The sequence below is a fragment of the Vicugna pacos genome, chromosome 11, assembly GCF_048564905.1.
Source record: "Vicugna pacos chromosome 11, VicPac4, whole genome shotgun sequence".
Lineage (NCBI taxonomy): Eukaryota > Metazoa > Chordata > Mammalia > Artiodactyla > Camelidae > Vicugna > Vicugna pacos.
In genome coordinates, this window is record NC_132997.1 from 26973713 (window position 1) to 27044446 (window position 70734).

At 50.0% G+C, this 70734-nt stretch overlaps 1 protein-coding gene and 1 long non-coding RNA gene across 2 annotated transcripts; one reads left to right on the plus strand and one right to left on the minus strand.

Moving 5' to 3' along the window:
* Positions 1-346: 346 nt before the first annotated feature.
* Positions 347-45991, minus strand: CAPN9 (calpain 9). Its single transcript, XM_006212366.3, has 20 exons — positions 45779-45991; positions 38620-38689; positions 35690-35808; positions 34488-34621; positions 30381-30549; positions 29337-29420; positions 27390-27475; positions 25398-25475; positions 21340-21500; positions 19575-19732; positions 19196-19404; positions 15707-15743; positions 14628-14708; positions 12843-12900; positions 10776-10840; positions 10102-10170; positions 9689-9767; positions 7810-7926; positions 4827-4885; positions 347-1269 (listed from the first exon to the last, which is right to left on the minus strand). The coding sequence occupies exons 1-20, from the start codon at positions 45989-45991 to the stop codon at positions 1243-1245; spliced, it is 2073 nt and encodes a 690-aa protein (XP_006212428.2). The 3' UTR covers positions 347-1242.
* A 17947-nt stretch (positions 45992-63938) lies between these two features.
* LOC140699231 (uncharacterized) lies at positions 63939-67452 on the plus strand. The gene is made up of 4 exons (XR_012077251.1): positions 63939-64263; positions 64733-64811; positions 66139-66302; positions 66765-67452. It is a non-coding gene; the product is annotated as an uncharacterized lncRNA (long non-coding RNA).
* Positions 67453-70734: the final 3282 nt, after the last annotated feature.

Here is a 70734-nt window from a genome sequence, read left to right on the forward strand (position 1 = left end):
TGAGAACCCAATAAAAGAGGTAGTTGGGATGTAGGCTCCGGATTGGTGAGTTTGCAAGTGAAAGGCACACTCTCAGGTGAACTGTTTACTGTCCCGGAATCTGAGTAGCTCAGGGAGGGTTAGTCCCTCTGGGCTCAGAAGGCCTCAAGATGTCAAATGTCAAGGACAGAAACATGGTCATCATACAACACTCCCATCCTGCATCTGTTGCTGGGTGACTTGGGGAAGGGCAGTGAGGGAGGAGACCACGTTGCCCTGGCCTCTTTACCCAGGGGTAGGTAGGTAAGCTTCATTCTAACTTGATTTCATCCCAGCCACCTCTCCCTCCATTTCGCCTCATCTGCCACAAGTGTATTAATGAGAACCTGAGACCTAGCACTTACTGAGTCCAGATCTTATCATGGTTTTTCCATTATTCCAATTTGGTGGGATGTTCCTGTTCATTGTTAGAGGAGCTAGAGCAAGGCTTCATTCTCTTCTCCCCCACCATGGGGGAGATGAATGAGATCAAGTCTGACCTGAATCTGGACTCCCTGAGATAAAACAACATTGTATCTGGCTTTTCTGACCCAAAAGCTTTGGACACAAAGAATGTCTGGACTGGACGGAGGCTGTGGTGGTTACCAGCTCTTGGAGGAGGCAGAGACCTCCATGTTATTCCATTCTTATCACTAAGCATCCAGGATTCCCTGAGGTTTGCCCTAATGAGGAATCACGCCCAGGATGCAGAAAATACTTATGCAGTCAAATGCTCTACCACTGAGCTATACCCCCTCTAGAAAATACTTACTTATGACCTCACACCTTTCCCTTCTCATCTCAGGCCACAGACACATTTATAAAAGCATTGTTCCGTGGAGGATGTTTGAGTACAATGATTGAAGCTATGTGGAAACCAGGGTTCTGTGCACCAAGTTGCACTTTGAAGAGTTAGTAATGGGAGGAGGTGGGGGAAGTGTGGGGGAGGCATTGCTGGCAATGCCTTAACCTGGATGGAAGGCACAGGTGCTGGCAACAGCCACCTCGGGCCAGTGGCTTTCCAAAGAAGGAGCATCAAATCAGAGACCACAGCTGAGTCCACCTCATTTTACCAAGATCAGGAGGAGGGGCGGGCCACAATAGGGTGGGACAGTGGAAGCGGAGAGATGCTTGTGCCTGAAGGCTGTACACCAGCAGACGTTCTGAAGTTCATGGTCCAAACCAAGACTCAGCCAGACAGACTGCATCCCCGCCAGAGAAGCCTCAAATGTTCATTGTCAAGATGATGAACTGGGAATAAAAGGAGAGCGAGAATGGTTATCCCTCCGCTTCCTACCAGCCTGTTTGTTGACGTAGCAGGAGTCCCACCAGCTGATTATTTTGCCTGCAAATGTGGACTTCTGCCTCAACATGAGACATTACAAAAACTAGTTAATTCTCAGCACTTGAAGTTTTCCAGAGGTCCTGAGCCCTTCCCAAGCGAGCTCAGGTCAAGGGCAGATGGGGAGAAAGAGAGAGAAATGTACTTCCTCCCTGTTAAACAGACAGCCTCCCTGAGGCACCTGCAGCAGAGCAATATAAAATCAGCATTTTTTCCTCTCGGACAAGAACGTTTTGAGGTTGGAGGTGATCCTTGGTCATGGAGGGTCTGCAGGAAAGGGAAGCAGGCTGGGCGTCTGGGCTCTTTACAAGTGAGCTGGTGAAGAAGCGGATGGACTTCCTGCCTCCTCCTTCCCACCAGATTTTTTCTTTTTCTCTTTTTCATCTTTATTTTCTTGGAATGTATTTGGTCTTTTATGGTAGACTTCCATAACCACAACTGGATCTTGAATTTATCAAAAGCCCTTTCTATGTCTACTAAAATTACCATATTTTTCTCTTTTAAATTATTAATACAACACGTTACGTTGGTTGGTTTTTGCAATGCTAAATCCAGCCTTGCATTTGGGGAATAAATCTCACTTGGCCATAACGTATTATCTTTCATTCCTGATTATTGCTGAATTTGATTTTGTAGAGAATTATTTTTTGTTTCATTTCTTAATCAATTCTTAATCTGGTTCTGGCTTTGCTAACTCAGATTATACATACATACATACATACTATATATATATAGTATCTTCTCTTCCTTTATTTTCTGAAGGAGTTTGTAAGTTTTATAGTGTTTCTTCCTTCAGTGTTTCTTAGAACTCATCAGTAGAGCTATTTGGTCTCAAATTTTGTTTGCAGTGAGGTTTTAGATACCAAATCAATTTCAGAGCTGTTCTGATTTTGTTTCTCTTGTGTGTCTCTTCTGGTAAATTAATGTCAATTTTCCCTAAGTGCTCAAGTTTACTGCCCTGGATTTTCCCACAGCACCGCCTTAATGTCACGTAGTAAGTGTGGCGATGTCCCTTATTTCCTTAATACTGGCGATCACGCCCTCTGTCCTCCAACTCTCCCTCCTTCTCGCCCTCCTTCCCCTCCCCCTGCCCTCCCCCCAAGCCTTGCCCCATATTGAATCAGGTCTATGCATTTTATTGATCGTTTTCAATGGGCCAAATTTTGGTTTTGTTGACATTTGCTATTATTTCTTCTGTGTCCTTAATGATTTGGGGGGGGGTCTACTTTTGCTAACAATTTCTGAGAGAAGAGTTTTGACAGTCATATGCCTCCCACCAGCTTTTTTATCGTGACAGTGACTCGGGGGAACATGATTACGTGGGATGGTTTTCTCTCCTCTCTGTCCTCCTTCCCGGGCACTGCATGTGCCAAGGCCAGGGTTCTGGAAGGCGGCTGGCTGGAGGAAGACACACAGGCTCTGGCAGCAGAGTAGCTGCAGCTGAGGCCGGCCCGGCCAGAGGAAGGCTTGGAGGGGAGGGGGCGTTTAAAACAGTGGCTGTCAGTTTGGCCCCACACTGGGCACACCAGGGGAATCTTTAAAACATCAATGCTTGGGCCCCCCCTCCCTCAGAGATTTGGATTTAATTGATCGGGGGCATGACCAGACCTTTGAGGTTTTAAAATCTCCCCTAGACGATTCTAACTTGCAGCTAGAGTTAGGGCGGCAGGTTCAAAGGGAGACAGAGAGGGTTTTTCCTGCTGTTTTGGAGAGTGGTAAGTATGAGGGGAGGACATTTGCTTACAACAAATGGCTCGGTCTGAGGAGGAGGAAATGGGGACACAGAACTCACTCCAGCCCTCACATCTGTGGACACTTGGGTTGGGGGCACCTTGAACCTGAAACAATGGAATGCTGGCTCCATGCGTCTGGTACTTTGCGGTCTTTGGCTAAGAGCCATCGAATGCCAGCCAAGCCTGCCCACTCTCCCCTGCCCTGTGCACACGTGGCAACGGCCACCCTTTCTTCATGCTTACTGGCAGCAAAACTTTGCAGTAAGTGAGAAGTAAAGGTGGGCCAGAGGCCCGTCTCGTTTCCATAAGGGATAGCTTGAGTGCGTGCCTCTCTCAATGGCGTCCTGGGGTGTTTTGTACATTGCCAGTTAGAGGAGCTACATAGACTGAATGCACTGTGCCAGCTACAGGTGAGAGAGAATACCAGAAAGGAGAAAGGTCCAGTTTCTGTTCTCAGTGAAACTGTAATACATCCAGGGGTCTGAGCCACCCATGAGACAATCGGTCAGCACGACAGACTGCTAAGTTACATGATGTCATAAACCAGACTTCCGAGTTCAGAGTAAGGCCCAGCTCTCTGCAAATGGTGAGACGGACACACTGGGCGGGCTGACTGACAGTTCCACGCCCTGTCTAATACACGCCGCCATCAACCCCCTCTTCTGGGAATAGACAGTGAAACGGTACCCAGATCCAGAGTTACTGATGAATTTGGCAATGCGTGCAGTGAGAGCACAGACGTGGGAGGGGAGAAGAGAAGGCTCAGAGATGGGGAAGGGGACACAGGCTGCCTGGCTTTACCGCCCTTCGGTCCTAGGAAAAGCAAAGCTGGACAGAAAGCACAGGGAGAGAAAGAAAAAAAAAAGACATAAAAATTACAGGACCGTTGTGGGGAGGGTATAGCTCAAGTGGCAGAGCGCATGCTTAGCATACACACGGTCCTGGGTTCAAACCCTGGCACCTCCTCTAAAAATAAATAAATAACTAAACCTAATTACGCTCCCCCCCCAAAAATGATTAAAGGAAAGTGTCCTGTAGTACCCCCCCACCTTTGGGCAGAAGAATGTCTAACCAGTGTTCTCACATGTTAGTGGGTTTAGGAATTCCTGCAGGTCCTGCTAAAATGAGATCCATCCAGTGGGTCTGGGATGGGGCCTGGCACTCTGCATTTCTTCTTTTGTTTTTATGTTGTTGATTTGTTTTACTGAGATAAAATTAACACAAGACATGGCATCAGTATCAGGTGTAAATGTGTGGATTTGAGACGTTGATACAGTGTAATATGGTTACCACGTGGTGTCAGCTAGCACCTGTCACGTGACATCCTCATTTCTTTTTTGCAGTGAGGACAGTTAAGATCTAGTCTCTGAGCAGTTTTGAAGTTCATAACATGGGACTGGAAGGGGGCTGAGGAGCTGACGTGGCAGGAGGAGGGGAAGGACAAGCGGGCAGGGCTGGCTCGCTCACTCTTTCCAGAGATGGACCTCTCTGTGCCTCAGTTACCACCTCTGCAAAATGGGGATACTGTTAGTCCTTAGCTCGAAGGGCTGTTGTGGTCATATTGAGTGCTAAATGAATAGCACCTCAAAAAATGAGCAATGTTATTATTATAACTACCCCGAGGAGAGGTGTTAATCCCCACGTGGGATCATGTATTCGGCAAGCGTTTTTGGAGTGTGGCTTCTGCCCAGCCCTGGCCGGATCCCTGAGCGGAAGTTCTGGATCGGTCATACCTCGTTTATGTTGAGATGAATGAACTCCTTGTTCTTCGTCCTGAGAGCCTGGAACACCCCTGATGGGAGAGACACAAGAAAGGCATCATTGTGAAGTGCCCTCAACGGGACTCGTTATTTGCCGGCCACCGAGGGGCCTGTGAGGCGCTGCCCCATCTGCTGGCAGGGACGAGCATCCTCTAGGGCGGCCAGACTCGGGCCCAGGGAAGAGACTTCTCTCAACTGGGGGAAGCGTCTGGAATTCCTGGGATGGCAGAAGCCGGTGGCCTTAGCATCGCAGGTCTGCCGACTACCGGGCACCGCTCAGCCGGCCAGCTCCTGGACCCGAAACACCTCCCTGATCTGCACTGCCATCCGTGGACCTTCTCCCCAGAAAAAAAGCAGATGGAGAGAGTTTTGCATGAGTCTTGAAAGCTGGTCAGTCTCTATGAGCCCCTGTTGAGAAGGTGAGCCCTGGATGGACCCCCACGTGGGTGGAACGTGGGTTGGAGAGGGAGTCCGTCTGAGCTGGACGCCCTGCGTGCCGCACTGAATAACCTAACACAGTTACCTTCCTCTCCTGGCTTCAGCCTCCACATCTCAGTTGAAATGTGGAGCCAGCCAACCCCAGCGTCACCTGTGAGTCACCCTGGGAGCTTTAAAATACAACACGAAGAGGGAGGGGGCTGCCACAGAACAAAGGGCACAGAGCCCAGCAGCCCGGCCACCTGGTAAGTCTCTTCATGGACCAGATCTTAGTGGATGCCGAGGACTTCCTGAGAATTTTGTGAGGGGTGCAGGTGGCAGGACGACATATGCTAAAGACAAGTCTATCTGATAGGGATGTTCACAGGTGAAAGGACCAAGTTTCTGGAATCTGTTATTAAATCATTCAGGGGAAGAAAATGTACGCATTAGGGGAACATAGGAAAAAGGCTAGCAAGATGATAATTGCTGAGGCTGGGCTGGTTAGAAAGTGCTGGAACCACTGGGTTTAGGAAAAAGATGCTGCGTGCCACCCCTTCGATTTTAATTTAATTGGTCTGTGCATCCTGGTCATCACATTTTTTGGAAGCTCTCCCAGGGACTGTCGTGTGTGGCAGGATTTGAGAAGTAGGGGTGGGGGTGGGGCTCAAGGAGACTGATACTATTCTTTATACTTAAGTATAAAGCAAAATATGAGCAAAAATTTCTAGGAAAAAAGGTTAAAATCAGCCTGGAGTAAAGCCTTAGCTTTAGTGCATTTAAAGTTCTCCCAATGGTGAAGCTAACGTGAGGGTCCCGGAGAGGGTGATGTTTTAAGTCTTAAGTGTCTTGTCCCTGATATTCCTCGGTTATAAGAACAAGCTGAGAATTCCCTAGAGGAAAGGACTGAGGCTGCGCAGATTCAGAAAGGAAAAGGGAAGTTGCAAGAAGACAAGTCATCACATCTCATTACAGGTTGACCACCCTGTAAGTCTAATTAAAGTGACCGCCTTTCCCACGGAACCAAGAGCACAGACCCCACCTTGGTTTAGCCAGTGCCTGGAAGTCACCCAGCAAACGGACTTCAGACGGTGCCAAGCAGGACTGGCTCCAAAATTTGTGGGGCCCAGGGCAAAACGGAAATTTGGAACCCCTAGTTAAAAAATTATTAAGGTTCAAGATGGCATTTAACCAAGCGAGGGCATCCCGGGGTCACCCCGGCAGGTGGTCCCCCAGGGTAGCTGCCCTGGCGCTGAGTTACAGGCCCCCATGTGCTTGGTTCAGCTTCAGCTGTGTGACCCCGCCCTCCCTGGGAGGGGTGGTGGACATAGGCCGCCAAGGCTAAGGACCACCCATGCGTGGTCTCTCTCTCCCTGGGGTGACAAATCTTGTGTCAGGTAACTGGGTCGGGGCCTAGGGCTTACAAAGCCCAGAAAGGGGATGGGGGGAGGGACGGGGACCGAGGGAGGGGGGCTCCTGATCCTGTGTGCAGTGGTGGGATATGACCTCTCAGACCTGAGGCAGGAACCCCACCCCTACTCGGTCACCTTCCCACAAAGACACTGTGAGTGGATGGCGAAGGACTGTCACAAACCCACTGCAGGGACGATGCATACATCCCAAACCCTCGTGAACCACACGTGTCACCTAGATCCCTATGCTTGGCCTGTCTGTGCTGTAATTTTCAGCAAGTTTTTTTTTGTGCTCCTGGAAGGCTGAGACAGGACAGAAGGGGGCGGGGCATAACCATGAAAAGAATGACACAGCAATTAACACCAAGATGGCGAAGATTCAACTCCCAGCAGACCCTGCGCTTCAATATCTGCTCATTGTAACACATTAGCTGTTAGATGTCACCCCCACAGGTGCCAGGACAGTTTCAAGGCTGCCCGTAAAAGGCCAAAACGTGGGTGATGGCCAATTCCTGGGACCAGCCGACCCCGCGCTCTGAGGCCGAGCGTGTTACCAACAGCGAAGATGAAGGAAGTTTTATACATGCATTTCTTTCAGAGAATGGAACATTTTCCTAAGATTTGGAGTGGCTAGTCGAATGCTGAGGAGTCCTGCGAACACCACTGTAGCATTTCTTAGTACATGTCCTAGAGAAACTTACGAGTTAATCCAAGCTTTGTGTTCTAAAGGCGAGTGAGAGAGAAGGCTGTTCACAAAGCAGAGATGGGCTTGTTTTATCAACACAAAATGTACGTGTTACCCACTCTCCCTTCTGAGTAAGGTGGTCCCATTCTGCCTATGGAATGCGTATCTCCCAGGCCTTTCTCTTGCCTTTTGAGACAGCCTGCACTCTGCTATGGAGGGTATATCTCTCTGAATAAACCTTCTTTTACTTAATTATGGCTCGCTCTTGAATTCTTTAACATGCGAAGCCAAGGCCCCTTACTTGGTGAGGTGCATCCAGGGACTTGACTGCTACCTGGGACACAGCCATCCTCGTGCATCCCATTTTTTCCTGTAACAAGGTGATCAGATGGGATGGGGTCTCCCTGGGGCCCCAGGACACACAGCCCCGCTGGACACTTACGACTTGCGTTCTCCAGCCGGACCAGGCAGTTCAGGAAGTCGTCGAAGCCCAGGTGGAGCTCCTGGTCCGCACACCTGAGGACGATCTGCTGCAGGAGGGGACTGCTGAGCTGGAAGCCTGTCGGGACAAGGGAGGGGGCACGGTCACCCCCGCTGAGCCCCACAGGACGCAACTTTGGGAGAACTGAGTTGGCTGCAAGAGGGATGGGGTAAGGGGTGATGGCCCCGGTGGGGCGCTGCCCTCGTGCAGTGTGCCAGTGTGTCTCTGCCTTTTGAGTTCACCGAGTTCGGGGTCGTGGCTTTGACCTCACATCACCCACGGGGTCCTGCTGACATTTCAGGAAGCCTCACTCAGGGGAACTTGATGCCAGACAGCATCCAAGCCCCATGCCTGTTCCCACAGCAGCCTCCTCTGGTTCTAGGGCTGTACTTCCCGCCCCCGCTGGCCCTAGGAGGGGGGATTCCTGCCAGGATGCCCCCAGTAAGTGGGGGTTTCTCACGGGCACTTTAGCCCAGAGGTGTGGGGCTCTGTAGACAGCGTTTCTCCAAGGGGATGCTGCCGCCCACAGTGAAACACACGCCTGAGGGAGGGAGAACCAGGCACGGACGCTTTGCTTCCCTCCTCTGGGTCTGGGCATGCTTTTTGGTCGAGTGAGGGGTTTAGACGAAGTAATGCTCCTTCTAGATTCGACGTTTAAGGCTTTGAGTTCAAACCAGTGCTCCCCACTTCCAATCCATTCCCCCTGCCTGCTTACTTTCCAGGAAATGTTCAAAGGATTGCTCAGAAGTCTGCCTGGGGTCTTCCCGCCTCTTCACACCCCGGTCAGAGCGAGGAGGCCAATCGGAGGCGGTTCCTGGGGTCCGCACGGTGGTGCCGGCTGCCCGAACCCTGGAGTGTGTGCCCCCTGGGGCTGGAGGAGGGGCGGGTGGGGGCTGGCCCCCTCGCCTCCCCAAGCCAGGAAAAGAAAGATGGCCACACCCCGTCTCTGAAGGGCTCCCTTTGCCCCTGCTCTGTCCTCCTGCTCTAGGAACCAGGACCCCAGCCCCTGAGGAGCCAGGCCCTTCTCCTCTGTGGCTCTCTCCACATTTATAACCGATTTTGTCCTCTTTGCCCTCACAAGCTGGGCCTGGTTTTGCACATAATGTCCTTTATCAGACCACGAGGCTGACAGTGTTTCCCCATGTTTGTTTTACCTGGGAGGGAGCCGGGTCTCAGGCTCTGGCCGGTCCCCGGGGCGTGTCTGTGAAGCGTGCTTTGTGAGGGGCGCCTTGCGGCTGGGCGGGGGCTGTGGGCTGTGGTCTCCGTCACATGCAAAGGACAGCTGAACCCCAGAGACACAGGCTTCCCCGGCAGTGACTGCCACAGGGCTAGGAGTGCCATCTGGAGCCCACCCTTCTTGCAGCGAATGGGTAAAAACTACCATGGAAGCTTCCGTTTGGATTTGGTCTGCCAGTGACGAAGCAAGGGGCCAGGGCCACAGGGGCAGAGGGATACAGAGCTCTGTGCACCCCAAACCCGACGCCAAACCTGATGCCCAACCACAGGGGCGGCATGGCGTGATAATCGTCATCTGAAGGCAGAAATGAGAAGTTTGGGAACAGAGAGCTTGCCACCAAAGTCACGTAGGACCTGGCCAGAAAACTTGGCCGGAGGCTGAGGCCTGCAGGGGTCAGGCTAGGCTCGTGCCCAGTGGACACACTTTAAAGACCCCTGCCCATGTCGCACGGTGGTTTAAAACGTGCGCCCTGACGAGAGGGAGCGAGTCCTGAGTCTGAGGCCGGCTCTGCCCTGAAGAAGCAGCAGTTCTGCTCAAAGACCGGCCCCTCCTCGGGCCGTGAGAGGCGCACGGCCTCCGCAGACGGCCCAGGCCCTCCTTTACCTGCGGCTTTCAGGGCGGTCCGCAGCTCATAGGAGGACATGGTGCCGGATTCGTCAGCATCGAACTGCAGGAAAAGGTTCTGTGGGGAGAGAGACGCTGAGGCCCCGAGCATCTGAAGGCCCCGCCGAGGCCCCTTCGGTGGCCCGCACAGGACCAGGACTCCTCACCAGCTGGAAGGGGCAGTGGTTGCGTTAGGGCCTCCAAGAAAGGGGTCCCTTGGTTTTCCTTTCAGTTGGGGTGGAAGCACTGCGGTCCTTCCCTCGGTATTGGAAGTAAGTACTGGCGTTCCACCATGACTTCCTCCCTTCCGCCCTTTCTGGACACATATCCACTGGCCAGCAGCACCTGGGTCTTTAAAACCCCCTTCTGCTCCAGGCCTGTCCGGTCCCCCATGCACTGGCCGAGTTACGTACTGTCCACATCTTCAGCTTCTCCCAGAATGCTTTGAATTCCCTGAACTCTAACTTCCCATTACCGCTGGTCTGTGCGGAGTGCATTAAGGAAGAGAAGATTCGAGAATCATTTCACCCCAAGCCTCCTGGGGCTGCAGAGGGGGAGAGGGAGGGGGAGGGCTGGCGTGGGTGCTATTCAGGCTGTGAGGGAAGTGGTTTAACTATTAAGCCATGAATCCCATGAATGAAGGGTGAGGTGGGGATGGCAATAGAAAGGTTGAAAACACACACACGGCAGAGAGGGTGCGGCTCAGTGATAGAGTGCGTGCTTAGCATGCGTGAAGTCCTGAGTTCAGTCCCCAGTCCCTCCATTAAGAAATAAATAAACCTAATTACCTCCCTCCCACCCTCCAAAAAATAAAAAAATAAACAACAAACAAACAAAAACCACACACACAAAAATACTTCATTCGCTTGGACAGGACTCCAACGTGGCCCCAAGATCCCCAAGTCCCTTCAAAGACATTCCCCCCACTGGACAATCTGCGCCTCTTGATTCTGTCCCAGTTCAGGCACCACGGTCTCCCAGGCTTTGGCTATTCTATGCGAAGAGGACTATTCTACTACTTGAGGATGCCACGTTCCAGGAGAGTCTGCCTCAACATCTATTTCTGCCCGCATATTTGGAAGGATACATCCATTAGAGAAATGATGTTTTTACAGGAAATTAGGCTGAGCTTCTTGAATTTGATGTTCTTTTCTGAAATCACACAAGAAAGCAGAATTCAGTTGACCCCTGAAAAGATCAACCTACTCCCTACCTGCAGTGTGGTTAGACCCGGGCTGGTGAGGGTGGTGACGGGGTCACCCTGAAGACACTAGGGACAGTAGAACACGGCCTTTGGGGAGGAAAAATATTTTTAAAAGCCTTAAAAATGGAAATATCCTTCCTTCCATTTATCCTAGTTTTAAGAATCCCAAGCAAAGAATTCTAAATTAAGATTTTTATCATCAGGTTATTTATACTGGTGAAAATTTAGAAATGATAGAAATGACCAATGGTAGGGTATGGACAATCAGGTTATGTTCACGTGATAAATTATTACCCAATCCTTAAGAATCATATTTTTGAAGCACATTTACTGATCTGGGAAAACGCTCTTAAAATTGAGTTTAAAAGGGAAGATTTAAAATGACTGGAGAAACATGAACACTCATACAGTGCTAGTGGAGAGGTTAAAAAGCCACTTTGGAAAACAATCAGGCAGCTTCTTAAAACATTAACTATAGAGGTACCACGTACCTCAGCAATTGTCTTAACTACACACCCCAGAGAAATGAAAACACATGTTCACACAAAAACCGTGTACACAACTGTTCATAGCAGCATTATTCATAACAGCCAACAAGTGGCAACACCCCAAATGTCCATCAATGGATAACGGATCAACCAAACCTGGTGTATTCACACAACGGAATCTTATCCAGCCATAAAAGCGAGTGAAGATGTCCTGACACACATTACAACACGGATGTACCTGAAGGACGTCATGCTAAGTGAAAGAAGCCAGCTCAATAGACCCACATTTTATATGATTCCTTTCATATGCGAACAGGCAAATCAACAGAGGCAGGAAGCAGATGAGTGGTTGCCAAGGACGAGGGGAAGGGGAGTGACTCTGTTGCTACATGGTTTCTTTTTGGAGTGATGGAAAAATGTTCTGAATCAAATGAAAAGTGATTGTGGTGACGGTTGCACAGTCTATGGACATGCTAAAATCCACTGAGTTGTATACATTTTAGAAAGTTTTTAACTTTTATACAATTTTTAAAGGTACACTCCATTTACAGTTATTACAAAACACTGGCTGTATTCTCAGTGTTGTGCAGTAATACATCCTTGCACATAGCCTGTCTTACACCCAATTCTTTGCACCCCCCACTCCCCTCCCCTTCCTTGGCCCACCCTCCCTCCCCACTGGTAGCCACTGGTTGATTCTCTGTATTCTGTGAGTCGGCTTCTTTCTCATTATATTCACCAGTTTGGTCTAGTTTTTAGATTCCACGTGTAAGTAATATCATACAGTGTTTGTCTTTCTCTGACTTATTTCACTTCGCAGAGTTGTGTACTTTCAATGGGTGAACTGCGGAGTATGTGAATTACATCTCACAGCTGTTGTATTAAAAAATAAAATTGTGGTACAGCTCAGTGGTAGAGCACGTGCTCAGCACGCGCAAGGTCCAGTACCTCCTCTAAAAATAAACAAAACTAATTATCTCCACCCAAAAATAAATTAATTAAATAACACGATAATAAATAAAATTAAAAAAAATAAAATTGTACCTTTGATTTTATATGAATTATGTGTGTGCATGTAGATACAGAGAGACACATGCAGACTGCACTGATGATACACAGACACACACACGCATGTCTGGTAAAGTCCTTACTTACAGGTGGTGAGATATTGGTGGTTTTTGTCCTCGTCATGAGGCTTTTCTACCTTTTTTTTTAGAATTTTTTACCATAAACTTGCATCATTTTTGTAATCAGGAAATAAGCAAGGAAAGCAATTTTTAAAGTCTGTCTAAAGTCAGCCCCGGAAGGCAGGTCTGCGGCTCTGAGGAGCTGGGTACCCGGGGAGGGGGCAGGTCTGGAGGAGCCCAGGCAGAAAGCCAACTGTCCCACAGCCCACGGTCCTTCCAGTGGAGCTCTGGGGTCCCCCGGGGTGGGGGTGGGGGCTGGGGGTGGGAGCACTTACTTTTTTGCAGCACAGCATTTAAAATATATTGGAGTTCCTCTGCTGTCACCTCCATGTCCTGTTGAAGTGGAGACAGTTGCTTTTTATGACCTTTAGTGCCTTGTCGGGGACCTGCGGGCCCAACCCAGAAGGATGGGGAAACGGGGCCAGGCAAGGCTTCCCCATCTCTGAGCTGAAGCTCCCCAGATGATTCTTACGTTGGAGGAAGTTTGGGTCAGAGTCTCCCAGCCTCTGCACAGCAGAAGCACCGGAGAGCCTTAAAAAAATTGCCCACACTGGGGACTCAGCCCAAGGCCCGTTTCAATCAGAACACTTTGGAGTATGACTCACTGGTTATTTTCAAAACCTCCAGGGGTGAACTTCAGAGCCACTGATCTGAGGCAGAGCACGAGGAGCCACAGCTCTGAGAAGCTTGCTGGAAACGCAGCGTCTCGGGCCCCACCCAGCCCTCCGGACCAGGAGAGCTACATTTCCAGGATGCTTAGGGGATTTTTATGTCCAGGGCAGTTCGAGGAACACTGACAGGAGGGCTCCTTTGGCCCAGGGTTTTGAACCAGCAGTGGGAAATGCAATCCCCTGGGGGTTTACTTTCACAGGCCCCTGCCCAGGCTCCACCTCCCAGCATCTGAGGCTCAGGGAATGGCGGTTGGGGTGTTCAGCCCTAGTGAGAATTCAGCGATGTGGTCCCAGCCCTGTCGGAACAGAGGAGGCAAGAGAGATGGAGCCCTGAGCCCAGTCATCAGCTTGTCTGAAGACAAGCAGGGTCAGGACCGAGCAACTGAGCTCAAGAGGCGCCTTTTGGTTGTTGCTAAAGGTTGAGTTAAGCTAGAACATTCCCCTCCTCCCTTCCAAACCCGGGTCTCCTTTATTGGCAACTTCTGTGGCTCGCCCACATGCCTCCTCCCTCTGGGGCTCCCCCGAGGCCAGCCCTGCAGAGAGCACCCCAGCTGGGAGCTCAGCTCTCTCTCCCACACCTACTCTGCCCAGCGCGGGGCTCTCGTCCAGCCCTGGTCCCCAGGTCTGCCTGACCTGCCTGTTCATTCCAGTGCCTGAAACCCCACTGTGAGGGATTCATCCCCAGGGGTAGGCGTCAGCCCCCTTCCACAATTAGGGTTCTGGTCTGGGGAAGGAAGCTCACACAGGCGTGAGCACCTTGCCCTGAACTGGTTTCCCAGGCTTATTTTACTAATGGTTACCAACTGAGAGGCTTCCAGGGAACACAGATGGAGCGGTTTCCAGGAGGACGGGGGCAGGGAAAACCCAGGTCCTTCAGGAGCAGTCAAGGCCCCCAACAAGAAAGCAGGGCAGCTGAAGCAGGAATGGGGGTGCAAAGGGCTGGGAGTGGGGCACAGACAGTCTCTCCTTCTGCAGATGCACCCGGCCCACAGCTGCTGCGTGTTTACAAGCTAATGATGGCCCCCCAGAACACCACCACCTCCGGCCAGAGCAGGGAGAGCCATCCAGAGACTGATCTAGGGGCAGAGTTCAAAGGAGCCACCTCTTCAAGGCTTCTGTTATTGGTCGGAGCTCTTTGCGGTACCTCTGTCCCACTGACAGCACAGACGGGTGGGAGGTGGCGTGGAGGAGACAGTCTAGGGCCTCTCGAATGACCAGGGATGCTCTCATCTTCTGACTAGCTCTGCCAAGCCTCAGGGGGCCAAGGCTCGGGACCCAGGCTTCAGGCATCAGGCATCATGCCTCTGGGAAGTGTTGCAGACAGAAAAAACCTTCCTACCTCCCCAAGCCCAGGCCCCTCGGCTCTGCAGAGGATCCAAGGAGGCCTACCTCACCAGCGATGTTTTTAAACAGGGCCCGGAACTGTTGTTCCTCCTCCGTCTCCTGGCTGGGTGGACTCGGCTTCGGAGGCTGAAAATTAACCAGAGGAACTTGCATGGAGCCCCAAGAAAAGACACCTGACATGTGCTTCCCCAACGAAACAGCAGGAGAGGAGACCCAGGCTGGCGGTGGGAGAAGCCAGTACCTCCCAGCCACGCAGGATCGCGCCCTCTTTAGTGGGGCTCAGAGCTGGCTGCTGCCCGTGGCATCACGAGCGTGGTCCTCACTCCTCGTGAAGCCGTTTTGGGAGACTCTGGAAGGACTTTATTAGTGGGGCTCTTAAGCCTCCTTCCCTAAAAAAAGCCTGGCTCCTGGCTGAGTTAGGGTCCCTGCACCTCCTCTATCTTATCATCCACTTGACTAATTACTTGCTTAATTAGCTGTCTTGACAGGTGGTAAAATCTTTGAGGGCAGGAATCGGTTTCTCGCATGAAGCACAGGAACCGGTGCGCGGAGAGCTCGGTAAGCATCCTGGTGCTTTGTCTTCTTCTGATTTTGGCCCCACAGGAGCACGTGGCAAGGTCGGGAGCGCCAGACGGCTCCCGCTGCACCTCCTAGAGGTCTCACAGCCCTCGGTCAAGTGAAAAGCCCGCACCCCCGCCCCCGACACACAACCCGGGGAAGACACAATGTGTTCCACTGAGGATCTAAAAAAGAAATCTTTTAGAAAAGAATCTTCCTGCCTCTCTTGTTTTCTTCCTATCCTTTGTTTTTCTTAAATTGGATACATTTTAAAGACACTCCCTTCCCTCCAGGAGCAGCAGCTGGGAACAGAGCGAGTCGGTAGCACAGAGAAACATCACTCCAAATAGAGCTTCCTAGCCAGCACCGCCTTCCTTCCTGTGCAGGGTCCTGTTGGGCTGAAGGAGTTTGGAAGTTTACTCTCCAGGAAGTTAGAATCAAGGTGCTTACCTGATCGCAGATAACCATCCCCTGAACTTCACAGTTTTAAATGATGCTCTGGTTAGAGGGACAGGTTGGAGGGTGTCACTGAGTCCCACCCTCCAAGGTAACGCGAGAAGGCTCACCTCAGGAAGGTGGATGTCTACCCTGCCATCCATATCCCTGTGAGGGCAGAAAGCACCTGGGTCAAGGTGAGTTAACTTCCTCCTGAGGATCTGCAGCGCTGAAGGGCCCCGGGCTCTGGGGAGGTTCTGTCCCATTGGAGCCCTCCTTGCTCAGAGCCGCGCGTGGGTCTCCCCCACCCTCATCCCCCAGATCCTGCCCGGCCTGAAAATGAGGGGGAGGTGGTTTAGCCACCACCCAAGGAGAACTTGCAAAGCCTGGACTTCCAGAAGTGACAGAAGCTGGACCAGCAGTCATCCCCTATTTCCTGGATGTGCTTTAACCAGAGGTGTTGCTGAAGTGGGATGTTTATGAAGCATCCTGTCAGCCAAGTGGTTTCATGACACCCTCCCCCAGAACTGTGCATCGTGGGAGACAGTCCGCCCAAGGAGGGTTGCCCAGTCGTGGCGGTTTTAAAGGAGTCTAGATCAAGTTGTGTTGAACCAAAAAGACCAGCCCTGGAGCTGCATCCTTTGACCCTGCCCCTCCCTGCGGAAGTAAACCCCCACGCCCGCTGCGGGTGGGGCAGGCTGGGGGTTGTGCGCTTACGTTTGGGAGAAAATAGGAAAAATACTGGAAAGATGTTTACATCGCTGTTCATATCTTTAGGGGAAGCTGTAGTGTTTGCAAAGCAGTAATGTTGGAGCAGCCTTCCGCTTCTGTTGATGCTGAAGGCATGAGGAAGATGAAAGATGAAAACCTGAGGCAGTTCCAAATAAAAACTGCTGGATGCTCGAAGGGAAGAGAAACAGGCAGACACTGGGAGGGCACGGGCATCTCCCTCTCCTCCCCACCCCTGGACGCACACCACAGGGCCTGCACGGCTTCCTTCCTTCCTCCCTCCCTCTCTCTTGTTTTCTTTTCTTTCTTTTCTTTTCTCTTCTCTTCTCTTCTCTTCTCTTTTTTCTTTTCTTTTCTTTTCTTTTTTCTCTTTTCTTTCTTTCTTTCTTTCTTTCTTTCTTTCTTTCTTTCTTTCTTTCTTTCTTTCTTTCTTTCTTTCTTTCTTTCTTTCTCTTTCTTTCTTTCTTTCTTCTTTCTTTCTTTCTTTCCCTTCCTTCCTTCCTCTCTTCCTCTCTTCCTCTCTTCCTCTCTTTCTCTCTTCCTTCCTCTCTCTCTTCCTTCCTTCCTTCCTCTCTCTCTCTCTCGTCTAGGACCCTCTCTCAAGAACTAACCCAGCGGGAAAAGGGCTAGTGTGGTTCTTCTGTTACTGACGACCAAGCCGATCCTTGCGCTCAGTATCACAGCAGGTCAAGTACCTGGTTCAGAGCAGGCGTGAGTAGGCAGTTGGCCTCGCCACCTCAAAGCCACCAATGTGGGGGTGTCAGGCCTCACCCCACCATGGGACAGACAGCACGGGGCATAGGGGTGGCACAGCCTGGCTCTCTCTCTCTTCCACCCACAAGACTAGCCCATCCGCCTGGCTCCGTGCGGAGGGCTTTTGTGGGAACAGACATTGGGGGCTCACCCTCCACTTGTCCAGGTGTCTGGGGGGAGCCTGGAGCACAGGTCTCCAGCAGTGGTTTTAAAAATTAGAGACTATTACTTCAATTTAGCTGATGAGAAAAACCCATGCCTTTGGTGTCAGTTTGGGAAACTCAGCCAGACTTTAAAACAGTTGAGCCTTGAGCAACATAGGTTTGAACTGCTCAGGTCCAAAAAGGTAGGTTTTTTTTGCAATAAATATAGTATGGGGGTTACAACCAGTGGTTGGCTGAAGCTGCAAATGCAGAAGCTGAGTGTGTGGAAGGCCGACTATGGGACGCGAGTGTGGGAGGATTCTGGTATCCGTGCCGGTCCCGGAACCAGTCCCCGCCTCCGGATACTGAGGGAGGACTGTATCCTCAGCGCACACCACCAACCCGTCTCCACCCCACTAGACAGAAGGAAAAGCCAGCACAGGCCGCGTGGTCACAACTGTCTCCTCCTGGTTGTCTCAGGCTGGCCCTCTGTTGGGGACTGATCTGGCTTAAATACAGAACTCCCAGACCTTGCCCTTCTCCGTGATCCCCAGAGTGTCTCCACTGAGAAAAGAAGTGGGTTCTTGTCTCTTGAACCATTTTTTTTTCCCTTCTATCACAGAGCTACCAACAGTGAACGGGCAGTAATGGGAAATTTTTTCCATAGAAGTAACTGATACAAAATAATTTTGCTAAGACACTGCAAAGGAGAGATGACAGAACACCAAGTGTACAGAAGGCAGCCAGACAAGTGTAAGTGCCAGGCAATTAGCTTCCTAAAACAATTACTATTAAAAATTTTTTTGCAGGGGAAGCTAATTAGGTTTGCTTGTTTATTTATTTAATGGAGGTACTGGGGGTTGAACCAGGACCTTGTGCATGCGAGTCGTGCCCTCTACCACTGAGCTACACCCTCCCCCTGTGTTAGCTTTTTTGATTGCAGTGTAAGTGCCTAACATTAAGCGTCTGGTTGCCGAGTTGTCTACTCCAAAGACATCCATCTGGAATAAAGACATTGCCAGCTACAAAACTGGACAAAGAGCCAATGGCCCCACTCTGACATTCCCTTTATTAAACGAAAGCTCTGGTAGACCAGACAACCGTTTGACTAACCACTTCCCTTTCCCTTCCCCTGCTTTAATTCCAGCTCTTATGTTTCAAATTCACCCAGAGTGAACCCGTGAAACTCTAGGCACCCCATCCTTGACCTCAGTAAACACAGAACCTGGGGTCCTCTCCTCCACCCCCTGCCCCTGTGTGGCCCTGGGTGGGCCACATAGGGACCCACGAATAACACATTTTATTTTTCAAAGTTCCCTGATGGCTGTTGCTGAGGTGTGTCCTGCAGGCATCACAAGAACCACAAGGGCTGGTCCGGCCACAACGCTGGCTGGGGAGAGGTCTGAGGGGCTCACCTCCAACAGTCCAGATCCAGGTAGTGCCTCAGGCACTCAGCTCATAGCATCACTGTCAGTTAGGCTGAGACCAACTCAGAGCAACCTGCTAACATTTACTTAAACTGGAGCGGAAAGAACATGCCATTCTTTTTTATTTAATGGAGGGACTGTGGATTGAAGCCAGGACCTCGTTCATGCTACGCACGCGCTCTACCACTGAGCTGTCTCCTACGCCTGAACATGTCATTCTTGAAACTTGCAAAAGCCATCCCTTTCATCATGCACAGAGGTGAGTCTCTCATCCCTCAATGTGGCTCTTACTCCGGGACCTTCTGGGTTGAAGGGTCTGGAAAATGAAGGGCTCTCCCCAGGGGGGTCTGGTGAGCATGATTCCGGAAGCAGTTGGAGAGAGCAACTTTTTAATGTTTGTTTGAGGGACGGGAGGAGCGGGAATGCAAGGGGCATGCCTCCTGCTTTGCAAATAGATGAAGAAACCCTCCTGCCCTGGTTCTTGTGGAGGTCACGGAAAACGGGAGGGTGGAGACGCCTCTGTGAGGGGACCACTGCGTGACGAGGGTTTCTCCACCCTGTGACTCACCGGGTAGTGGCTTTCTTCTCCGAGAAGATCCTCAGGCAGAAATCGGCTTCCTGATGGGGCTCGAAAGTGCTGGGGATGAGGATGTAGTCCCCGGGGGGCAGTGAGAACCGGTCGGAGACTTCTCGCAGGTTGATGAACACCTTGCTTCTGGCCCGGGAGGCGTGGTATCTGAAGAAGTCTTTGTTCAGGTGTTCGCCTTGGCCAGGGCACTGCAGTGGGGAGGAAGGGGCGGTTTCTCTAGGAAGGGCTGTTGGTCTTGGCCGTTTGGATGCAGTTTGGGGATCGGCCATTGAATATCAGGTGTGAGGCCAAGGAGGAACCGAGAGCCTAGAGCTTGGATGGGGGGCTCTGGAAAGCAGACTGGCCCCCACCCACCCACCTGGTAAATGGCATAGCCGATGGTCAGCACACTGGCACCAAACCTCTTGAGTTTTCTTCGGTCTTTCTGCATCAGGGCTACGAGGAATGTGCATTCCTCCCTTCCATCATCTTTCTCAGTCAGGGACAATTTTATTTGTGGGTTGGTCCAAAAGGTATCTGTCATTGGAAAGAGGAAGATTATTTTCCCTTCTTTAAAAGAAAACGAAACAAAACACAAAACACAAAGGACACACACACATCCCTGTCCACCCCCGCCATGGCCCCCCAAACCTGAGAAAAGAATTTCTTCCTTTTCTGTTCCAATTCCCTCTTGCCCTCCTTTCTTATAACCCTCTGTGAGAATGCAAAGTGTCCTCTCTTCCATTCCCCACACAGCTTTTTATTTTTATTTAATTTTGTTTTTCATTGAAGTGTCGTTGATTTACAATGCTAGTTTCAGTGTACAGCAAAGAGATTCAGTTACACACATACATACATATATGTATATTTCATATTCTTTTCCCTTAAGGCTATTACAAGATACTGAATGCAGTTCCCTGTGCTACACGGTAGTAGGTCCTTGTTGTTTATCTATTTTACATATAGCAATTCCCATGCAGCTTTTTAGACCTTCTTCTGGGGCTAGGCGGCTACAGCATGCACCATCTGATTTTTCCACGTGGCATTTAAGAGAGTGCAGAGCATGCGTGGTTGTCCCCTGCATCCATTTAGTGGCGGTGCCATTTGAGCAGAACGGACCTCACTCCCAGCTCCAAGGGTGAACCCTGACTAATCCGTGCTAGTCCCTCTAGCCACCGAGAACTGGAACAAAGCCAGCGAGCCTACAGCATCCCCCAGGCAACATCAGCTCCAGGAACTCCCGATTAGGGGGCCGTTGAGACTTTTGCTTAATGACCATTAGAAGATCTTGTGGTGCATGTGAGTGAGGCCTCAGGAAGCCCTATGCGCTGCTGGCTGCCCCCCTGTGAATAGAGAGAGCCAGACGGAGAAAAGAGGCCAACAGAGGGAGGAGAGCAAGACAGAGAATCACAAACAAAAGGGCTGACAGGAGGGGAGAGAAAAATATCACAGGATGTCATTTATATGCGGAATCTCAAAAAGTGACACAAGTGAACTTATTTACAAAACAGAAACAGCGTCACAGACATAGAGAACACACTTATGGTTACCGGGGGGAAAGAGGGTGGGACGGAGAAATTGGGAGTTGGGGATTTGCAGATAGTAGCTACTGTATGTAAAATAGATAAACAACAAAGACCTACTGTAGAGCGCAGGGAACTAGGTTCAACATCTCGGAACAGCCTATATTGAAAAAGAATATGAAAAGGGATGTATATGTGTAACTGAATCACTCTGCTGGACACCAGAAACTAACACAGCATTGTAAGCCGACTGTACTTCAACAAAAACAAACAAACGAACAAAACAAATGGACTGGTAGAACTCCGCCTGGTGCCTGACTTCTCCTCAGGACCTTTCAGTGATGGAGAACAACACAGCCTTTTTATTAACAAATGAGCATGGGCTGTGTTTTCTATCACTTGTGGCAGAAAATAACTTTGGTGGTAAAACATGGGAGTTTCCCTGAGCAGTTCTTATCCGGCTTCCTGCTCAGTCTTTGCAGCCCTCTTCTCCCGGTGGCCCCTGATATCCTGCTGTTGACCTGCCCCCTTTCTCCAGGGTCCTGGCCCTGATGCCCTGACGTCGTCTGTTTGGACTGGCCCCTGGGGAGGGACAGAGAGAACGGCAGGCAGGCTACGCACCCAGGAAGTTGCGGCAGCCGCCGGCCGTGGAGCCCCGCACCCAGCTTCCCTGGTGGACCGTCACCTCCCACCTGTGGAGAGCCTCCTCTCCCAGGGTGTCGGGGGTGAGGTTGCAGACCTCCACCCTGTCAAAGTGGGCCCGGAAGTCCCGGAACGCCATCCTGCAACACAGCGGGGACACGGCGTGTGGGGCGTGGTGTCGACACCCACCACGTGGTTCATTCATTCAGTCACTCAACTAACAAACAGCCATGAGTGCTGGTGCCTTCCCCAAGGGGCTGGGAGACCTCAGGCAGGGGGAGACAGCAAATACACACCAAAAAGTAAAAGAAAAAGAAAAAGAAAAAAAGAAAAGAAAAGGCTAAGAAGTTTACAAAGGTGAAAAGGAAACAAAAGTAAAAATACAGGTTGATTATGTAAAAGTGCTTTATAGAAAGTGGGGTGGAGAGATGGGGGTGGGGCAATTTTAAATGGGAAGGCTTCACCGGTCAGGTGTGGAGGCCTGAGGCATGGGGGATGAGACAGGTGGCTCTCTGGGGCTCCAGGCACCTCGAGAGCAAGGTCCTGATGCAGGTAAGTGCCTGACGTGCTCTCAGAACACCAAGGAAGCCCATGAGGTGGCAGGGGTGTCAGCAAAGGGTACGATGCAAAGGTAGCGGATCCGGGTGGTTCTCATGAGGCTTCTGGCTTTGACTCCGAGCAGATGGGGCCCCACTGGAAGGAGCCACACAGACAGAGGACACCACCCGGGCTTCCGCGCTGAGAGCAGACTTCCAGGGGCACAGCCCGGAGGAGAGCTCCCTGCTAGGAAGTTAGTGCCCCATCGCCCAGGAGAGAGGTGAGGCTGGGTCCGTCCAGGCTGGTAGGAGGGAGGTGGTGAGTGGGGCTCAGATGTCGAATTCTGAAGGCAGATCTCACAGGACCTGCCGATGGATCGGAGGTGGGGGGAGAGAAGGAAAGGAATCAAGGAGTTTGGCTGGAGTATCTGGAAGCTTAGAGATTGTGGGGGGTGGGGGGGGAGGGACTGAAACAAGCTGGGAGAGGTCAACCTGAGCTGTGGATCAGGCATCCAAGGGGAGGTGTCAGCAGGCAGCTGAGATCTGAAATTCCAGGGACAGGAGCGGAAGGTGTAAACCTGGAAGTTATCAGTGTGGAGAGTCTTTAGACTCATGAGACAGGATGAGATCACCTAAAGGGGAGGGGCACAGATAGTGAGGAGGGGGTCCACAGACTGAACCCTGAGGCCCTTCAAGGCTAACAGGTTAGGGGGCTGGGCAGGGACCAGGACAGGACCCTGAGAAGGAGCCCAGGTAGCAGGAGGGCCTGGAATCCAGGATGCCCAGTGGCAACCGTGCCAAACGCTGCTGGCAGACTGAGATGACTCGATTTAGCAGAGAGCCCATGGCATCCTCAGTGCGGGCAGGTTCAGTGGGATGGCGGGACACACACCGCCGTTGAAGGGAGCCGAGGGTGGAAAGGAGGTGATGAGTTTTGCTGCAGCGAAGCAGAGAGAAATGGGGTGGTGGTTTCAGTGGGTCAAGACAGGCTCTTTTTCCTTTGAAGTAGGTGGAATGACAGCAAGAGTATTCAGATGAAAATGCTTCAGTAGAAAGGGAGGAATTCACAAGTAAGGAGAGAGGAGAGGGGAGAGAGCTGCAGGAGAATGTCCTAGAGTGGGTAAAAGATGATAGTGGAAGGAGACTGGAAACACTTTATTGGAGCCGATACATTTTGAGTCTACTTGTTACTGCAACTGGCTTTACCCAAGGTCAATGGTGCCTTGAGGTATGGAACCATCTTAAGAGAATCTAAAATACACAAAAGCAGCTTAATAGCTGGCCAGGAGGCTGCAGGGAAGTGATGGGGCTGGAAAATAGACATCCATGTATGAACAGCAAAGATATTTGCTCCAACTGTCAGCTGTACAATATGCAAAAATACCAAAGATGGAGGGGAGGGTAGAGCTCAGTGGTACAGCGAGTGCTGAGCATGCACGAGGCCCTGGGTTCTGCCCTCAGTACTTCCACTAATCTCCGATGTCAAGATTCCCGGAGGAAAGGCTCTGGGCTCCGGGGGCTGACGGTTTTGGTTCCATGCGATGCCGCAGCCAATGTCAGCCCCGGGTGTCCGGTGCAGCTCCACCTGGAAGGGCGGCTGGGGTGTAGGGCTGGGTGATGGGGCATCCACAGGGCGCTGCTCTTTGCTGGGTCTCTCCCCGTGGGTTCCCTCATTTCTTCAGCCCTGTTTCTCCTTCTTTCTGTCCCTGACCTTCTTTCCACCAGCGTGACCTCAGGCAGCCTCTCAAACTCTGTTCCTACCTCCTGCTCATATTTGGCAGTTCCTGGGAGGATCCGGATTCCTACCTCTGCTCTCCTCTGTTTTTCTCTTTCCATGACTTATTAACCCAGAGTCTCTGTACTCAAAATTCAAGGTCCATTTGTTGCTAATTTCCAGCTCAACAGCTTGTCAATCTCTCAACGCCCTGTATCTTTTTCACAAATTTCTTCGCTGTAGGAGTTCATGGTTCCTGAGACAGAGGTGGCTTAGCAGGCCGCCAAGATCACCACCAGAACAGGATCTTCCACCCAGGGTGGGATGTCAGCACTGGCATGTGTTAATTCTGGGTCAAGGCTTTTAGGAAATGGGGATGTCTTCTCCCAGGGTTTTATTCCCCCCTTCTTCTGCTGGCTCCCTGCAGGTGACAGTGTGGCTCCAGGGGGTGCCAGAGCTACAGGATGTGAGGGGCTTGAGTCCCTGAGTCACTGCATGGAGAGAGCCACCCACAGAATGGAAATGGGCTCCTGGACGGTTACAGTGAGTGAGAGACACAATTTATTGCATTGGAGTCGACATATTTTGAGTCTATTTGTTACTGCAACTGGTGTTACCCAAGGTCAAAGGTGCCTTGAGGTATGGAAACATCTTAAGAGAATCTAAAATACACAAAAGCAGCTTAGCAACTGGCCAGGATTCTGCAAAGAAGTGATGGAGCTGGAAAACAGATATCCATGTATGATCGGCAAAGATATTCGCTCCAACCGTTGCCTGTACAATATGCAAAAAATACTGAAGACGGGGGGAAGGGTACAGCTCAGTGGTAGAGCGTGTGCTTAGCATGCATGAGGTCCTGGGTTCAATCCCCAGTCCCTCCACTGAATAAACAAATATAAATAAATAAATCTAATTATCTCCCCCCACCAAAAAAATGTAACAAAGTAAAAAATGTATTAAAGAAAGAAAAGAAATATATAAAAAAATTACTGAGGGCAGAACAGACATCCCCTGAGACTGTGCTCAAGAGGAAAAAACAGAAGAAGCTGGAATATTTATGTGCGCTGGTTTCTGCTTGTTGTATTTAATAAGGTCTTAAAGAAAGAGAGGCGCTCAGGCAAGAATCGACGGGTTTGAGCCCACGGCAGGGAAGAGAGTTAGAAATCAGAAATGTACGGTCTTGCAGGGTTAGAAGTGCCACCTGTTTCTGGACCCCACAGGAAGAAAGAAGACTGAAAAAAGCTTTTGGAGATGAAGGTCCCTTAAACTTGTCAGCTGGACAGAGATGCAGCGCTGTGGAGAGTCTAGGTGAGAAGTGTTTCCTTCTGCACTTTTAGATGCTTTCAGGAGCCATTCTCAAGGGTGCCCGGGATCAAGCTGGCTGTGGAGGCGGGGGGCCTCTGAGCAGCAGGGCTGCCTGCTTTCAAATTTATGTGCAAACAAGGATGATGGGGAGATCAGAGGCAGGGTACTGGGTTGGAGACAAGAGGCTGAATCCTGTGTCTTCTGGATGACCCTGACTCCCCTGAGATGTTTAAACTTGAGATGGGATGAGTTCCCCAAACATCATGTTAAATTCTCCACCAACTGGGTTAACACTAGGGGTTTGAGATGGATGTACTTGATTATCAATAAAATAAAATAAAATAAAATAAAAGTAAAATAAAATAAAATAAAAAAGAAGAAGAAAAAAAAAGCAGAAAAAAACAAAAACACCCAAGGGCAGACGAGCACTCACACCTGTGAGGTAGTTAACGTGGAAATGAACACAGAGAAGGGCACTGTACCAGAACTCCCCATTGTCCAGAGCGGTGTGACACAGGCGCCTCTGCTCAGCAGGGCCAACAGAACGCCACTCAGGAGAACTAGGAGTGAACAAAGTCAGCGTCAGGTGCAGAGCCCTGGATGACGGTGGTGGGAACGACGCTGGCCTTGGCCGGAGTCGGGGGGGTGCCCCTCCCTAGGGACCAGGCTGTTTTATGTAGGGAACGGACCCTGGTCGGGGCCCTGGCAATGTGCCACGGGAGCTAGAGGCTGGTGGGCAAGCACGCCTCCAAGTGTAGCTGATGGGAAAAGGCCCTCGGGACCACCGGCCCCTGCTCCGCGGACTATCCAGGGACCACCACAGGGAGCTGAACACCCACAGAAGGAGCCACAGTGGGCTGAGAGGCGTGGCCTGGAGCAGTCCCTTGACCCCTCCTCTTGGTTTATGAGCTGACACTTTGAAGAGTGGTAATGACACCTCATGCTCGCCAGTGCTTGACACTGGATGTACCGAGAGCCTTCTTCACCTGACCTCACTAGGGAGCCGGGGGTGGGGGGGCTCGGTGAGGTAGACGTGCCCGTCTGTCGACACGCGGGCTCAGGTGAGCAGTGCCCAGCATCCTGCAAACTCGGGAGGCCCACCTGCAGGGCCACTGCATTTTTGGGACCCCTCCATGGCCGCCCCCAAATAGTTCAAATTGAGTTACCGCCACGGCGGTGCTGTGAGTGATGTGACCACCGCATGGACACCCTGTGGACCTGGGCTGGTGGGGGAGACTCAGGGCAGTCCCCTCTCCAGTCCCTGGTCTGGGGTCAGACGAGCAGAACCCAGGTCACTATCTTCTAAGCTGCTCTCATGTGGACGAGGCAGTGGGCCGGGGGCGCTAAGCCGCGCTTTCAGCCCTGTTCTCACAACAGGCAGACTCAGGGTCAGGGATCAGGGTGGGCACCCGCCTTCCGTCACCCCGACGCTGAGTGGGAGCAGGCGGCAAGCTTGTTTTCAGCCTTGATCCAGTAAAACCATCCTGGGGTGATTTCCTTATTTCTCCCCTGCGGGTTTACCAGGAGGAGGAACAAGGCAGCCGGCCCTTTCACAGACGGCTCTCCCTAAATCAGGGACCAGACAAGGGCATTCGCCAGAGGAAGCAGTCTCATCGATTTTGGTTTCAGTGTCTCTGTTCTCCCCCTTTCCACCAGGACAGGGAGGCCGACTTTGATGAGACTTCCCTCCTCTGATGGCGATCAGGTAGGAATAAATCTCCCGAAGACCCTGGGGCTGAGGAGGCTGAAGCAAAGCTGGGGGGAGGGGATGGGGGACCAGATGAGGGATGGGGAGCCCGGGCTGCGTGCTGCGCCCTCCGGTGGAGGCTGTCGGTAGAGCACTGACACAGGACAGGTAGGGGGCTGGCGGCTCTGTGCCAGCTGAGGACAAGCATCCCTCAGTTTCACTGAAGTTCCAGACTCGCTGCTGGGCTCCCCAGAGCCCCACGAACCTTGGGTGGGCCGGAGAGGGGACAGCTCGGGGGACCCAGTCTGAATATTTGGGAACATCCCTGATCCCAGTCAACTGAGCCGTTTCCCAAGGGAAGAGGAGGGGCCACATACAAGACAGGCAGTCCTTTCTTTTAACTGGGGCCAAATAAATAACCTGGGTGATTGCTCCATGGTGGATGGATTTCCTGTTCTGCTGCCTCTGTTTCTCTGGGGGCCAATGGGCCTCTGGCCAGCAGTCAGTGACCATGAGAGAGAACTCTCTAGTGACCTGCTTGGCCACGTTTCAGAGATTCTCACATCCAAAGTACTCATTGCCACCCCGACCCAACACACACACACACACAGAGGTACTGTAGCTCCTCATAACTGGAACAAAGCCCTCACAACATTACGGGATATAAAACTCCCCTTGGGAGGTAATACATTCACTGACATGAAAGTAATTATATGAAAGTCCTGGGCTCGCCCCCTGTGAACCCCAGGAAAGTGGGATGGACGGGAAGGATGGGGAGGGGACTGACCTGTCGCTCCAGGACCCGTTCCACTCAACTTGGCCCCATGGGTTCCGGACTCTGATGAGCTCAATTTTCTGGCCACGGACATTTACCTAAAAGGGAAAAGCATCAGGGAAACGTGAGATGATAAATCCACCTGTGCGCTCCAGGATGATCCCTTTCCAGCCACGGCTGGCTTTTCCGAGAGCCTCTTGATTGCGACATGCTAAGGGCATGTCAAAACGCATCCATTTTTAACTAGCCCTCGGAGGTTTCTAGTTCCTAGAGAACATAATGGCTGGCATTACCAGTGATGTTGCATTAATCACCCCAGGATGGTTATGCCGCGTCTGGGAAATAAAGGGGAACTGAAATTAACAAGAAATGAGTCCACATGAATCTTCAGATGAATGAGTTTTCTCTCTAGACTGGAACTCCCTGGAGGCAGGGGCCAAGTCTTATGTATCGTGTGTCTTGTCTTCAGCATCTGGTACAGGCAGTGGACCTAACACTGAGTTTTCTTCCTTAGCATCTTACTCATGGATGAATGATAAGGCTGTAAACTGATGCTGAGAATTTAAACACCACCAATAAACAAAGCTCACTTCCAAGTCTTCTAAATCCAAAATTCTCTCCCATTCAGGTGTCACAGGAGGCTCTCTGCTGCCACACTGGGAGCCCTCGAGCCAGTTCAGAAAGAGGACCCAGCCCTTAGGCTCTGCCCAGAGCTGGAAAGAGGACCAGTGCAGAGAGGTTTTGGAGGAAAGAGACTGGGAGTACAAGACTCCTACTTATCAACCAACCAGGAATTTTAGTTCTTAGGACAATTTATTCTCCTGCCTTTGTCACGAACTGTCCTTTTCATGTGTAAAAATAATTTCAGTTCATACAAGCTCTCCAGAGTCCAAGCTCCCCAGGTAAGAGGTCCATTCACGGAAATGTGTGAGCAGGTGGATCCCTTACAGGTGGAGAGAAAGCAAATGCAGTTGAACAGTGTCATGTGACAGGAAGGTTTCTGACATCACTTGGAATAACACTTAGAAGATCTGACATTAGGAGTCACGCTCCTGCTCTAGGGAGGGGCTGGATGGCCTGTGTCTGGCGGGGGTGGGAGGACAACTAAGGCAGAGAGCTAACATTCTAAAGACTCCAACTGCGTCTCCCACTTGGCCACACTGCCCGCCCTCCCCCATGAGGGGGGAGGAGGGCTCCCTCTGCACCCCATACATTCCTCAAGAGCTCTTCTCCAAATCAAGCGCTCGCCAGAAGTCAGAGTGGAGGTGGGTGGGGTCTGGATGGCCCCGGGGATCAGGTCTACCCTCAACTACAGCTGTAGAGAAGAGGACTTGTGATGGTTAATTGTTTAATTTGCTTATTTTGTCTTTTGGGGGGGGTAATTAGATTTTACTTATTTATTTATTTATTTTTAGTGGGAGTAGTGGAGATTGAACCCAGGACCCCGTGCATGCTAAGCACGTGCTCTACCACTGAACTATATTCTCTCCCTGTGATAGTTCATTTAATGTGTCAAGATGACCAGGCCATAGGGTGCTCAGAAATTTAATTATGCATGATTCTGTGTGTGTCTGTGAGGCTGTTTCTGGCCGAGATGAGCATTTGAATGGATGGACTGAGTAAAGCAGATGGCCTTTGCCAATGTGGGTGGGCCTCGTCTAATCAGTTGATGGTCTGAATAGCCCAAAAAAGCAAAGGAAGGGAGGCTTTGCTCTCTTTGCCTGACTTTGGTCCTCTTCTGCCGTCGGACTGGGACTTACTGGCTCTCCTAGTTCTCAGGCTTTGGGACTTGGACTGGAACTACGCCACTGCCTCCAGCTTGCCTAGGTCAGATAAGCCTGCATTCTTTGGATAAGACATCCTCTGTCATGTCGGAAAGTGCAGTTTAAATGTCGATGCATTAAATGGCTTTGTCAAGTCTGTCCCCGTAGCCTGTCTACAGGAGTCCCTGTCACCTACCTTGTCAACCCCCGTCACGGTGTAGGCATGACCCTTAATGAGACCAAAAGGTGTCCGGGCTTCAGATTCTGCAGCATTTCTGATCTAAAACATAAAAAGAGCAGTGTTTAAGTCAAACCAGCCCTCCACCCTGCCCCCAGCCAGACTCAGCTCTGTGTCTGGCCCAGCCCCTCCTGTCCCCAGGCGAGGGCCCTGTTCCTGGGCACATAAAACAGGTACACAGGACACCCTAAGTGGTTAGCACTGACATACAGCAATTCCCCACCACTTCCCAGAATTGGGGGGGGGCGCGGGGGGGTCCCTCATGCCCTGCTTGGATTTCACTGAAGAGTTAACTTTTTTGGTTCCAGACGAAACAACTTGTAACAAGAAACAGACACCAGAGAGGAAATAAGAAGTATATACAGTATTCCATGCAATTCTATGTCACAAACTTGAAAGGGCAGAGGAAATGGATAATTTCCTAGCAAAGAAAAAGTTCCCCAGGTTAATCCAAGAGGGACTAGAAAACCTGAGTCGGTTTCAAAAAACAAATGAGGTAACATAGTATGTGAGTGTGTCTGTATATATATAGAAATTAGAAAAAATACTGTTAGATTTCTATCCATGGCCATTTTTTTTATGATATATGAAGTGAGAAAAAAACAAGTTTCAGAAAAATGTATATTAAGATTCTGCTTAGGAAAATCAAACCGACCTATGCCTATGTTGGTGCATAGACGCGTGTGACTGTCGTGTGAGTGAGGTAAGAGGTGTGAAGGGCACTGGTGAGGGGTGACGGGGTCGACTAGGGGAAGGAGATAGAATTTCGCCTCTAGGTATAATCTCAGGAAGGTTCCACCTGATACAGCAAGCATGCCTTCCTTTTGTAACTTGAAAAACGTTAAATAAAAACTTTCGTTTTAATTAAAATAAATAAACACTGTCCCTGCCCCCCCACCCCCTGCCCCGCCACGCATGCCCCTCTTGTGTGCAGCCTGGCCGCCCGGCTCAGGCCTCCAGCGCGAGAGCAGGGCCTGGGGTGCCGGCGAGCCAGGGACTTACATCGATGGAGCAGCCCACCAGCGAGCCCCTCTTCAAGGCCTTGTCGAGAATCTCACAGAAGTTCCGTGGCGCGTCTTTGGTTGTGAACGTCTCTGCCACGCCCCCGGTGAAGTCTTCCATGGCCTCGATGGTACTGCCCCCCTTCAGAGCCTCGTAGCTCCCATTCAGCCTGTAAGGGCGGCAGGGAAGCAGGGAAACGGCTGCAGGGGACCAGGAAGGCCACCAGGTGGCGCCCCTCAGCCAGCGTTCTAGCTTTTCTAACAAAACCAATTCGTGTCTTGCCCTGGCTGGGAGTGGGGAGTAGTGCTTCAGCTCCCTCGCTTCCCACTTGGGGTTGTAGCCTTCCTCCTAGGACTGCTGGGAGGTTTAAATGAGCCTCTGTCTCATCTCACGTGGAACGGGGGCCTGACCACGAAGCTGCTAGCTGTGTCAGGCCCACAGGGAGCTGGAGACATCGCTCTTGCTTTCTGGCCCCAGGTCCCCCGGCTGCTCTTCTCAGACTCGTCTCCTTCATTATTGCGAGTTTGCATATGAACTTCTGACACCGGTGTGGTGCATCTGTGATGGTGTCTGGACCAAATCCCCATCGTGAAAGCCCCTCCCTTATTCATATTTCACCTCATGCGCTTTTTCTGTTCCAAGAGCCCATCCGGGACACCACATCATGCTTGGTCATCGTGTCTCCTGAGGCACCTCTGCACTGTGACAGTTTCTCAGGCTTCCCTTGTTTTTTGACAGTTCTGAGGAGCAGTCAGGTGCTCTGCAGAATGTTCCTCAGCTGGGATCTGTCTGCTGGGATGAGCAGACGGGGGTGATGGGTTTGGGGGAGGCAGACCGCGGGGGTGAAGGCGGTTCTCATCACATCATATGGAGGGTACATACTATCATGATGACTTGTCACCAGTGATGTCGCCTTGATCACCTGGCAGAGGTCTCGTGTCTATCAAGTTTCTCCTCTGTGACGTCACTGTCCTCTCCCCTTCCATGCTGTCCTCTCTGGCAGGATTTGGGGGGCGGGGTGTGCTCCGCCTTCTTGAGGACAGAGAGTCTGCGTAAATTACTTAGAATTCTTCTGTATAAGAGATGTGTCTCTTCTCCCCCACTTATTTCTTCAATCATGGACTCATGAATATTTTATCCTTTGATTGATAATCCAATACTACTTTAGATTTACTTGTAAATGTGCTGACGGTTCCAGCTTTGGCGATTTTCAGCTCTTTCAGTGGGCTCCTGTGTCCCTTTGGCATAACCCTCTCAGTGTGCGTGTGTGTGTATGCGTGTGTGTGTGTGTGTGTGTGTGTGTGCTTAAAGCACGTTTTCACTTTCTGACACTACAATTTACTCAAGGCTCATCTTACGTGTTTCCTGCCCCAGTCCTACAATCAGCCTTATCCCCATGGAGCCCTGCTTCCGCTGACTGGAGAACGGGATTAGAAACTAAGACCTGAGGGGCAGGCGTGCTGGTTGCTATGGGATCATCCCCGCTGCTAAGCCCTCCCGGCCGACAAAGCAAGGAAATAGACACATGTGCATGCATTCTTGTACGTTACACTTATCTGTCTGTAACCACCTCTGTTGAACTAAACCTGCGTTCATACTGATTCACTACCACACACATCATTCTAGCCTCCTCCCCCGGCTTCTTTGCAACCTCTCCCTCCAACAGTGAGAAATCAGCTTCCACCGTCTGCCATCTATTTGCTTCATTATTCAAGTCAGCATATATACAGAGTGGCATCGGAACTGTCGTCCTGTGCCCTGTGAGAAGCAGCTCTGTCGGCTAGAGTACACTGCTTGTGTACAATCTCTTTCGCTTTCAGTCTTACAGACTCCACTCATTGCCAGAGATCCTTAGGTCAGCACCTTTCCCACCCATCCCTTCAGCGCATTGTTTCATGGTTCTGTAGTACTATTAGACTGGTCACAGGCTGTTTTTCCTACTGGGATTCCCTCAGTCTCCTAGATCAGTTTTCAGTTCACATATATTAAGGCTCATTCTTTATGCGGAAGTTCTATGGCTTTGATAAATGCATGGAGTCATATATTCACCATTCTGGTATCACACAGAATAGTTTCACTGCCCCCCCCAAAAAACCCCTGTGCTCTGCAAATCCACCTTTCCTTCCCTCCTTCCCTCCCCGATGAACCACAGGCAACCACTGATCTTTTTACCACCTCCACAGCTGTGCCTTCTCAAGAATGTCATATAACTAGAACCACACAGTGTGTAGCCTTGTCAAATTGCCCTCTTTCATTCCACAGTATGCATTTAAAAGTCATCCGCATCTTTTGATGACTTGGTAGCTCCTTTCTAAAGTCACCAAATAACACTCCATTGGCTGGCTGTACCACAGTTTTGTTTGTCCATTCACCTTGAATGGTGTTGCTGCCGGTGTTCGGCAGCGATGAATGCTGGTGCTGTAAACATTCGTGTGCAGGTTTTTGTGTGACAGAGGCTTTTGCCCAACTCGCTTGGGTAAAAGTGAGTGTTTGTCCAACTCATTTACCAAAGGGTACAATTGCTGGATCATTTGTAAGAGTGTTACATTTTGTGAGAAATTACCAGGTGGGCTTCAAAGTGGCTGGGCCGTTTTACATGCCCAGCGGCGGGGAATGGGAGGTCCTGTTACCCCACATCCTCGTCAGCATCTGGTGCGTAGTGACGTTCATTACTGTCTCCATTTGCAGGTTCCTAACGACAAATGACACTGGGCGTCTTTCCACGTGCTTGTGTGCTGTGATGACGTGTCCTCCCAAACCGCGTTTGGCCTCTTTTAATGACCCCAGAACGGAAGGTTTCCTTTTTAGGAAACCTAGCCTGGCCCACGCCTTTCGCACAGCTGTATGGGTGGGTTGCCCATTGCTGGGTTTACTGAGAACGAAGCCACCACCTGCCCAGCTGGCCCTGAGGAGGCTCCCCCAAGGTTCCTGGATGGGGAGGGGGGACTCAGCGAGGGGCAGAGCTGGGGCTGGGTTCCCCACTGTGCCTGGAAACGAGGCCCCCATGCCCACCTCACGCCCGTCTGGTGGCACTGAGGGTGTCTGCACAGACCTGGGTGGGGCAGCGGCCAAGGCGGCCACCTCTGGCTCTCCTTTAATGGCTTTAACCCTGTCCTGATGATTTTCAGGGTCAACTGAGCTTCACTTTCACGTTATTTTGCCATTTGGATGCCCCACTTGGAGGTACAAGCACCACCATGCTTCCTGGTTCCTGTCTCTGAGATCAGAATCCCCACAGCTTGAAGATCTTGGCTGAGCCCAAGAGGGACTCCTGGGGGAGCTCTGCTGTGCCCTGAGCACAGAAGTCAGGCTGCTGTGGCCTCTTGCTGACCAGCTGGTGGCTGGAAGTCGAGGGTCCTTGGAGGGACCTGGTGCTAGGGCTGAGTGATTGAAAACGGCCTTCTCGATTCTGCTTCTACGAGATTCCTGGGCTGGTCAAGTCCAAGGGGACAGAAAGTAGGAAGGTGGCTGCCAGGGCGGGGGAGGGGGAGTGGGGAGTCGGTGTTTAATGGGCTCAGAGTTTCAGTTTTACAAAATGAAACAGTTCTGGAGATGGATGGCGCTGACGGTTGCACAAAAGTGGGAACGTGCTTAACGCCATGGAACCGTATCCTTTAAAAAAGGTTAAAATGGTACATTTTACCAGTTTTCTTAAAAAAGTGAAAGAAGGAGCATTCTGAAGGGGTAAAAACTGATGTCTCACTATCCACGTGGTTAATAACCCAGGTGTTTGAGCTACCACCGCAGGGTGGGGAGTCTGGGGAGCCAGGTTTTGTCCACACATCCAGCGTTTCCCTCCACTTGCCCTCCCTGCTCTTCCAAAGGCCAGATTTGTGACCCAGGGGACAAACGGGGACACGTGCCACCACTTCACCACAGTGCCGGAGGATGGGCACCCCTGGGCCCTGACAGGAAGACTGTCCCGGCGGCTCCTTTCCCATCCCTGACCCTGACTTCCCCTGGGCAGGTGGGCCCCGGCGCACCTGCGCCCCCAGAGCCCGTCTCCCGCGCTGCAGAAGCTCTAAGCAAAGCCGGCATGCAGGGGTTGGGGGCGGGGGGGGGGTTGGGGTGGCGCCGGGCTTCCTGGGGGGGTGGGCCCACACTCACTTGGCGTAGGCTTTCTCCAGCAAGGCGCTCCAGAACTCGCGGTGGTCGGCGGAGTGCAGGAACACCAAGCGGTCCCTGAAGGTGGGCAGTCGGTCATCGATCACCACGTCCAGCCACTCGCCGTGCTGCCAGAACTGGTGCCGGGGTGGAGGCGGGAATCGTGGGCGCTGGGCCTCGGGAGGCCAGGCCCACCTGCCGACGCTGACAACACCGCCTCCTCTCCCTCAGACCCAGCTGCCCCGTGGTCCTGGGGAAACCCCGGCTGAGGGCTCAGGGTCCCCATCGAAGGCAGGACAGGTCTGATCAGCTCGCAGCCAGGCCTCCACCTCTCCCTCCGTGAGCGTGTGCATGTCTGCACGAGTACGTGCGTGTGTGCGTGTGGCAGATCGATAGGAGGAACAGGGGCAGAGAGGAGGGTCCCTCGTGGCCCCGGGACCCTCAGCGCTGCTGGGGATACTGAACCTCAACTGTCAGTGCCTCAGCCCAACCAGACCGGGCCAGTCTGCGCCTGGCAGAGCTGCGTGCACTTAGGGAATACGCCCCTCGGGGCTCTGGGTGATGCGCCCAGCGCTGTGTGCAGGGTGGGGAGACGGCCGGGAGAATGCCGCCAGCCCCATTGGGGCTTCTCCCTTCCCACGCGTGTCACCTCAGGCTTTCTCGGGGGTATTTGTGGCTTGTCCGCAGAGACACTGTGGGGCAGCGTGCAGATCAGCCAGGCCAGACCTGGGAGCGAGGGCGGGGTGGGATGAGGGGCGCTCAGGGCTCGCTTTCTAGGGGACCCTCTCAGTTGTCAGTTTTTGAAACTCATTCACGTCTCCAAATCTGTATTTCTTTCCTAAGGAGAATCTCTCAGTTTCTGAGAAACACTCCAGTATCCAAGATGCATAATTATTTTACACCATTTATGCTTAAAGCCCAAGAAATTCCACATACTAAAACCCTTAACAATTGGCCCCCTTGATTTTCCAAAATAGCTCTTTGAGTTTTCCTGGGTGCTTCCTGAAAGGGTTCCCACAGAATGCCTGCAGGGCGGCCATCACGCTTTTACGGCTACTGCCTGACGACGTGGGGCTTGGATGTGGTTGGGACGAGCTCTCACCCAGATCGGGGCTCTTCCTTTCAGGATTCCCATGGCACGAAGGGGCCATGGCGTCACACTGGGCCCCTAAGAGGCCAGTCCCCTGGCCACGGTTCCCCCTTACCTGGAAGTGGAATATCCCGGCGTACCCGGGGCCAAAGCTTTGGTCCGGGGGGACGACTCTAGCCAGCGCCCTTTCATTTAGCGTAAGGGAAGCAATGGCAGCTAGAAGCCAGCAGTCACCTGCGAAGGGAAGGCCGTCATCACCACCAAGTCACACGAAATGGGAAGCCTCGAGGCCAGCGCGGGTGTGCGGCCTTCCAGATGTGGCCACGTCTTTTCTGCACTTAAAAAAATGACCAACAGATACCTCCGTCCTCCCTTCTGCCTCCCCTCCTGGCTCTTCTGCTGCCCAGCTGTTGAAGGGGAGGGTATAGCTCAGTGGTAGAGTGTGTGCCTAGCATGCACAAGTTCCTGAGTTCAATCCCCAGTACTGCCATCAAAAGTCAATAAATAAGTAAATAAATCTAATTACCTCCCCCCTCAAAAAAAAAAAAAGACTAGTGGGGAGGGTATAGCTCAGTGGTAGAGTGTGTGCTTAGCATGCATGAGGCCCTGGGTTCAATCCTCAGTACCTCCATTAAAAATATATATATATATATATATATGCAAATATGTAGCTCCGTGGGTATTTGCTTTCAATTATCTTCCATTTTCAAGATTTGTTGACTCATTGCCCCAGCTGTGTCTCCATGTTAACCCACAACCAGAGAAAAGCTCCAAATCGAAGTCAAAGTCAGACAGTGTTTCATCTGTGTCGTCCCAGACTCCCGCTGCATCCACCTGCCCGTGGTGAGGATGGAGCCAGCGCCTCCACTGTGCCCAGCCATGTTTAGGTGCTGCCTGTGAACCACGCGTGAGCAGGGATCTGGAAGTGTCCAGCTAACCAGCCGGGCAGGACCGCTCACTTTTATTCCCAGATCTGCTTTCAGTAGATAGCAGCACTGCCAATGGAACTCAAACCCCCATCACACTTGTCCTCCTCAGAATTCACATCCCTGGAAAGTACCGTGTCCACGGAACTTGGGGCATCGTCACATGACCCCTTCTGGATGCCATCGCTGGCAAGGGACTCACAGAGGGTCAAGTACCAAGAAAGCCACTTCGGAGTCCCTCTGCCCCTGACCTTCCCGAGGATGTCGCCAGAGGCGTGATTGTCGTCCCCACGCCACCCCGGTTTCTAATGCATCGGCTGGTCTTTGGCAGCTGGGTCCGGCTTTGGGGCGGGGCTGAGGGGAAGGGACACAGGCTGGAGGCTCTCAAGGCCATTTGTTCTACGAACTTGACTGCCCTGCAGGTGGCGGTCCCTGCTTTCCGCTCTGGGGTGGCCAGGGCAGGCAAGAGTTGGACAGAGCGGCCCCTGCTGTGGGCTGACCGCCCCTCTCTTCTCCATGTAGGGAAGTGTTTTTCTTTTCCTGGCCTCCAAATGCAGCATTCAGTGTCTGTTCAGCCAGAAATGCGCCGAGCTTTTGAAGGGAGAGAGTCAGATGCCAATGTTATTGACATAATTTAAAACAAAGGGGGAAACCAGATCGCTTTATCTCTGTCGGGTGGAACTGATGGGCCACCACAGGTCAGGAGAGGGACCCCTGAGGGCCGCTTTGCTGGACAGCTGGATGGATGGCGGTGCGCAGGGTGTCGCGGGCGGGCTGGGCAGGCGACGGGGTGGTGATGTTCTGGTTCTTATTTTGGGTGCCAGGGACATTTGGTTGTGTTCCTTCATAGGGTACACATATGTCATGAACAGTATTGGATGCCATAAAAGCGTTACAAAATAAAATTTATAATCAACCCGCAACCAAGGTTAAATATGAACTTGGTGATACATGTTTACACCAATGTTACAAACCCATAGGAGGTCAACCCCGAATTTTCTACCGTGGAGAAATGGAGGGGGCTGCGGGGAGGGCAGGCAGAGGGAGAGGCGGGTCGAGAAAGGGGAGGCTTGGGGAGGGACAGGGAGAACCTCGGTAAGTGAAGGCCAATGTGAACACTGTCTCTTAGAAAGATCAGTTACAGCTAGCGTGTGTAATTCTCTCTCGCCTCTCTCTGCCTGTGTCTGCCACCTACTTCTGACCCACCATCTGTCTGCCTGCCAGCTGTCCTCACTCCAGGTTTGTGGCCTCCGGGCTCTGTGTTGGGGAGCTCAGTCACTCAGCAGGGAGGTTCCAGCTCGGGCCACTTTAACCATAAGACCATTAACCATAAGACCACGGTGGTAACTTCGGCTGTGAATTTGTTCCACTGGTATTTTGTTTTTCAGGTCTCTCTCTTTTTTTTTTTTCCTCTTTTTTTTTCTGTAGATAAAGGTAAACCTAGCCCAATTTTGGACCAAATTCTAAAGTGCAGGATTCAATTTAACTGGCCTGGGGACACCCTCAAGTCAGTAACAGGAAGGAGATTGTCTTGCTCTGGTGGGGGCAAGGGCTCCCCCAAAGTATGAGTCCCCGGGAGGCAGGGTGGCACAATGCTTAAGAGCCAGCTGGGATCCTGCCTCTGCCTACCCACCCCTCCCGTGACTTTGGAAAAGTCATTTCACTTCCCTCAGGTTTGGCTTCTCATTTGTAAAACCGGGGGAGTGGCTGGGAAGATGAAATGGGGCCATGTGTGCTTGGAGTGCCTGGCAGGTGACCGAGTTCATGTAAGTGTCCGCCCCCGTCACAGTGTAAGAGAGCCAAGACAGGGCGCCCGGATCCTCTGTTCTCTGTAAACTCCTGGGCTGCGAGCCTGGACCACAGGTGCATCTGTCACCGCCCCCACCCCACCCAGCCAGGAGGGGGATGAGGGCGAAGGGGACTTGGAGTCAGTGGCTCCGTTCAGCAGGGACCAGACTGGGGAGGTGGGAGGGAGGGAGGGGGCAGAGGGTGGCAGCAGTAGTGTTGTCCCAAACCCTGTGCCCTGTGGATTTTCAGGGACCTGTTTCTGCTCCCAATGGACCCCCCCAGGGCTGTCCATTCAACCCCATCTCTCCAAGCCCTGTCCCCTCACACTTACCAAGCTCCCCCTGGCAGATATCTGTCCTGGTGGCCCCTCCAAGAATAAATTCTGGGTTTTTCACTATTTCCTGGAAGAAGGAGAGCATTATCAGAGTGAGGCCCTGCCACATGGTGGGCCGACAGGACAGAGAAGGCGCAGGGGCTCTCTCCTTTCTCGGCACAGGGGGCTTTTTCCCTATATTTGATTTTCTTCCCCCCAAGAAAGGACAAAGAGAGCTGAAAGGCAGCCATGATGCTATACCCTGTGGATTTGACCACAACTTTTATGTTAACAGAGTACAATGAAAAGTTTACATTTAAACCATTCATCTGTGGAACCAAAAAAAAAAAAGACATAAATGAACTTATTTACAAAACAGAAAAAGACTCACAGACATAGAGAACAAACTTACAGTTACCTGGAGTAAAGGGGGTGGGAAGCGATAAATTGAGAGTTGGAGATTTGCAGATACTAACTACTATATATAAAATAGATAAATAACAAGGTTTTCTGTATATCTTATAGTAACCTATTAAGAAAAAGAATATGAAAGCAAATATATGTATGTGTATTTATGACAAACATGATGCTGTGCACGGGAAACTGACACAGTGTAACTGACTATATTTCAATTAAAAAATTTGCATTTACTTCCATATGTTTTGTGAGGAAAATCTCTACTTCTATTTCTATATAGGACAGCTAAAGAAAACCGTTACAGTTTTGTTATGTAAAGATGTTTTTAACACCAAGCAGTATAATGTTTCTAGGTATTGAGAGAGAGAAAAAAATTTAAGTAACCTGAGAAACGACTTTGGTGAACGTCAGGGACCCATGACCTGACTTTAAAGCCCCTTCCAGTCTTACTGGCGCACCGCCTACAAAGATGTGTCATGTTCCAAACAACCTAATCCTCCCACCCCTACCCGCCAGTCACAACCTTAAAAATCACTGTGGATGTTTAACCTTCAAAATGTGATCAATAAACCTCAACAGTGCTTTTCCTTCTCGTCTCTTCCCAAGTGTCAAGAAACCTCATGTTATTACAGAGCAAACTCTCCTGCCAGCAGGGGGAGCCAAGGAGTCACTGAGACAACGCAGAGAGTGAAGATACTCTTGGGCAAACTGGTTACTTCTTTCCTTTCAGGTCGTATTTTACGACCTGAGGACCAGTTCCACACAGGCGGGTTTGTTTGTTTGTTTGTTTTGTTTTTTTCCCCCTTAATTCCTGCGTTATTGCTGTTTGGTTCGAAGGGAAGCAGCTCTGGGCTTGTCCCTGGTAAGTCACACCCCTGGAGAGAGGTCCTGCCTTCTGAGCCACGCCTCCATGCCGCCCTCTGGCCAGATAGACCCCGCCCCTGCTGGCTCCCCCATTGCCGCTCAGGGCCTGGGCTGGGAGCTGGGGGCTGCGAGTTCAAGTCCCAGCTCCGCACTTGGGAGCTTTGAGCCCCTGTGGGCTTCAACGTCCACCTCTTAGAGTGAAGTAATACACACACCACAGGCCAGTGCCTGGGAAAGAGCACAAATCCCCCCTCAGCCACCTCCAGCTTCTTTCTTTTTTAAAATATGTGTTTTGGTGAAATTTTTCATATATCTGTACTATATGTGAGAGATTACGTGCATTGATCTCTCATATAATTAAAAAATTTTTTTTATTTATTTGTTTTGGGGGGGGAAGGTAATTAGGTTTATTTATTTATTTATTTAGTGGAGGTACTGGGGATGGAACCCAGGACCTTGTGCGTGCTAAGCACGCGCTCTGCCACTGAGTTATATACCCTCTCCCGTCTCTCAGATAATTGTATCAAAGTGCATTCTGTATTTTATTATATATTACACATCATCATGTATTTCCATATAATATAATCATATATATATATATAATATAGGGGGATACATATAAAACACGAACAAATAGTGTTTGAAAACAATTACGTAAGAATTGTATCTTCTTTCCTTTTGTGGGGAGGGATGGGGGACCAGGCTCCACTCCCTAGCACGGGCTACAGCAAAGAGTAAGAGGAAGTGCCTGCTGAGTGTCTGGGGACAGACCCTGGAGAAGGGGACAGACGTTCAAGTTGGGGAAGTTTGAGCTCCAGGACAGAGTGAAGGTGAGCAATGGGGTGTTTCAGCCGGATAGGTTGGCGGGTGCCCCCCGGGGACGTGGGAGCTGAGGGGCATCATGTAAAGGTCCAAGAAGGGGAGTTGGCAAATGGGGAGACGCGGATGGAAGCTCTGTACACAGCGACCGCCCCATCACTTTAACTGGGTCCCAATGTGCAGTGAGTCAGAGACTTCCCCACCTATTTCCAGAAAGCAGGGCTGGAGGCAGCCACTCCCCACCTGATCTGGGTGGACGGGCACCTGGGGAAGAGCTTTGTCCTGAGCTGTCTTCCTCAAGCTCCCCAGGACTCTGCTTCTCCTCTGCTCTGGGTTCTGAAGGACCAGAGGAGGATACTGATGCCTTTGAAGGGAGGAGGAATCCCCGGGACAAAGAGCTGAAGTGTAAAGTGAGGGCACTCTCTTTGCATTTCCAGGATGTACCAGCCCGTGGGTTGGTTAGTTTTAAAAATCTTTCAGCAGACTCAGCTGGGAGAGTTTCTGAAGTATGCTGTGCCATCCGTGTACCACAAACCCAGGTCTGTCTGGCTGGGGTCTGATGGGCATCCTGAACACCAGCCCTGGATTCCCGCCTCTGCCCTGGCAGCCTCAGGAGTCTTGCATTAGCTGACCCCCATCTCCAATACGGCAGGCCAGGCAGTTGAAAATGCGAGGTGGCTCCTCCGAGTCCGTCTTGCCCGTGAAGACCTGCCCCCACCACGCGCTTTCTCCTCCTTGACCTTGGCTCCTAAGAGCATCCGCAGGTGGAAAGGCACACTGAGGGCAATGGGAGTGGTCCCAGCAAGCCCTCTCTGGTCAGCAGAGGGATCTGGCAGGCATAACTTCTCCCGGCTGGGTCCTCATCTGCCATGCGGAACACAGACCACCCTCCTCCAGTTGGGACATTTTGGCTGGTTGCCAAATCTGTATTGGAGCCCCTGCCCCCAAGGGCACCCCAGGAGTCCCCACGGCGCTGCCTGCACAGCCAAGCCCCTCTCAGGGGAGTCTCCCCAGGACCTGAACCAGCTCTGCTCCCAGTCCTCTGGTGCATGGAGATGGAGCCTGAAGACCAGCAGATCCCAGCCCTGCATGGGGCCAGACGCTGGCCTCCTGGTGCCGGATGGGCTGTGGGCGTGGAGGCCCCTCCTCCCCACCCTCGCTGTCAGCTGTCAGCCGCCCCCCACCCCCGCCGCCTCCTGCTGGCCTGAATCCCCACCTTCACCAACTGCGCCTGCAGCTGCCACCGCCTCCCAGCTCCCATCTTACAATTGTTGGTTTCATCCAGGAGAATTTTATCAAATTGCATCAAACTGTGGATGGATAGAGAAAAACACCAAAGGTGAAAATGCAGAAATTGTCACCAAGTGAATGCAAATTAGCCATCGTGTACAAACTGGTGAGATCCCGGATGTCTGACTGTCCAGCGCTGCTGTGGGTCGGTACATCTGTGTACCAGTCTCGGGGTTCTGTGCGCGCGTGAGCTGTGAGCGGGGGTTAAATGCCTGTTAGCATGGATGCCGGCAGGTGCAGGTCAGGTGTGGGTGCCCCCCGTGTGCACCGTGGGACTCGTGCAGGCATGGGGAGTGCGTGTGCCCTGTGTGCATGCGCCGGTGTGTGGCACGTGTGCCTGGGTGTCCTGCATACGTGTGTGGGGCCCACAGGTGTGTTTGTTCACATGAAATGCTGTCTGCAGGCTTGAGGATGAGGCTCCCCTGATGCTACAGTGCTGTGAGAGGAAGATCAGAGGCATCTCCCCAGACCGGAGGTGACCCCACAGTGTGGTTCAGGGGCCCAGGGAGGGAGGCCAGCCTGGGCGCCAGCAGGTGGGTTTCCTGGAGGACCAGGGGCTGAGCATCCGGGAATGTTGGCTTTCAGGGCCTGTGAAGCATTTCATCTAAAGGGGGAAAAGCTGAACACGTTTATACTGTACAGCACAGGGAACTATATTCAATATCTTGTAGTAACTTATGGCGAAAAAGACTATGAGGACGAATATGCGTATGTTCCCACGTGACTGAAGCACTGTGCTGCGCACCAGAAACTGACACAACGTTGTAAACTGACTAGACTTCAATAAAAATATACTGAAAAGGGAAAAGCCACATTTCTAACAAGGTTGGAGAAGCTGAGCCCTATGATCCACAGCCGTGTGCAGACCCCAGCTGTGTGTCCAGTGGGTGTCCTGGGGCAGCGCCAGCCTCTGGGGAGTGGGAGGAGCCACATGGGGAGACGCAGGCCATGTGGCCCGGATAGAGGGGTACCCGTGCCTGCAGGGGGCCGTGTCCTGGGTTGAGGCTGAGAAGTCGAGGCAGGAATGGCATGGATGAAGGCAGGTGGGACCAGGCAGAGAGTCTGGGAGAAAAAAGAGGCCAGGGCACTTGGGAGCTGAGTCAGGCTACAGGCCCGAAGGCAGGCCCTCAGCTGGACTGCACCCTGGCTGTGGCCCATAAGGCCGGGAGACCCCCACCCTCCTCACTGAGACGCACACCCTCTCCACGAGGCCTGGTGCAGACCCACCACTGGGTGCCCTCACCTTGTCACCCGCCCAGGCCCAGGTGGGCACTCCCTGATGTCCCCTGACTTTCCTGGTTCTGCTTGTTCTCAGGTGCCACTCCCCCGCCCCCATGCACAGCTGTGTTTGAAAGAAGGTGGTGCTGGCATGGCGCCCACCCCTGTCACATTCTCACCGGGTGGCCGGGCTCTTGCTGCTGGGACAGGCACCACAGACGTGCTGAGCAGAAAAGCAAGCAGCACCCGAACCTCAGAGGCTTGTGGAGGGACACTGGAACTCATTGCTTCCCTGCTGCTCCCTCCCGTCCCCATCCCAGCGACCGTGGGCCTCCATCCTGTGAAAGGGACCTCAGCCCCATCACCCCCGTGCTCCTGACGTCACAGGTGTCTGGGACGTGATGCTAAGCCCCTGCCTGGCCTGAGGGGGCTTCTGGGAATGAAGACAGAGGGGGCGATCTCAGCTGCAGACAAGGCAAAGGGGAGAAGATTCTGAAAGTGACTTCCATTTCAGGAAGGACGGCAGCACAGCTATGAGAAATCAAAGGACCATTCAGCCCTCGGCAGACAGTAGAAGGGCCCAAAGTGGCAGGGCTGTGGGTGGGGGCCTCGTCCGCCATTCGGGGCCACACTGAGAGGACATCAGGGGTAAAGAGGACCACCTCCCAGAGCTGGGATCCCCTGGGGTCCTGCAGGCGACTGGGGGATCAGGGAAGGCTGCACACAGGACAGGGCTGTGGGGGAGCCTGGCCTCAATCCTGGGCAATGCCGAGCCCACTGAGGGCGCCGAGCAGGGGATGGCCAGACCCCTGGACGCAGCAGGGGCGGCCTGACAGACTAAGACAGGAGGCAGGGAGATCAGTTACAAGCGAAGGAAACTACAGGAATTTCTCAGAAGGAAGGCTTAGCCGTTCCATGACAGCCTCGTTGGAAAATACTAGACAACCAGAAGCAGCTTACGCCTGACCCAGGGCAGCACGGTATGTAGGTGTGCACGCACACACACATGCGCACGCGCGCATGCATGGCCCACAACAGGAAGCAGCAATAAGGAGCTCACCGCTGCGTAAATAACAGCTTGTGTGTGTACTTTGGGCCTGGCCCTGAAAAGCCCAGAGGTTTTTGTGTTTGTTTTTTGGTTTAAAATAGACGTGTTGTGGGGGTTGTGTGCAGCTCAGTGGTAGAGCGAGTGCTTAGCATGCATGGGTTCAATCCCCAGTATCTCCATTTAAATAAATAAAATAAATAAAATTTAAAAATAAAATAGACATGTCTAGTTAAAACACCAACATTGTTTTAATGTAGGGAGATGGAGAGGCTGACGTGGTGAACCCTGTGCCACCCATCCATGAGATAAGATTCAGAGCTGATGGTGATGATGGTGGTGATGGTGGTGATGGTGATGGTGGTGAAGGTGGTGATGGTGGTGATGGTGCTGGTGGTAATGGTGAAGGTGGTAATGGTGGTGAAGGTGATGGTGGTGGTGATGGTGAAGGTGGTGATGATGATGGTGAAGGTGGTGATGGTGATGATGGTGGTGGAGGTGGTGGTGGTGATGAGGTTGATGGTGGTGGTGGTGATGGTGAAGGTGGTGATGGTGGTGAAGGTGATGGTGGTGGTGGTGGTGATGGTGCTAGGAATCGCAGTGAGGACAAGAGCTGTCCTTTGTTGTACACCTTCTGTGTGCTGGACATTATAGTTCACACCTTACAGGTGAGGTGACTGAGGCAACTTTCATGACAAGACCACAGTCACAGGACACATTAGTAGCAGAGTGGCACCAACACTCAGGGTCCCTTTTGGTCCAGTATCCTTTGCCTGGCTCACAGCACCCTGGCCCCACAGCAGCCACGCCCAGACCAGGGCCCACCCGGGGGAAGGAGGACCAGCCGACACCCGGTCAGAGGTGGAGCCCTGACTCATCCAGCTTGGCAAATATTGACTCCCGATCCCGGGCACCAGCTGGTGCTGTTTGGGACCAGCACCTCCAGACTGTGGGTGGTGCGGGGAGGTGTAGTGTGGATGTTGGCCCCCTACCTGCCCCCACCCCCAGGAAGGGAGACACACAGTCTGGGGGGACAATCGATGCTTCATATGCCTTCTGACCACTGCACGTGGCCTGAACATTTGCCCAGCGAACTTCTATCCTCACCAAGCACCCTGGGCTCCAGCCTGAAGCCCCTGCACACCTCACATGCATCAGCGTCAGCACAAGGGGTTTTGCGAGGGGGCTGGCTCCCACCTGACTCTGCCTGTTTTCTCTTGGGCGCTGGTGGAACGTGTCACCTGACACTTCCAGATAAAGCTTTGCCTCCCACTTACCACCTACAGACAAGATCCTCTCTGACCCCGGGTTCTGGGCTCTGGGGGGAGCATCCTGTTGTCCCCGGGGCATCATTCCTGCCTTCAGACCTCAGTTCTTCTAGACAGCGGATCTGGCAGGTGTGCCTGAGTCCCATTTGTGCGTAGCCCACCCCTCCCAGCCCGTCCTTTCCTTGCTGACCCCTCCTTGGGCAGCTGAGCCACACACCCCCTATCTGCTGACCCCACCGCGCCTGGTAGCACTCACCCCTGGCCGTTTCCACACGAAGGGGATCTGGGGCCTCTCGCTGTAGAAGAGAGAGGAGCTGTTAGCTGGGAAGTCTGCATCTTCAAACAGGACGCCCGTCTGCAGGCACGCCCGCCTCAGCGCCTCGAAGCTCTGGCCGGAGGAGTGGGTGATGCGGGCGTCCTTGGGGGTGGGAGGCTCTTGAGGCTCTGGGGCTGAGTAGAGGTAAGGCATGGCTGTCCTCAGGCCAGCGATGGATGGGAAGCAGCAAGATGTGGGCGCACAGGACTGAGTGGCCCCTGGCCTCCACCTGTTTTCCTGGGCACCTCCCTGTTAGACAGAAATGGGGCACGCCCTGATGGCAAACTTTCACAGGCCCTCTGCCCTCCCAGGGGCTCCCCTAGGTGCAGAGGGAGCTCCGAGGCTGGGCCAGTTCTGGGCAGAGGCAGTGCCCTCTGCTTGATGCATGGAGAGACCTGGTGGGGGAGAGAGGGCTACTTTGTGGGGAAAGAGAGCAAGATACCAAATTGGTCCAGGAGGTGGCAGGCAGCGCTGGCTTTGCTTGGAGAAGGGGGCACAGGGTGATCTTGAATCACGTCTTAAACCAGAGAACTGCGGAGTCCTTGAGTTGGAAAGGAGCTTGGTGAATCACAGTAGTCCTCATTACAGGGACAGCTTTCTCACAGCCTGTCTTGTTTTGATTTAGAGCAGGGTCGGCACACTTTCCCTGTAAAGAACCAGACAGTAAGTCTTTCTGGCTTTGTGGGCCCTTCGATCTGTGCTGCAACTCCTCAGCTTTTGGATGGCGGAGCAAAAGCATCCACGATGCTACGTGAAGGAAAGAGCGTGGCCGTGTGCGGGGCAGGCTCCACTTACAAAAGCAGGCGGGCGGGACCCCGTGCAGCCAGAGCTGATGGCTCACCGGGGACGCCCCGCCTCCTCCAGGGCACGATGCCTCTGTCTCTGTTACTCCCGGCAGCTGGCCTTGGGAAACATTTGCAAAAACAGACATATTAATAAAATTCATTGCCCTGTCAAATTCTACATTAAGGTCTCATGTTTGAGAAGAAATGACGTTCGGTGGAGGCATTTTAATAGAAATATAACCACTGCGTGAAGCCTCTCATCTTCTAAGCATGTTCCCATGGTTTCTGTGCGATTCGCTCACTGGTCTAAGTTGGAGTTTGGAGTCAAGGGGGATGGAGTTAATGGTGGAGTTAAAGCCTCTGACATGAGTCTTTGTATGACCCCCAGTTCCTAGGGATGTTCACTTGGCTCCACACACTTTCTGTCCAGCGGACCCTGCATAGGTAGGGATGTAGAGACATTGGAGTTAAAGATACCTGGGCTGGACTCCCCACTGTGCCTGGGGTGGCCTTGGGCGCCCTCTGCCGCTGGTTCTGTGGTGCATCAGGACAATGGGGTGACCTTGAGGGCTGCAGTGGGATGCTGGAAACAAAGCAGCTGGCGGGGTCCACGTGCAGGGTCAGGAGCTGTAGCTGCCTCCTTCCCTCTCCTGTCTGCCCCCCAGCCTCCCGCCTCCCAGACCCCAGCTCTCGGGACCCCTCTTCTGAGCCTCTTTCACGGCCTCTAGTAAAGGCTTCCTGTATTTCTTGGACCACGCACTTGAGGACTCGGGAATGATTCTCTACCAGAGATGGTGGAGCTGCCGGATCCTGTCTGACAGCTCTGTTTCCGAGTGATTAAGGAGGACAGCCGTGGGGACAGGTGCGACGACACCAGGGCCATCCATCTCTGGTGACACCTTGGTCAGGGAAACAATCGCCAGCCCAGATTTCTCAGAATTTCCCCTTCAAACACCCTTGAGGCTAGGGGAAAGAACCTTGAAGTGGAATTCAACAAAATCTCAATGTCATGAAGGGTTTATGTGATGCTGGACTGTCTCCAGGCTCCAGGGATGTATGCGCTTATGCTGTGCCCGTTACAAACACCTCTCCAGGCAGGGGCCCTGTGCTGCCGTGTGGTCTCCCTGTGGATTTGATAAACCTGTCTTTTTATTTAAAGCCCTATTTTAGTTACTAGGTAATCAAAGACTGCATTATCATTTGTGACTAAAGCAGAAATGCCTGCGAGCGGGAAATACACTGAAAGGGTCTAGCTATCCCCTAGCTTCCTGGAGGTCACCCCGCACCCGTGTTCTCCAGGCCATCGTCCCAGCTCTGGGGACCAGGTGCCCCATCTTCCTCTCTCAGGCTCCCGGTCCGTCTGCCATAGGATCCCGGTGCAGCACGTTCCTGCAGCAAGGAACACCCTGCCCTCTTCTCTTACTGGCTCTCCTGGCCACCTCCCTCCCACCCGACCTCTGTGTACCAGTGAGTGGCACTCATGGCCTGGGCAGAGAGACTCTGCACACCCGGGGGGAGAAACGTCAGCTTCTGCAGTAAGTGTGGGGCGGGTGTCCCACAAGTCACGCCCTGCATCCGTGTGTACAGAAATGCAATTCCGTCTTTTCTAGTCCCTGCTTCCTCGTGGCCCTAAGCCAACAAACCTGCACGGAGCACGCAGCTATCCTGGCCCCCTGCAGGTGTTCGGTCCAATGCAGTAAGTTTCGGTCAGTTTCTCCTTCACTCTCAAGGCCAAAGCCAAGTCGTCTCAGGGTCAGCGCTGTCTGCAGGGTGTCTGCCACCTCCGCTCTCCCCCCCCCCGCTCTCCACGTGGGCCTCTGGTCGGCCTGCCCTCCTGCCACAGCTGCCGACCTCCCCAGGTGCCCACGTCTGCTGGCCTGCGGGGGACGGGGCCCCTCCCTGGCCCCAGAGGGCTCTCACTCTCAGATGGGAATGCACTTGACGTTGTGACTGTTTTCCCCCGGCAATCTGCTTTACGGTGTACTCTCCGGTTACTCCTCCAAGCTTTGATCTTGATTTTAACAAATGTCATTTTGTGGATTCTCAGAAAAATCCTTTGCTCTTGCTTGACGGCCCAGCTTTCCAAAGCCTCGCTGTAAACCTGAGAGTCTTGCTTGAAACTCAGATGGGAGCAATGATGTCGTGGTCCCAGGTGGGCTCTGCCTCTCCTCCTGTGCCCCACTCCCCGAAGTCTGTGCTGGCACAGGAGGTTCAGCTGTGGTCCTGAGTGTCACTGTGTGGCCTCGAAAGTGAGAGCTAGGGCTCCCCCTCCCACCTCCCAAGTTCGTCTCAGTAAACCTGGGTACCGGGTGGGACTCTTGCATTGCTCCCCTGGGGTCTGTCCTTCTCTGGAACACCCACGTCCCCCACTGGGCTGTCCCCTCGTTCCCTCCAGGAGAGCAGCTTCTCCTTGGTGGGAATGAGCCTCAGAAAGGCATCGCATCTCGGGGTGAGAGGTCATCTTCAGACACTCACCCAGACCACCCCCCCACGCCCTCCGCCCAGTCTTGGGCCTCAGTTGTCCGACCACAGAGGGATTCCAGCTTGGAGGCACAAAGACTAGTCTCTCCAGTGAACTCTAGACCACTGTCCCTGAGGCCCAGGCTGACACCTGGTGAAACTGCCCTTGGACCTCTGAGAAGGAGCTCCACTCTAAAACTCCAGTGTTCCAAAAGGACAAAAGTTCCCTGGTTCCTTGTCCTGGCCCTGCAGCCCACTCTCCCTGCTGTTTGATCTCAGGGGCTGTAGGCAGCCGCGACGTCCAGCGATAGGGCGACTTGAACCCTGGCGCGGCAGAGTGGGAGTTTACTCTGCATGGTTTAGGGTGCAAAAGTTCTAATTTTTATTTTTTAATTGTATATTTTTGCTCCTCTTGTTCTGGAGCCTTCCGTCTTGTACTAAAAAATTCTATTTAAATTTTGCTGTATGACACGCTCTTTCATTTTCAAATCCTCTCTCTGAAAATCAGCAGTCACTGGGAAGTTTACCCGCCCTGTAAGGTCCATTTCTCCCACTCATGGCCTTCCTTTCTCTTGCTTCCAACAGCGGCAGAACAGGAGGAATCTTATGTATCTCTGGCCCTCTGGGGAAGGGCCATGGCTGTGTAAACTGTGCCTCAGTTTCTTTCTGGGGACCATCGCTGCTCCCCTTGGCTCAGCTGGAGTCCAGCATTTTCCCCTGATGAGGAGCCCCTCTGACATTCAGTGCGCCTCAGCCACCCTCTCCTTGCCAGTGAAAGCTGCTGTGTTTGGACTGCCTGGTGTCCGTCTTCTCAATTAGAGACTTTCCCCATGTCACAAGCCCCGCTTCCCAGGGCTGGAAGCTGATCTCGTCCCCAGCTTCTCCCGGCGGCTCAGCCTCCGTGGCTCTGCTCATCAGACACTCGCGACCACAAGAAGCAGGAGGGAAGCAACTCAGTGTGCGCGTCACATGTGCGGAGCGGCAGGTGGAGACATCTGGTCCCTCTGGTCTGGGTGCTGAGCTTCTGGCGTGAGCTCAGCATGTCGACTGAGGAGCAAGGTCTTTGCTGGCCGCAGTGACAACTCCATGCCGCTAAAGCAGCCTCCTGATGGGGTCGAGTACTGCGTCTGGCTATGCTCTTTCTGAGCCTGAGTCTCTGGCTCCCTTTGGAACTGTCAGCACCCTAATATTCCTAAATAAATGGTTTTTCTGCTTAAACTAGCAACTGTCGTTTGCCACTGGAGGCAGTCTGTGTGCCTGCCCCAGAAGGGCCAAGCTCCAAAGGTCCTCCTTCACCTGGGGTTCTTTCCGCCCCGTCTGCAGACTCTAAGGACATCTGTTCGGTGAGAATCCTGCAGGGGAGAGTCTCTGGTTGTCACTTACCACCCTACTGGTTAAGGTGGACCAAGGGTAGTTAACTAGCAACCCTGATGTTGCTTGTGGTCGCCATTCACTTTTCTAGGGAAGAAAGTCCGCATTTCCCACCAGATTCTTCAGTGAGCTTGTTTCCCCTTGAATTAAAAACCATTTACCTCTAGCACCATGGATGGACCTAGAGATGATCATACTAAGTGAAGTAAGTCAGACAGAGAAAGACAAATATCATTTGACATCCCCTATATGTGAAATCTGAAAAAATGACATAATGAACTTATTTACAAAACAGAAAGAGACTCACAGACATAGAAAAAAATCTATGGTTACCAGGGGGGCAAAGGGGGAGGAATAAATTGGGAGTCCAGGATTAGCCGATACAGACTACTGTATATGAAACAGATAAACCACAAGGTCCTGCTGTGGAGCACAGGGAGCTGCATTCACTATCTTGTAATGGCCTAGAATGAAAAAGGACGTATCTGTGTATAACTGAACCACTATGCTGTGCACCTGGAACTAACACAACGTTGTAAATCAATTGTATGTCAAAAAAAAATTATCTCCCATGTGGGTTCCAGTTCTTACGTTTTTGTAATTTTTGAGATTCCATAACACAGAACGATAATCATAATTTAAAAAGATACCTTCTCCTCACATGCAGCCTATGATCAACAATATTAGTGATCGGGCATCTGTCGTGTTTGATCACAGGGAGCACGGACAATGTCGTCGGTGCACACAAGCAGGGGTACAGCGACAAGAGGTGACTAATGTGAATAACGGCTGACAAATCATGTTCTTTGCTGCTGGAGGTCAAAGTTCATGAAGCAGAAGGAGCTGTAATTAAAAAAAATTTCCATTATAGATATTCATTATAGAGGTAGACATAGATGATAGATTTCATGATGGAGATACTCTGAGTACACCTTTCTTGGGTTTATTAAAATAATTGATTTAATTAAAATCTCATTGGAGCTATCTCCTGCGTCCACGGGTGCATATTTGGTTATGTGACATAGATCTTATTTAATTCTCATCTTCCTTTGCAGTGAAGGTTTATGTGGAGCATTTGCTCATGTGTCTTCTCTTTTGTCACTTTCCATTTCCTCTTCTGACACCCCATTGTCCGATTCTCATAACTGATGCATCGCCCCGACTCTGGGAAGGCGGTGCCAGGCAGCAGACATGCTGTGTTCGTGAGGATGAATGGCTCAGGATAAGAACTATTTTTCTCCCTTGAGCTAACGGCTTTCATAAAACCTTATAGCAATCTTTATGGTCCAACTTTCAAAACGAATTTATTAGCTTAGTTTCCTTTGAAAAGATCGTGTATAAAGTCACTGACTGTCAATCATAGCCATGAGGACTTAGAGTAACATAATAATCGCTTATTTTTGATAGGGCTTTTCTACGTCGGAGCGCTGCAGCGTGAACTGCTCCGGCAACGAGCTCAGTTACTATGTTATAAACGTTAATAATTTATAGATATAATTTCCTGTTTAATTTAGGTGATTTAAAAATGCACGAGCTGGGAGGGGTGTAAAACGGTGTAGCCACTTTGGAAACCAGTCTGGTAATTCCTCAAACGATTAAACAATGCTGATGAAAAATTAATCAGTAGATCTAAGAAAGAAATGGAAAAATTTATTTGAGCCAAACTGAGGCTAATAGCTTAGGAACAGCATCTCAGAACTGTTCCACCTTTAGGAGACCAGGTACAGTTATGTAAGTGTTTTAAAACAGAAGGTTGTACATTAAATGATGCACTACACAGTGCAGATCTAAGCATCATTGTGGCCCCTTACAAGATCAAGGAGAAATGTTATCTTCTAAGGAGCTGTCTCTCTGGCACTGGGAGAATGCTGCTCTTTGTGGCTGAGCGGATGTTCCTGGCGATTGGGGCGGTTTGGTCCACACCTAGCGCAGACACAGCATGCGCGATCCAGGGAGAGAGGGCGCCAAAGGGCAGAGAAGAAATTTTTTTTACTTCATTTTTTTGGGGGAAGTAATTAGGTCTATTTATTATTTTTTTTTTGATTTAATGGTGGTAGTGGGGACCAAACCCATGACCTCGTGCATGCTAAGCATGTGCCCTTCCACTGAGCTCTACCTTCCCCAATAAGAATTTTGCTATGTTTAAACTTTTCTTGTCTTGCCATAAAAGATGAATTTTATTTCACAGCAGTTACTGTATTCCACTCCTAAGCATATTCCCAAAAGAAATGAAAACACATGTCCACACAAAAACTTGTCCCTGAACGTGTACAGCGGCATTATTCACAGTCGGCTTCACCAGAAGGTGGAAACAGCCCAAGTGTCTATCAGCTGATGGAGCCATAAAAACATGGGGCATATCCACACCGTGGAGCATTAGTCACAAAGAGGAATGAAATGCATGCTATAATTTGAACAAACCATGGAAACATTCGGCTGACCAGAAGAGGCTGGTCACAGAAGTCCTTGCGTCACATGCTAGAGGCTGAAATGCTTATGTGCCTCCCGAATTTGTAAGTCAAAACCTAACTTCCAATCTGATGCTATCTGGAGGTGGGGCCTGTGGGAGGCAGTCAGGCCCTGAGGACAGGGCCTTCATGAGTGGGGTCAGTGCCCTTAATAAAAGAGGCTCATGAAAGCTCCCCGCTCCCTTCACTATGTGGGGACACAGTGAAAAGATGGCCGTCTCTATGGACCAAGAAACAGGTCCTCACCCAACACCAGATCTGCTGGCACTTTGATCTTAGATGACCGAGCTTCCAGTACTATAAGAAATAAATGTTTGCATAGTATTTAATATTGGGAGCTTAGTAAAAATAAAACATCACAACTGACCTGTTTCATTTCATTAGACAATATTATGTAATCTTTTATATTGTTATCGTTTTCCTTCGGCAGCCAGGAACCAAAAGCCAATGGATAGAATGATTAATGGCAAGAATTATTTTATCTTGGCTATAGTACAATTACTGTATTTGTTTTCCTAAAATTTAAATTTTTAATTATCCAAGCAGTATATGTACAAAATGTCCTTTTAATTAAAAAAAATATAGACAAAAGTAAAGATTCTCCTTAAAGCTTACGCTAATCCCAGGTGGCAACCAAAGTTCTCTCTTTAGTTTCTGTTCTAGAACTTACCTCTTGGTGCATTTGCACTGCTTTAGTTTTTGAAATATGAGATCAAGTATTTTAAAAGCCAGTAAATTTTTCCAAATTGCCTTCAGGGAGAGTCCAACAATTTATAAAGTAACATCCATCCATTCATTAATTCATTAAAAGATATAAATTAAAAAAAAAGAAAGAAATGTTTGTTGTTTAAGCCACGCAGCCTGGCAGTTTTGGCTCAGTAGCCCAGACAGACTAAAATATTGTATGACTCCATTCATAGGAGAGTCCAGAATAGGAAAATTTATAGAGACAGAAAGTAAACTAGTGGTGGCTTATGGCTGGGGGAGTGTGGGAGCGGGGTGTGGGGATGGAGTGACAGGTAAAGGATGTGGGTTTTCTTTCTTTTTTAATTTAATTTAATTGTTTTACTTTTTCCTTTCCAATTTTTTAAATTTTGTTTTTTATTGAAGTGTAGTTGATTTATAATGTTAGCCTCAGGTGTACAGAAAAGCGATTGAGTTATACATACACGTACATATATACTTTTTTCAGATTCTTTTCTATTCTATGTAATTACAAGAAATTGAATATAATTCCCTGTGCTCTACAGTAGGTCTTTGTTGTTTATCTATTTTATATATAGTAATGTGTTTCTGTTAATCCCAAACGCCTAAATGAGGTTTCTTTCTGATGCAATAAAAATGTACTAAAATTGATTAAGCACATGTGAATGTACTAAGTAAACATCATTAAATTGCACACTTGAAATCAGTGAATCTACGGTATGTGAATTACCTCATAAAGCTGTTTATTAAAAAAAATGTGTGTGATCTGTGCTTCATTTTGCTTCTGACAGTGGTTCGCAAAGGTGTAGTGCTGCAAATGTGACTTCAGTTTTAATAATAACAACAATAATAATATTAATAAGAAAGGATCTCCACACACGCCTCTTAGCTGGCAGCTACACACGCTGTTCTGTGCAGGTGACCTGTGGATGCCAGGGTCTCCTTCAGGTTACACAGACCAGTTGGGAGAAGGAGGCAGAACGGCATTTGCTAAGAGGAAATGGACTGGCAGGCTAAGAGCCAGGCGTGGAAAGGAGCAGGAACACGGGCGGCCCAAGAGCGGGACACAGGAATGCTCTGGCAGCCGGATTGCGAGGGGGCCCAGGGTGTGCCGCTCTGACATGTGGATTAGTTTAAGCTGAAAACAGTCAAGGACCAAAAGACTCAGGAAGCACCTTTGAACTTCCCCCTTCACCGCCTAAAATTTCAAGACAGGAGCCTGTCCCGGGAAGGAGCCCCACCATAGACAGCTCTGGTGAAGTCTTAGGCGTGGTGGGCAGGGAGGAGCCCAGCAAGGTGTTTTGACCAAAGTCCTCTGTGTCCCGCTGTCTCTGGCTGGCCCAGCAAACGTGTGTCCACCAAACATTAACCCTTGTTATCTCCTGTGGGTTGCCTCACTTCCCCTTGAAACCTCAGACCACCCCCCTTCCCTCCCCTGAGTCCACAGTGAAATATACACCTCACCTGGCCTGGCTGCCTTTGGAATTCATCCTACTTACGTGGATTCCCTCATGTGCACGTGATATATTCGATTTTCTCCTGTTAATCCGCCCTGTATCGTTTTAATTGCCAGACAAAAGAGGATGAATTTCTCTCCCTCATAGTCAGAGGTGAAATGAAAGGGAGCCAACTGTCCGCAGCATCTGCGCCTCTCTCCTTGGGACTCCAACCCGCTGTGGGCTGGCCCTCTGCCCCAGGAGGGCAGGGCTTCCAACTAACAGCCCTCCGAGACTCTACTTAAGGACCACAGGGGCCCAGGTGCCAAAAAGAGACAGAGGCACCCCACCCCCTGCCAACTTCAGGAAATATATTCTCTAGGAAACTTTCAATCGTGTCCAGGTCAAACCTTGTGAGCCATCAGGAAACGGAGCTTCCAGACTTTGCACTTTGAACCCAAACTGCTGCTCCAAGAATTGCATTAGGTAGGATAGCAGCATATGGCTATTGAGCAAAAAAATTAAAAACCCAAAAAACAAACAAACAAAAAACCTGGGGTGGAAAAACCATCTAATTAAACCCTGAACGCCTGAGTAACATTTATTCCTTGTTTCGTCTTCATTTGTATCTGAGAACCATGTTCATGTCCCAGGTGTTTGGAGAAATCCTGAGAAAACAACAAGGTTTGAAGTAATTGTTCTGATCCAGACCAAAGGGACAAGTCGTAGATCAGAAAACCTTTGATGCAAAGCAAAGCTTTGTACTAAACATTCACATGTGAAGAAACTGACCTGTTTCACAAGCCTGGAAACTGAAAACTATTTTAGGAGCTGAGGATTTACTGAACTACCTGTATTTTTTCAACTGTACCAAGACGTTTAAGGCACATAGACTCTTTGGAATTAGTATATTAGTATCATCTTCCTGCGTTCTTAAAATTTATTTTTGAGTAGGGTGAGCACAGATCAGTGGTGGAGTGTGTGCTTAGCATGCACGAGGTCCTGGATTCAATCCCCAGTCCCTCCATCAAAAAGAAAAATTACATACATCAATAAACTGAATCACCTCCCCTCAGCACCCTAGAATCCCAAATTTTATTTTCTATTGGGGGGGTAGAGATTTATAATACTATATACATTTCCTGTGTACAACACTGTATTTCTGCTTTGGTACCCACTATAGCGTGCTCATCACCAAAATTCAGTGTTCATCCATCACCACACAGCAGATCCCTTTTATCCATTTTACCTTCCCCCTGCCCTGCCCCTTCCCCTCCGATAACCACGACTGTGTTCTCTGTATTTACTTCCTTGTTTTTGGTTGGTTTGGCTTGTTCATAGTTTTTGTTGGTTTGTTTTCTTATATTCCACACATGAGTGAAATCCTACAGTGTTGTCTTTCTCCTTCTGACTTACTCCACTTAGCACAATATCCTCAAGGTCCATCCATGTTCTTGTAAATGGCAAGATTTCATCCTTTTTTATGCACCTGAGAAGTATTCCATTATGTATATATCTTACACTTTCTTTATCCATTTATCCATCGATGGGCACTGAGGTTGTAAATAATACCACAGTGAACATAGGGGTGCGTGCATCTTTTCCAATGAGTGTTTTCACAATCTTTGGATAAATCCCCAGAAGAGAAATGGCTGAATTATATGGTAGTTTCGTTCTTAATTTTTTGAGGAATCTCCATATTGTTTTTCATAGTAGCTGCACCCATTTACTTTCCCACCAAGAGTGTTCCTTTTCGCTACATCCTCACCTATGCTTGCTATTTCTTGCATTTTTTTTTTATTGAAGTGCAGTCATTTACAATGTGCCAGTCTCTGGTGTACAGGACAATGTCCCAGGCAATTCCTTGCATTTTTGATAATAGCCATTCTAGCAGACATGAGGTGACCTCTCACTGTGGTTTTGAGTTGCATTTCCTAATAATCAATCATGTTGAACATTTTTTTCATGTGCCCATTGACCATCTGCATGTCTTCTTTGGAAAAATGTCCATTCAGCTCCTCTGCCCAGGCTTTAATGAAGTTGTTTGTTTGCTTTATTGTTGAGTTGTATGAGTTCTTTATATATTTTGGATATTAACCTCTTATCAAATATATGATTTGCAAATATCTTCTCCCTTTTGATAGGCTGTCATTTCATTTTGTTGATGGTTTCCTCTGTTGTGCAGAAGTTTTTTAGCTTAATGCAGTCCCGTTTGCTTATCTTTGTTTCTGTTTCCCATGTCTGGCGAGACATATACAAAAAGATATTGCTAAGGCTGATGTCAAAGAATATACTGTCTATGTTTTCTTCTAGTAGTTTTATGGTTTCAAGACTTACACTCAAGTCTTCAATCCATTTCAAGTTGATTTTTGTGTTTGGTGTGAGATAGTTGTTTAGTTTTATTTATTTATTTTTGCATATGGCTGTCCAGTTTTCCTAACACCATTTGTTGAATAAACTATCCCTTCCCCTTTGTATGCTCTTCACTCTTCTGTCATAAATTAATTGTCCATATATGCGTTGGTTTATTTCTGCGTGCTTTATTCTGTTCCATTGATCAATGTGTCTACTTTTCTGCCAGTACCATGCTGTTTTGATTACTATAGCTTTGTGGTATAATTTGAAATAAGGAAGTGTGGTACCTCAAACTTTGTTCTTTTTTTCTTAGGATTGCTTTCTCAGTTCTGGGTCTTTTGTAGTTCCATATACACTTTGGGATTTTTTGTTTTATTTCTTTGAAAAATATCCTAGAGATTTCGATAGGGATTACATAGATTGCTTTAGGGAACGTGGACATTATAATCATGCTAATTCTTCTAATCCATGATCATGGAATATCTTTCCATTTTTTTGTGTCTTCAGTTTCTTTCAACAGTGTCTTGTGGTTTGCAGTGTATAGATCTTTCACCTCCTTGCTTAACTTTATTCCTAGGTGTTTTATTCTTATTGTTGTGATTGCAAACAGGATTGTTTTCTTAATTTCTCTTTCAACAGAAAGCTCATTGTCAGTGTGTAGAAATGCAACAGATTCTTGTGTGTTGAGTTTATACCCCAAAACTTCACCAAATTCATTTATTACTTCCAATAGTTTCTCTTTGTGGAATCTTTGCATCCCTGGGTGAAACCCTACTTGATCATAGCGTGCGATACTTTTAATGTATTGTTGAATTCAGTTTGCTAACACTTCGTTGAAGATTTTTGCGTCAAGTTCATCAGGAATATTGGCCTGTAATTTTACTTTTGTGTGGTGTCCTTGTCTGGATTTTTGTATCAAGGGAATGCTAGCCTTGTAAAATGAGTTTGGTGCAGTTCTCTCTTCTTTCATTTTTTGGAAGCGTTCGAGAAGGATTGGTATTAATTCTTCTTTGAAGTTTGGTAGAATTCACCTGGGAAGCCATCCAGTGCTGTGCTTTTGTTTTTTTGGGAGGTTTCTGATGACTGACTCAATGTCTTACCAGTAATGGGCCTGGTCAGATTGTCTATTTCATCATAATCCAGTCTTGGAAGATTGTATGATTCTAAGAATTTGTCCATTTCTTCTAGGCTGTCCAATTTGTTTGTGTATAGCTGTTCATAGTGTTCTCTTATAATTCTTTGTATTTCTGGGGTATTTGTTATTTCTCCTCTTTCTTTTCTGATTCTAATCTTTCTTTATAATAAAGCGACAAAAACTTATTTCAATATAGAGATGCAATTTTCTGATTTCATCTGTCTATTTATCACCTTCCTGAAAGTTTTATGTACTTTTGCCTTTTCATTTCAGGGAGAAAAGTTCCTTTCAATGTTTCTTTTCAGGCATCTCTGGTGTCAATGAACTCCCCCAAGCTTTTGCTTGTCTGGGAAAGTCTTTATTTCCTCTTTATATAATAATAATAATAATAATAATAATAATAATAATAATAATAATAACAACAACAACAACAACAACAATAACAATACAAATAATAAAGTAATAATAACAACTTTGCTGGATAGAGTATTCTTGGCTAACCCTTTTCATCTCTCAGTATTGTGAGAATGTCCTTCTATTCCATCCTGGCCTATAAAATTTCTGCTGAGAAATCTGCTGACAGCCTAGTGGGGTTTCTTTTGCAGGGTTCCATCCTTTTTTTCCCTGGCTGCTTTTAAAATCCTTTGTCATTGACTTCTTACAATTTTAATATAGTGTGTCTTGGAGGAGGTCTTTTTGTGTTGAGGGTGTTAGGCGTTCCCTTAGCTTCATGAGCTTGTACATCCAGTTCCTTTCCAGGTTTGCGATGTTTTCAGCTATTATTTCTTTAAATAATCTCTCTGCTCCCTTGTCCCTCTCCCCTCCTTCTGGGGTATTCATTCCTCTCTCACCCTTCCTAAAAGCTCTCATAGAATTCCTAATTCTTAAAAATGTCTTATTTCTTTTCTGCTTGCATCATTTCTAGATTTCTGTCTTTTAGCTAGCCACATCTCTCTTCCATATAGTCTGCACTATTTCCAGTGCTTTCTAAAGCATTCTCCATTGCATTTACTGAGTTCTTCAGCTCCAAAATTTCCATCTAGTTCTTTTTAGAGTTTCATGCTGTTTGGGAAAGCATTCCTTCTGTTCGTTAATTTTATTCCTGAGTCCACGGAACTGCCTTTCTGAGTTTTTTCGTAGCTCATTGAGTTTCTTCGTGACAGCTAATTTGAATTTTCTATCGGTCAGATGACAATATTGCATGACTTTAAGTTCGGCTTCTGGAGAATTGTCGTTTTCTTTTTGTGGTAAAGTGATACTGTGGTTCTTCATGGTGCTTGACGAGTTGTTCCTCTGCTGGTTCTTTTAAGTAGCAAACGCCTTTATACTTGATTCTAATGATTCAACGTATTTAGCACTAGAAGCCTTTCTCTAGTTTTCCAGTAGGTGGCGCCATAGCACAAGTTTTTCGTTTCTCTTGTCTGGGCTGCCGGTAGCTGTGTTTGAGAGCGGGCCCTTTCCAACTCCATCACCTCTGTTGGAGGTGTTGCCAGTGCCTTGTTACTGCTGCTTGAGCCTCCAGGGTCATTGGTGCCCTGCTGCTGCCAGTATCACTGACATTACTGCCCGGGGCACTGAGATGGTGCGCTTCTCCGCTGAGTCTGGGATCTTCCGAGTCACAGGCTTGGCCAGTGCTAGGGGTGGGGTTGGGGTGGGCAAGGGGGGTTTTGAGGAGCCAGGGTTGCACAGGCATCTCTGCTGGGTCCTGTGTTGTCAGGTTCACAGGCTCCATCGCTGTGGCCATGGGTGCCACTGTGGCTGGGAGGCCAAAGTTGCATCACTGCCTCCCCTGCCGCTGGCAGCTTCTCTCGGGTTGCGGGCTCAGCCACCGCTGCTAGAAAACTGGGATTGCAAGCACTGCCTCCGCCGTCCCCTGATGCCACGCCCTCTGTGTGCCAGTCCGCCCACCTTCAGATGTACGGATGTGTGGAACTCTCTGGCATTCTGGTGTGTGGGGCAGAGGCGCCTTTGTTGCGCTGTGGATGGTTTACTAGGCGTAGATTGAAGGGGAGAGACAAAGGGAGCATCTCACTCCGCCGTGAGGCTGACATCCCTCTTTGCGTTTTGACACTCTTTTCCACATACTACGTTTCCCCTAAGTGTAGGTGAAGCATTTTTCTTTTTAATAGTAAAGTCAGGATCCTGGGAAAAAATTAAAAGCACACTCAATGAGGCAACTGAGAAGAATTTAATCATTCATTGAATAAGATGTGGGCAGGAAAAAGCAATAGATGAAGCAGTTCCCTGGGGCTTGGAGCTGCAGGATACATTTAGAGCCTCCACATCTGAAGCTGCGAGGGAGGGGAGCCGGGCCAGAGCAGGGCGTAGGTGGGAGCAAGAGAAGAGGGTGCATTCACGCTGAGGGACTCGACAGGAAGGAGGGACTGCAGAGCTGGGGGGTGGGGTAAATGAGATAATAGCCTGCTAAGATTCCCCACTGGCAAGAACCAACTGGAAACCTGGGGCAAGGGAGGACTGTGTCTCCATCCTTGTAAATCAGCCTCCAGAGACAGAGCAGGCTGGACGAGCCTGGAAAGTCACTGAGAGGGACACCCACGTCAGCCGGCCCTGGACCCCGCTGCGGGACGGGCGGCAGGCCTCCGAAGCGGGGCTGGGCGTAGCGCGAGGACAAGGAGAACAGGAGAGACGCTGTCACTTTGTGTGACTTCTGTCCTGAGTCTTTTAAAAAGACCATGAATTAATTTTAAAATGAAAAGGTAAAAATATTAAAATGACTTACAAATTATTTCATTTGACATAACCAATGACACCTGGGGTCTGTGACACCAGGTTGCCCATCTGCTCCGAGGAGAGGAGGAGGAAGGAGACCCAGCGCCGGCCCCCCCCCCCCCCCCCCCCCGCGGTCAGCATCCGGAGGCCCCAGCCCCTCCCGCAGGGGCACGCGAGCCTTTCAGAGGTCTTTGTCTCGTTTCAGGAGGTGGCAGTGCGCCTCAGCAGGCACGCCGATTATTTTGAGCTGAAAACAGTCAAGGCCCAAAAGACTCAAGGAAGACCTTTGAACTTCCCCCTTTTACTGCATAAAAGAATTCAAGACAGGAGCCTGTCCAGGGAAGGAGCCCCCACCACAGACAGCTCTAGTGAAGTCTTAGGCGTGGCGGACAGGGAGGAGCCCAGCAAGGTCTTTTGACCAAAGTCCTCTGTGTCCCGCTGTCTCTGGCTGGCCCAGCAAACGTGTGTCCACCAAACATTAACCCTTGTTATCTCCTGTGGGTTGCCTCACTTCCCCTTGAAACCGCAGACCCCTCCCTCCCTCCCCTGAGTCCACAGTAACATATACACCTCACCTGGCCTGGCTGCCTTCAAAATTCATCCTACTTACGTGGATTCCCTTGTACGCATGTAATACATTAATTTTCCCCCCTATTAACCTGCCCCATGTTACTCTAATTGCCACACAAAAGAGCTAGGAGGGGAAAGGGAGGGGATTTCCTCTCCCCCACACTGATGTAGTCAGACGGCTTCCCTGGCTGACAGAAGTCTGGCTGAGAAACTCCTTTCTCTGAGTGGAATACTGCTTCCTCCTAAGACAGCTGCAGGTGAAGGGGTCCTGGGACACCTGACAAAGGCCAGCAGCGGGGGAGACTTCCTACCATGCCAGCCTCCCAGCATCTCTGTGGGGTCTGGTGGAGTGAATGCAATGAGAATCTCCTTTTTTTCTCTCCCTCTCACAATTTAGATTAGCAGGAGAAAATGTGTACGGAGCTATGTCCTTGGCTCAGTGACCCTTGGTTTGAAATTTGGTAGAGGGATCTTGGTTGGTTGATCCTTGCCCCACCAGAGGTGGTCGCTGCCTTTCTTTGTCTCTGTTGTGTCATTTGTCAGAACAAGGACATTCCGTGGGGCAGGATGAGGTGTAAGCACTATAAACCTGTTGCCCTGGCCGACCCCGCCGACTGGTGAGTTTGCGGGTCTCAGCGAACTGGTGCCTGTGTAGACAGACGTTGCTGTGGGACATCGTAAGCAGGCAAGTTGGAGGGTCCCTGGAGAATGAGAACCAGGCCTGGCTTTCTTAACATAAGAGGGGCCATTTGGCCAATGCCATGCTGGTCTAAGCCTGACCTCCAGGCTTGACCTTGAATAGGTCTCAGTAATAATGACCTTGAGGGAAAAATGGGACGCAGGAACAGAGAAAAGGCAGTCCAACAGCAGTGCAGTGATAAGGCAGAGTCCTAGCTCCTCCTCAAGGGACGTATGTAACAGTCCGTCTTTGAGTTCTGCAGGAACTAAGGCCCCCACCCAGGTGAACAAAACGATAATGCTGACCCTCCTGACTGCAGTCAACTAAACCTCACACTCCGTCAGCCTTTGCCCCAATTCTATGCTGACTTCCCCGCTCCAGCCCTTCATGAATACTTGTATATCCTCAGTTTAAACTTCCCCACCTTTGATGTTTGGGGAGGCACTGCTTTGGGAGAGGTCCCCAGCGCTGTCTCTACTTGGTGAGAGTAATAAACCCTTTCTTCTCCTGATCTTCGGCTTGGTTGTGTCTTTTGGCTCAACATCCACCAAGTGGCAAACCTTGTAACATCTTGGAAATCAGTCATCCCATTGGTGGCTGTAAGTCAAACATTTCACAGACAGTAGGACCCTTACCACCTCAATAAGCACCCAAGAAGGGTAAGCTGGTCATGGAAAAAACTGGTACACTGGCTCTAGGTCACCCGCCAGCCTCGAGAAAGTTTCCATGCAACGAGATAACCTGTAAAACATCACACGATATCTGACCCCCAGGCATGTCCGTCTTGGGCACTGGTGTGGCTCCGAGAAGCCCAAGGCCTAGCGAAAGTTGTTAACACTGGATGAAGGTTTCGTTTCGTTTCGTTTCGTTTTTCTGTCTTTTTCTATGTCCCAAAGAACTTGGCTTGTTGGCCGGTGAATAAGCTCTCTGGTCTCTGCCTTCTAGAAGGTGTGTTTACTGGGCTATGTCTAGTGGCCAGGCTGGGGTTCTGAGACAAAGCCACAAACAACACCCCCTTTGTGCAGGCAAGCCAGCTCTCAGAAATTGTCATAAGGGGTCCCAGTCCGTAAGGGGCCTTTGCTGTTTCAACCTTCATTGCTTGCCAGTGCTGGAAAGGTCCCATTCCAGGAGCACCTGCCCAGTGCCATAGATTTGTGGGTTTGTAACTGGAGGTGCCCTACATTTTTGTGGAACACCAGAGCACCATTTTCACTATACTGTTAGTGAGTAGAGACACCCCCAAATTGGAAAGCTCCCCCACAAGAGTGGGTCCTTGCCGCCGGCTGTGAAAACGTTTTCAGCACAGGCAGAGGGATAATAAGAAAAAGCTGCTTCATTTCTCAAAACAGAAAAAGGAAAGAAAGCTGTTCAAGCAAGGAAACAGTTCTCGAACAAGGGGCCACTGGCCAAGATGGCTCGGGGAGACAGCGCCTGCTGTCCAGCCACGTGGACTTTGATGGGAGGCTTCTGCCATCATGTCCTCCTTCCAGGTGTGCTGGAGCCAACTGCCTTTTCCCCCATCCTTGTACAGGCTTTTGTGGTTGTTGTCATGGCGATGGTCAACTGTCATGGCACTGGTGGGCGTGTCATTTAGCAGCTAATGCATCACAGTGAGCGTATAATGAGGCTCAAGGTCCAGTGGAAGTCAGATCCTCCGCCGTCTGGGCTCAGCTGGTTCTAACCAGTTCTTGCTTCTTCTCTTTGCCGCTGCCTCCTGAGGCTTGGATAAGAGTAATTGGTTTCTAGTTGAGGGAGGGGCAGGGGTATGATCCTGGGGGCAACAGCCTTGGTAACAAAAGGGAAAGTTGTTTTTAATCAGAATGCTGGCAATCTGGTGGACCCAGTGTCCCCCCCAAAAAGCTGCCTCCAAAGGTTCTGCTCAGCCATAAACAAGAGTCATGGGTTGAGGGGCCTTAGTCCCTGCAAGGGAACTTAAAGATACTGTCATCTATGTCCCTTGAGGAGGAGCCAGGACCGTACCCCAAGGCTGCACTACTGTTTCTTGTTCCTTCCCTCCCTGATTAGCAACTATTTGAATCTGCCCTTTGGAACTCAGGAAAGGTCAAGGAGGCTGAATGAAGCCTATTTCCTACAAACAAGAAATGGGGGCAGAGGAAGGACCAGGGAGGGCCCCACAGGGTACTGCTTGGTATCAATACCATACTTACCACCTATGCAATGAAGATCTTTACCTTTTTAGAGTATTCCTGGGAATAAACCTTCGGATCACGGGGGCTGCATCATCTGAGCCCACACCACGGACACCTCTTGTATCCATGGTAAAGATTGATTCTAAGCCTGGAAAGTTGCCTCTGGGTTTTTCCCATAAGTAGCCTTATTGGATAGAGTCACTACTGGAACAAAAATACTGATGGAGATCCTACTCATCAATGGCCAGAAGAGGAATCTTTTTGAATTAGAAAAAAAGGTCTCTATTTGAAACAAATTTTAGAGAGCTCTCGTTCTGAGCGGCTGCCATATTGGTATTTATGGAAGGATCAAATTGCAAAGAAAACCCAAAGAAGTGTAACATCTAGACTCAGGGAATCCTTAATAAAATCAAAGGACAAGTCAGACTTAAAAATTAAAAGTCACGTGTGATACAGATTCCCCTTTTCCTCTCTCCTATATGATCTTATGTTGCCAACTCCCTGTTCCTAACCCTCCAGAGGACCTTCTGAATCTCTGTGCCCCTGGTCCCCCCGTCTCAAAGTCCTCAGCCAGTCCCCTTAGATCCCAAGACTCCAGCTTCAGCAGAAAACATCTAGTTGCCGACTGTAACTCCCTTTTTGCTAGGAGACTTGCAGAGGGGACTGGGACTTGTTGACTGAAAAAAAGGTAGAACTTAAAAATGGAAAATTATGTTTTATTTGGTGGACTTTCTGAGGACTTCAAGCCTGGGAGGCAGCCTGTCAGATGGCTCCGAGGAGCTGCTCTGTAGAGGTAAGGGAGGAGCCAGGATATATAGGAAGTTTTGCAACAAAAACCAGGTAGTCGGAACATCAAGAGATTAGTGTTAATTAAAGAAAACCAGACATCTCAAGTTAAGGAATTTAGTGCTTTTCAATGTATGGGAAGGTGCAAGAGTCTGGGCTCATTGAAATCATTCCTTTGATAGGGACCATAGCAATCTAGGGCCAGTGTCCTGTTCTTTCCCATCTTGAGTCCCCTCGGGGGCACCACTGGGGATAACTGCAGTGGCTGAGGGCTTGGTGGTGGGCATTCTGTTTCCACCAGGAGTTCCCTCAGGGCTCACCATGCAGCAGGCAGGCCGGCTGCAATGTGATGGTTTGATGGTTGCAGCATCCTTTGTTTACTGATATGGTAGACAATATTTTTCATTCACAAAATGTAATGCATACACACTCAGAAGCAAACTCCAGTGTATCCCCGGGGCCCCACTTGTTAGAGGACTGTCTGTAAAAGAGACTAGAAAGTACCTATGCCACAGGTGAGAGTGTAGACTGTAGCTTTAAGAGGTGGAGGTCAGCTCCTTGTTCTGTCACAAAGGTGGAATCCAAGGTGATGTCTCACCTGCCTCTCACCGGCAAGTGGGGGAGGTGGTCCCTGCCAGCTGGCAGAACAAGTCTGTTATGTGGTCTCCAGGCAGAAGAGGGGCACGAAGTGGCTCAGTGGGAGGTCAGCCAAGATGAAGACTCTTCCAGTCCTGTCGTGACAGCCCTCCAGTGACCCCATCCAACCAGATGTCACAGCCCGCACAGCCCGGGTGAAGCAGTGGTGGAAATTTATCTGTGACAACGCACGGTCAGGTGAGTTGCCAAGTTCTCCAGAGGAAAAGTCAGACCTTCAGATGCCTCCCGCTTTCACACAATAAGCAAAGATGCCACTTTGGCTTGACTGGGTTTATCAACTTGTGACAAATAAGACAGCCTTTAGGGTTGTGAAATAAAATTCATATTTTATGGCAAGACAAGAAAAATTTAAACAGAAAAATTCTTCTCTGCCTTCTCTATCCCCTGATTGTTCATGGTGTATCTGCTTTAAGTGTGGACCAAACCTCCCCCATTGGCAGGGATACCTGCTCAATCGTGAAGAGCAGCATTCTCCGAGCATCAATGAGACAATCCTTAAAAGATAACATCTTGTAAGGGGGTCACATGACCCACCAGGATGGCACAGATCTGTATTATGTAAATTGTCAATAATACGTCATTTGATGTACAGTCCCCTGTCTCAAAAAACTTACATAACTGTGTCTTGATTTCTAACAGGCAGAACAGTTCTTGGAGTTTCCTGCGATGCTCTTCTGGGTTATAATCCTCAAATTCGGCTTGAATGAAATTTTCTGTTTCTTTCTTAGGTTGACTGATTACATTTTTTGTCAGCAAGGTATAGGTAAATGCATACATATCACTGAGAAAGAGAAACAGCCTCGTGACCAAAGGTGATCCCTGGGCATCAGTTCCTGCCAGCATTTGTCACAGACACTACCTTTCACAGACGTGTGCTTGGAAACAAGCAGTAAAAAGCTGAATTTGGGAGTTGATCATAGTATTCAGCTGTTATCAAGCAGGACCCTATGGGACCTTCTGGAGACAGACCCCTCCCCCATATCCTCTGCTGTGGCTCCACTCCGATAATAGTATCTGATGCATATTTCTGGGGTTTTTCTGATGGTACAACCACCACCAAACGGAAGGAATTAACTACCTGATGGTCATTAGCACGTAGCCCCCAGACCACCTGGTGCCTAAGGATTGATCGTGTTGACCGCCCTGTTACCTCAACATCGACCAATCAGAGACTTGTGCACGAGCTGATTATACACCCTGGGCCACACCTGCCTTAGCTGGCCTTTTAAAATGCTTTGCCGAAATCCTTTGGGTAGTTCAAGGTTTTAGAGCAAGAGCCACCCATTCTCCTTGCTCAACCCTGCAATAAAACTTTCTCTTCTCCAAACTCTGATGTTGTGCTTTGCTCAGCCTCATTGTGCGCTGGACACGTGAACTTGCATCTGGTGACACTATCATTTCAGTTGGAAGGAATTTTCACAAAAAGGGGCTGACTTTTAAAGTGGTGAATTAATTACTCATTTGAGCCCATCTGAGACCCAGGTGGCTTTAGGTGCCTCTCCCAAGTTGTGCCAAATCAGAGTTCTCCTCACCCAGGTCACCCAGAAAGGGTAGGCTGCCCCCTCTCCCCCAGCCCTACCTGCCCCACACCTTGCAGGGCACACTGGTTCTTGGACCTACCTGAGCAGGCACTGTTCTAGGTATGGGAATATTGCAAAGAAGAAAATCACCCCTCGGAGAGCTCACTGTGCATAACCCAGGCAGAAATAATGCAATTTCGTGTGGTGACAATTGTTGTAAAGAAGGTCAGGTTGCCCCGGGGAGAGGCATGAGAGAGGTGTGGGCAGGGCTCCTCTGAGTGATCACACAAGGGCCCTGAAGGCTGCAATTCCAGCTGAGACAGGAGTGGTGAGGAGCCTCTGCTCAAGACAAGGAAGAAAGCAGGCAGGGGGCGGGAATAAGAATAGGGGTAGCGCTGTGTTTCTGTATTCAGGGACAGACAGGCCAGTGTGGCTGGAGCCCAGAGGGCAGGGAGGGGCACGGGGTGAGGCTTAGAGAGAGGCAGTAGCCCAGAGGCTGGGAGGTCATGGGAATGGCTGCCTTTGGGGAGTTTGACTCTGGGAGGGAATGGGCTGAGATTCACACAGAAGGAAGAGATCACCGTGGACAGTGTGAATCACAGGTCCAGGGGGCAGCAGGGAGAGAAAGAGCCTAGTTAGGAGCCTGAGGGACATCTCAGGGAGCCACGCATGCATCAAACAAAGTTACAGGGCACTGTTGAGGACATTTAATTTTAAAAAAAAGCATTCTCCCAACCCAGAAATCCTCTCCACGTAGTAGTTGGGAAAGCAAACACTTTTATTGTTATTTTTAAATTCTTATTTCTTTTATTGAAGTGTAGTTAATTTACATTGTTAGTTTCATGTGTATAGCAAAGTGATTTAGTTACACATATACATACTGGTATATATATATTTCAGATTGTTTTCCATTACAGCTCATTACAAGAAATTGAATATAGTTCCCTGTGCTATTTGGTAGGTTCTTGTTGTTTATCTCTTTTATATACAGTAATGTATATCCATTAATCCCAAACTCCTAATCTATCCATTCCCCTTCCCTACCCCACCCTCCGCCAGTAACCACAGTTTGTTTTCTATGTCTGTGAGTCTATTTCCGGGCAAACACTTTTATTATTGAATAAGTATTAAACCATAGTGTGATGGGCATCACAGGCAATCCACTTGGCAGAAACAGCAAAGACAGAATGCAACCTTGCCCTTTTTCTACAGACAAGAGGATGCAGCCAATTATACGTATGTACTCCGAGTAAACAGTAACTAGTCCTCAAGTAAGTGGGCTTGATGGCAACACTGGCCACCCAGAGTTCATCCCAGCTTTACCTGGTAATTGGGGAACCATCTGTGTTGGCTACTTAAGTGGCCTTAGCCAGAGGAAAAACAAACTCTCACGTCTTTATGACAAGAGGTAGTTTTTCAGCTTGGAGCCAGGTGCCCATTGAACTGGGAGGAAGGGGCACTTTCTCCCTTAATGTTTATATTTCAAAAGGAATAGAAAGTATTTACAGTGTTGCGATTTCTCAGGGAAATGCTCTGACCAGAAGGATAGGAGGGGAATCTCTTTCCCATTCTCAACAAGGAGATTTTTAGAATTATATTTGTCCTTATGGGGCTCATTGTGTGTTGGAGAAAACCTGCCTCAGGCCCACAGGGAGCAGTTTCAGCTGAAGGCTATTTGGGTGCCATCAGGCTCTTGCTGAGTGTGGATTAAAGTCCAGGGAGAGGCTGGGAAGTGGTGGCCAAAGGGCGGTGAGATCCCTGGAGGGTCGGTGATGGAGAAACTGCAGAGGCTGTGGGCTCTACGTCTGGGGAGGATCAGGCTGCCTTCGCATTTCTGTTGCTGTGAGCCTGCACGAGGTGGCTGCGTGGGGACCTCCTTTCTTTTCTCTGGCGTACTGGCTGAAAACCACATCACCAGCTGACCTTTCCTGAGTAAGAGCAGCTCATGCTTGTACCATGCTCTCTGCAAGCCAAGCTCTGCTCCAAACCCTTGCATATGTTAACTAATTTAATCCTCACAACCAACCCCAAGATAGGAATTTTTCTACTGGAGGTTGCAGGGAATATAAAAATGTGCCAGCTATGTTTCCTGACCTTCATTAAGGAATAGATGATGCAAGAGCAAAAATAATGCCTGTAATAATAATGCCAATAAAGACCTACAGTGCAAATGGTACACTCTTGTGCTGGGTACCCTGCTGGGGAGAATGAAAATGAAGATGTACATGTAAAATGCTTGGTAAGGATGTAAAGTACATCAAAGTGCTTTAGTAAGTGGCAGCATCTTATTATTGTTGCTAATATTTTACAGTTTATAGCTTCATGTGTATCAATATTACCTTTTCAGCTTGACCTAAGACCCTTAACTGGAGAACTTCCTACATTACGTGTCTCTCAGTACTAGGTCAGGACCTTCCACAGAGCAGATGCCCAAGAATTATTTACGAAAGATGAGAATTATTGGTTCCTCATAAGTGTTGAGAACTTGTCATTTTCCCACTCAGGCATGGTGTCTTGTGCAGGTAGAACTCTGAACTTTAGAAGTCCTCCTCAGTTATTTACTTAGGGTTTCCATTTCTTCTTGAGCCCTATTGATTACATGAATTTTGCTAGAGAATTGTACATTACCTAGGTTTTGACACTTCATGGTGTTGACAAAAAATTAATCACTCGATCTAAGAAAGAAAGGGAACATGAAAAAATGCTCAAAATGCTCAATATCACTAATTATCAGGGACATGCAAATCAAAACTACAATGAGGTATCACCTCACACCAGTCAGAATGGCCATCATTCAAAAATCCACAGATGACAAATGCTGGAGAGGCTGTGGAGAAAAGGGAACCCTCCTACACTGCTGGTGGGAATGCAGGTTGGTGCAGCCACTGTGGAAAACAGTATGGAGATTCCTCAAAAGACTAGGAATAGACTTACTGTATGACCCAGGAATCCCACTCCTGGGCATATATCCAGAAGGAACCCTACTTCAAAAAGACACTTGCTCCCCAATGTTCATAGCAGCACTATTTACAATAGCCAAGACATAGAAACAACCTTAATGTCCATCAACAGATGACTGGATAAAGAAG

What these genes read in the sequence shown, in the direction of transcription:
- CAPN9 (XM_006212366.3), bottom strand. Translation starts at nt 45,991, where the DNA reads ATGCCTTACCTCTACTCAGCCCCAGAGCCTCAAGAGCCTCCCACCCCC. An exon ending in TCGTGTGGAAACGGCCAGGG is followed by an intron (nt 38,690 to 45,778) that starts GTGAGTGCTACC and finishes TCCTTCTTCCAG; the next exon opens with GAAATAGTGAAAAACCCAGA. An exon ending in TAGACATCCACCTTCCTGAG is followed by an intron (nt 14,709 to 15,706) that starts GTGAGCCTTCTC and finishes GTTAATTTTCAG; the next exon opens with CCTCCGAAGCCGAGTCCACC.